Below are 72,089 nucleotides of genomic sequence, written 5' to 3' on the forward strand. Positions count from 1 at the left end.
TTTCAGCATTATTAATAAGCAAACCAATTTCCACTTAAAAAAAAACATTGCTGTAAGGGAGATAGTAGTCCCATGAAAAAAGCCATATGCTACAATATTCTTGTATTTAAAAATCACAAAGGTCAACTGATTTACAAGAAGACCACATAGCATTCACTATAGGGAGGATTACCATTTCCTTTGAGATGTATGTCAAAGTACACTGTTTATCAATCACGTTTCTGTTACAAAGAATGTATTCTTCGATAAACCAAAAATTCTCTGTAGGGTTAGCCCCAAAAGTCATACACTAAATAACTTATGGCTTCAATGAGCCATAGTAGAATTTACTTATCTATTACCAAATATAAAATTGTTATTTTAAAAAAATCCATACACTGTTTCCAATAAAAATCTAATACTGCAAAGTATTTGATTAGTAAATGTGGTTGAATATGGGGGAAACTTTTACTTTCTACATTTTTGATGCTCATGATTAACATCACTACATGACCAACATTTTTCTAAAATTGTATGGGATAATCGGTCAAATGATGTTTAAGGGGTTTGCTAAAATAATTTAAAGTCAATCAAACAAAGACACTTGTACTTTAAAATATTCATTTTTAGAAAGCATGAAAATGCTATTTTTTGCGGCAAAGTATCGCAAAGTAGCATACAAAGGTGTTTTCCTGCAAAAAAATAAGATTGAAATATTTATCTATTATATGTGTACACATGCTTTGTAAGTAAAGTGCTGCATACTACATTCTGCATTAAGGATGGACACATGTAGCTAATTATAATTATTCATTTATAAATAATTTATTTTTATTGAACACACCACGAATAAATGGTTGTATTAATAAAATGGTATGCATGAAGACTTTACTTCCTTATGAAAAGTATAGGTTGACTTAGCACACACGCTTTGGTGCGTGGGTTAGCTCAAATTAGAATGGATAGGATGGGTACCTTCCTGAAAAAGAAAAGTAGTATATTTTTCTATTTAGTAATATCGTGTTGAAGTAATAAAAAATACAAATAGTAAAAAATATAAATCCTGACATGCATTTATAATTACTTCTTCAAGAGACAAGAAGGCAACATTTCGGTACAGTAATCATTGTTTATACATGTTATTTGATAATTGTTTAAACACATTTCATATTTGTTTGCAAGAAAACACCTATGTACCAACTAAGGATGCACCTGTGACAAAGTTTACACATTTTCACTACTTGTCCTCATTACAATCTCCTTCAGTCTTTCCCATTATAAAATCTGAAAGGATACTGTTTTGATTTATACTGGGTGCTCCCTTGTGTCGGGGGTTGCTTTTATTTGTTTCAAGTTGTCTTGGATGGTAGTTTACCAATCCAAATCTATACTACCGTGCCTGAGTCGTAACAGGCTTTTGTAATTTTTCAGCCCAGCAAGGATGGTACTAGCTAATCCTATGCTTAAAAACTTTGCAGTGAAAATGCAAAAGGCTTTCTCCCTTTCTTCCTCAGGGCGGATGGCATTGCGCTAATCCTATGCTTAAAAACTTTGCTACAAAAACAGACATATGAGGCGAGCAAATTCAGACTGTCAGTGATGTTGTAGGTCGCCATGTACAGAGGCTGCTCTCCACCAAAGCCAAAATCCCTGCTTCCTTTTTTTGCACAAATAATGCGCCAAACTAAGAGGGTGATTACGATGATGGATTGACTTCAGTCCGTCTGCCATCGTCCTGGGGATGGGGACGGCCCGCCTATAAGACGGCAGTCCTACACATGGAATTAATGATGTGACCGCCACCACGATGGTCACATCTGCAATATTTAACATTGAGTGGGTGCTGCTAGCTGCAGCACCCGCCGCAATGTTAGAAATGCACCTTGAACATTTCCCTGCACTACGTGGAAGGCACCATGCGGTGCCTGCCACATGGTGCAGGGAAACGTAGGGTGTCACCATAGGTGCCCCCCAAGTGCATACACAAACTATCCCTGGTCAAGAGGTGCACCCAACGGGCCTCCAAGGTACATCCCCGCCAGCTTTTCCATTGCGGTTGAAACACCATGGAAATTCTGGTGTGGATCCAGCAACCCAATCAGGCGGGCGGTGCCTGCTAGGCACCGCCACCATTCTGGGGATGCGGAGTGGTCCGACAGGCAATTGGAACGATTGCTTCTGTCGGACCCGTGGCGGTTGTGCTTTCCGCCCGCCTGCACACTGCCAGCAACACAATCTGGCGGGCGGGAAATGGCCACAAGATGGCAGTGAACCCGCTACTAACAGCCTGTCGGTGGCGGATTCACTGCTATCGTACTCAGGCCCTAAGTTTGAACGTCTATTTTCTGATTATATATATATATATATATATATATATATATTACCTACTGGCGGTCGCCAGTAGGTATATATAGTTAGGATTTTTCTCTATGGGATTTTTGAAAATTCTATGTCTAATAACTTTGGCGTTTGTGGACGGAATTGGCTGAAATTTTCAGGAAAATTGCACATTTTGTTTCTGAGTAGCCCTTGAAAATTTGGGGGGGGTTCGTCAAGGGGGGGCCGAGAAAAAAGGGGGGTCCCAAAATGTGTTTTTAACATTGAGTTTTCCATAGGGCGGTTGGCCTCACTTTTAGCCCGAACGGCTGAATGGATTTGCACGAAACTTGGCAAAATTGTAGGGACTGGTAGCCCGATGTGCCTTTTGTAGGTCTCAATATATGTGCTACAGTGGATTTTGAGAAATTAACGTTTAAAAAAAGATATATATCTGTAACAGCGGACCGGGCAGCGCTCCGCTACGCGTACTTTTCGCGCAACGGAGCTTTGTGAAGCGAAGCTGATTGGTTCTCCGGCGTCTGTCAACATTCCAAACAGTCCGTAGCGGCCGCCATCTTGTCTCTCGGTAGGATCGAGAGACAAGAGGAGGCCAAAGCGAAGGGGCAAATGACCATAAGGGGGCATAGTACATTGTCGCTCACCCCCTAGGTTTGATGTGGAGGTTTTAAAAGGGCCCCGCGGGGCAAAAAAAAATAAAAATAATAATAATCGAACAGCTGAATGGATTTGCACGAAACTTGGCAAAATTGTAGGGACTGGTAGCCCGATGTGCCTTTGCTAGATCTCAATATATGTGCTCCAGTGGATTTTGAGAAATTAACGTTCAAAAAAAGGTATATATCTGTAACAGCGCACCGCTTCGCGTACTTTTCGCGTTACGGAGCTTTGCGAAGCGAAGCTGATTGGCTCTCCGGTGTCTGTAAACATTCCAAACAGTCCGTAGCGGCCGCCATCTTGTCTCTCGGTAGGATCGAACAGCTGAATGGATTTGCACGAAACTTGGCAAAATTGTAGGGACTGGTAGCCCGATGTGCCTTTGCTAGGTCTCAATATATGTGCTTCAGTGCATTTTGAGAAATTAACGTTCAGAAACAAGATATATATCTGTAACAGCGCTCCGCTTCGCGGAGATAAAATTATATGTGTATTACCTAGCTGTTGCTAACACCAGTTAGCGACGGCTAGTAGAAGATAGCGACCATCTTGGGCCCCACTTTGCATGTGAGTGATATTTATCACTAATGACATGCAAAGTGGGCATGCCAAGATGTTAGCGACTGGAAACAGTCGCTAACATCGCTATCTCCTATTATCAACTTTTGGAAATATTCGAGATAAGGGCGAATATCTCCAAAAGCTACCACCTGCCCTGAGCAGTTCTTAGCCATGTTATCCAATGGGAGGTGGATAACATGGCTAAGAGCATTAGCTCGGTAATGCATGAATATCGCTGAGTTTTCAGCGATATTAATGCATTGCGGTCGTTTTTTATCGTATTTCCGATAAACCTTGATAATAGCAAGGTTTATCTGCGATAATTTCTGACGGTAAAAAAATCGTTGCTAAGCATCGTTAGGGATAAATATCGCTTAACTTTGGTAATATGCCCCAACGTCTGTTAACGTTCGATTCGAAGGAAATCAGGAAGTGTTGAAAAACATTGTCTGCGCCATCTTGTCTTTTTTCAAATGCCACACTTTTGTCGTGCACGGCAGCCATTTTAGATGCCTTGACCAGACCCACTCTGTGCACGCTGTCGATCCTTAGCATGGCTCCCCACCCTCGCAAGCATCTCCCCCAGGCAGTGGTCACCCCCGCTCTCTGTCTTATGCATGGGTAATAAACCTCCCCCATCTGCGCTGCTGTTCCCTGAGAATCACACCCTGTGCCCGCCCGACACCTCCCTTTCGCCCTATTCACTACCGCACCCTCTGACACTCCTTTTCCTCTGTGTCCGATTGTCCAGGCTGGTCCTAGGGTATCAGCTAGCCCTGCAGATGTAGTTTATGGCCACAGCTGTAAAGAATCACCCCTCTTCAAAGGAGTTATAGTAGATCAAGGCCCACACTCGATGAGATCCGTCACAGCAGAAGCGTTGCTATTATCTGAAAACCATCCTGTATTGTGATTGGGGAGGGGACCGAGCCTGAAGCGGAAGATTCCAGGGATGACTGTTTGTACATCAAAGTTTTTACAATTATGTGTCACATTAATAATATATAGCACTCCGACAAAGTAGTAAGATTATAAAACTTTAATAATTTATAAATATATACAAGAAAACAAAAATAGTAATAACATATAAACATTTTTAGGGAAAAACAACGAAGTAGCGGTCGGCTGTGCGAATAGTCCCAACGCAGCACAACGTCCAGATTTCCGGCGTGGGGCGTCGCGGGGGGTGGGTCATCAGTAGCAAACTGTTGTGCGAATAGTTCCAAGGCAGCAGAACGATGGCACCAAGGTGATGTCCAGTAAGTTGCCGCACTGGTTTTGGTATCCTACAATGCTGCTCCGAATAACGGCGTGGAGCGCCCCGGGGGAGGCGGCGTGAACGGGCCTCTCCAGGTGGAGTGTCATCTGTTGTAGTGGGGCGCCCCTTTACCGTTTCAGTTGCCATTCCGTCCGGTTTTGGTCCACTGTGTCAAAAGCCGCAATTCAGCTGAGTTGCGCCCACTCTTGCCGTGCAGCGATAGGCGGCTGTCACAGGACTCTCAAAATAGCGGCAGGCTGTTTCCTTTTTGGGCCTGGTCCACTGAAATGGCCCTGGGACACCTTGGAAATCGGACGCTTGTCTGCTAGGTCTTGGACCCCATTCTCGAAAGCGTCCCCTCCGCCTTGAGAATTCATCAAAAGTTTTGGGGGCTCCGACTCCTGCAGGCTTCTGGTGGGGAGCGGCTGCCATGATTGCTCGCGGAATGACCACGACTGAGCTACGAGATGGTGGTGCTTTCATGCTGACGCCAGCTTCAGTCTGAAACATCCAGAAACAAGGTGGGGCTTTCATCGTTTGGGAAAAAAAAAAGTTTTCATCCTATGAAAAGTGTTGTTTTTAGGTCACATGATCAAGCCTTCCATCATTACGAAACCAAAAGTAAAATGAACCAATGAAAAGTTTTATAAACAAGTCACATGACCTGTTATGCGGCATAGGGTGTAAAATGCGGAGAAAATACGTTGGCACGTGAGGCGGCGTCAGTAGCGGACCGATGTGCGAATAGGCCGAAGGCAACACAACGCGCCAAGATCCGGATGGCACCGAGGTGGTGTCCAGCAAGTTGCAGCACTGGTGTGGCCATCCTACAATGCTGAAAGTCGGCGTGGGGCGCCCCGTTGGCCTGTGAGTTTGCGTCAGTAGCGGACCGATGTGCGAATAGGCCGAAGGCAGCACAACGCGCCAAGATCCGGATGGCACCGAGGTGGTGTCTAGTAAGTTGCCGCACTGGTGTGGCTATCTAACAATGCTGAAAGTCGGCGTGGGGCGCCCCGTTGGCCTGTGAGTTTGCGTCAGTAGCGGACCGATGTGCGAATAGGCCGAAGGCAGCACAACGCGCCAAGATCCGGATGGCACCGAGGTGGTGTCTAGTAAGTTGCCGCACTGGTGTGGCCATCCAACAATGCTGAAAGTCGGCGTGGGGCGCCCCGTTGGCCTGTGAGTTTGCGTCAGTAGCGGACCGATGTGCGAATAGGCCGAAGGCAGCACAACGCGCCAAGATCCGGATGGCACCGAGGTGGTGTCTAGTAAGTTGCCGCACTGGTGTGGCCATCCTACAATGCTGAAAGTCGGCGTGGGGCGCCCCGTTGGCCTGTGAGATGGCGTCAGTAGCGGACCGATGTGCGAATAGGCCGAAGGCAGCTCAACACGCCAAGATCCGGATGGCACCGAGGTGGTGTCTAGTAAGTTGCCGCACTGGTGTGGCCATCCAACAATGCTGAAAGTCGGCGTGGGGCGCCCCGTTGGCCTGTGAGTTTGCGTCAGTAGCGGACCGATGTGCGAATAGGCCGAAGGCAGCACAACGCGCCAAGATCTGGATGGCACCGAGGTGGTGTCTAGTAAGTTGCCGCACTGGTGTGGCCATCCTACAATGCTGAAAGTCGGCGTGGGGCGCCCCGTTGGCCTGTGAGATGGCGTCAGTAGCGGACCGATGTGCGAATGGGGCCAAAGGCAGCGCAACAATATTTTCTGATTTGAAGACACCACAAGGCGCTGAGATGCCAAGATCCAGATGGCACCGAGGTGGTGTCTAGCAAGTTGTGGCACTGGTGTGGTCATCGTACAATGGTAAAAGTCGGCGTGGGGCGCCCTGTTGGCCTGTGAGATGGTGTCAGTAGCGGACTGATGTGTGAATGGGGCCAAAGGCAGCGCAACAATATTTTCTACTATATTTTCGGAGTAGAAGACACCACAAGGCGCTGAGATGCCAAGATCCGGATGGCACCGAGGTGATGTCTAAGTTGCGGACCGATGTGCGAATGGGGCCAAAGGTAGCGTAACAAGATTTTCTGTATGGAAGATACCACTAGGCGTTGAGATGCCAAGATTCGGATGGCACCGAGGTGATGTCTAGCAAGTTGTGCCACTGGTGTGGCCATCGTACAATGGTAAAAGTCGGCGTGGGGCGCCCTATTGGCCTGTGAGATGGTGTCAGTAGCGGACTGATGTGCGAATGGGGCCAAAGGCAGCGCAACAATATTTTCTGACTGACACCACAAGGCGCTGAGATGCCAAGATCCGGATGGCATCGAGGTGATGTCTAAGTTGCGGACTGATGTGCGAATGGGGCCAAAGGCAGCGTAACAATATTTTCTGTATGGAAGATACCACTAGGCGTTGAGATGCCAAGATTCGGATGGCACCGAGGTGATGTCTAGCAAGTTGGTGTGGTCATCCTACAATGCTGAAACTCGGCGTGGGTCACCCCATTAGCCTGTGAGATGGCGTCAGTAGCGGACCGATGTGCGAATAGGCCGAAGGCAGCACAACGCGCCAAGATCCGGATGTCACCGTGGTGGTTTCATAGTTGAGAGGCACTTCATCTGCAGTGGGGCGCCGAGATCCGGATGGCACCGAGGTGATGTCTAGCAAGTTGCTGTACTGGTGTGGTCATCCTACAATGCTGAAATGTAGTGGGGCGCCCATTTACACTTTCAGTTGCCATTCAGCTGAGTTTCGGCTGCTCTTGATGCTACAGCGACAGGCGGCTGCAAGAGGACTCTCAAAATGGCGGCCTGTTCTTTGGATTTGGGCCTGGTCCACTAAAATTGTCCTGGGACACCTTAGAACTCGGACGCTCGATTTTTTTTTCCTTTCCTGTACATGCAAAAAAAGGTAAATGCCCGGTATGTTACACGCTTCATCTGCCACGATGAACTCTCCAGAGGAACCGAAAAAAAATATAGTTGTGGTAACTATACCATGCATCGTCATATGGAGAGGTGGCACCAATTAATTATAGTGCTGCATAAAAGAGAGATTTGGAGGAGAACCCCTGACCTGCTAGTACATTCATCAAAGAAGTGGCACTGAGAGCTTCAGAGGCAAGGGAAACGGTCCCAAATATTTAGAAGAACTTTGGAAAGATTAAAATGACATGTTTAGATTGTGGTAAATTAATTTCATGTGGGCAGATGAGTGTTACTCTAATAAATACAGCATATGAACATCATCATAGTCGATGGTTGGTAGAGACATTTTGACTATATCCTGGACCTGCCCGTCCTCGCCCAAAATGGCGCCGGAATGAATGGGACTCGTAACTCCTTGTTGTGTACTGGTTGCAGAACCTTGAAATCACGAGATACGTATGCAGTTTTGAAGCACATGGCGGGCGGGGACGAGAATTGATTGAATATTTCGACATCCCTATTGATATTAAGTTCTGATGTGTTATTGATTACTGTACTGTTGAAAATTCGAATTAACGTCACCCATGGTACTTGCCCGCAAATGTATATCTAGATAATTTTATTGTAACTGGCCCTGTCGTATTTTAATTATAAAATGTACGTCCACCGATTCCGTAACTGTTAGACACCTTAGTTTTTGCAACCTAATGGCCCGCCCGTTACGTTCCTCTACAGTGTAAATGTCTATTCATCATATACGATTACAGTTTGCTCCGTGGCAGGCCCACGTGGTTATAGGCTCGTATTTGTATAATGAAATTTTCACAATAAAGGTTTTTAAAAGAAAACATGGTAGTAGTGTATACATTGGTAAAGTTTTTAATAATAGTCACTGTTTTAGAATCATTAAAAGGCAAGTGAAATAAAGCAGACCAATTACATGAAGGGTAAAAGGTATAATACGAAGGAACGCAGTAAAGATAAATGGTCAAGGGCTGTTGTGTTTTCTATTCCTGCAACATAAAGTGATCGATAAGAATCTCATATTCAGGCGTATCGGCGACTAAGACAGCAGGTCGACCCTCTTTTGCTCAACGGCTCCGTCATGGGACGAAGAAACGCTCTTTTTCTCGAAAAAAGAATATATTTTACTTGCAGGACAGTTGTAAAATTTCCGGGAAAGTACATTAGCCTGGAACATTATAACATCTATTTAAGAGAAAATAATGTTCGGAAGTAATTAAAAGCGTAATTTTTAGGTCATATGACCAAGCCTTTCATCATTAGAATAAGAAAAGTAAAATGAACCAATGAAAAGTTTTATTAACAAGTCACATGACTTGTTATGCTTACGTTACGCGCTGCGCGCCCCGGATGACTTCCGGATGCGCTAACGCGGCGCGTCATATGACGCATTACGCGACAACGCAGGTCCAGAATATAGTCAAAATGTCTCCACCAACCAGCGGTCGGAACACAACCCCTTTCAGCAGGCTAAATAGTTCTGTTAAATGACAACAGAAGGGACAGGCAACAAGAACCATCAGTCAAAGAGGGGAGGGCTAGTTCTTCTCTACCGGGTTACATTGGGGCGCTACCGGAACTGATCGAATTGGTAGTCTACAGTGTTTCTGGATGTTTCAGACCAAAGCTGGGGTTAGCATGAGAGCAGCACCATTTCGTAGCTCCGTTGTGGCCATTCCGCAACCAATCATGGCAGCCGCTCTTTATCGTTATTTTGGGCGGGGTGGGTGGCGGAGCCGAGCTGTTTTGCAGCCATCATTGTGTGGAGTTCAGTTCATCTCACTAGTTTTGTATTTGTCATGAGGGGTTGTTCCTAATGTTTCTATTTTAGCGAGGTCAAAAAGAGATCCCATTAGTGGCCTACTGATTTTGCTCGATTCTTTTTCTTTTTTTTTTACACGATTTTTCGTTATCTGCAAAGACTAAACAGAGTATTGCGACTCTGTGTTTGTTTGTAAATAGAGAATGAACCAAAGAGAACTAATTCTAAAACAGTAAATACTTGGATAACAATCAATCAAATGGAGAGAGAAGCAGGCACGACGGATTACAACGGGGGCAAAGGCCTGCGTTAACTACCTTTCACTATCTGCAAAGAGAGAGTACTCCTAATAGAAATGAGGGGGGGGGGCACCATTCAAAGCAGATCAGTGTGCATAAACACGAAAATGTTTTCACTTACCACGTACTTGACATTCGACAGCTTATGATATTTGGTATTAAAAAACCATTGAAATTCACTGAAAAAACCATAGGTTATAGACCATATATAGTTAGGAATTAGCATTTACAAAACCTTGAAAATTCACTGAAAAAACCATAGGTTATAGACCATATATAGTTAGGAATTAGCATTTGAAAAACCTTATTTTACTCACACAAAACCATTGAAATTCCATATATAGTTAGTTGCACTAACTATATATCGCGCACCCGCAATCCACTGCTGATCATGTCACATATTACATCATTCATGACATGGTCAGTGACATCACTGATGACATCACTGATGACATCTCAAATGACATCACTGATGACATCACTGATGACATCTCATTTGACATCAATGACCACATCACTGATGATATCATTCATGTGACAATACAATGCATCTCCTCACATTTTAATATAACCTCTGTTTCACCCAGTGTTAAATACAGAGTATAATTTTTGAAACCATTGACACACCAATACTAGTTACTACATACGTACTCACTGATTCCTACGTCTACACACACATTCACTCATTCACCCATACAATCATTCATACATACAATCACTCATCTTTACAACACTATCATATGCACTCATACACCTATACAGACACTCACACTCTGCCACTCATCCATGGAGTTACTCACACACCTAGTCAGTCCTGTAAAGAATCAATCACACTTCCATTTTCTTGTCTATACAGTTAAACATAGAGCACCTTACATTTTCAAACATATAGTAACACATACTTACTTTCTTATACAATCATTGATACAAGTACACATTGATCTGCACAGAGTCACACACCTCCCAGCCAGCCACACACACACTCAGTCTCCCATACAAATACTTGGACAATCAATCAATAACCCATATAGTTAATCATATAGCTACTGATCAACACATGCAGTAGTTTACAGAACAACAGACATAATGATGCACAAATTAAGACAGTTTAGTCACTAACCCATGCACTCAGTGAGACACATTTAATCACTCACTCATACATTCAGTCATGCACCTACTAAATCCTTCGTCCAGACAGTTATACATCTACTCATTCTTCAATATCTAAAACATATTTAAACTTTACAGAAACACACAGTCACTGGATGATGTCATCAGTGATGTCATCAGTGATGTCATTTGAGATGTCATCAGTGATGTCATCAGTGATGTCACTGACCATGTCATGAATGATGTAATATGTGACATGATCAGCAGTGGATTGCGGGTGCGCGATATATAGTTAGTGCAACTAACTATATATGGAATTTCAATGGTTTTGTGTGAGTAAAATAAGGTTTTTCAAATGCTAATTCCTAACTATATATGGTCTATAACCTATGGTTTTTTCAGTGAATATATATATATATATATATATATCCAAACCAAGAGTTAGCCCCAAGGGAGAGAACCTCCAGCAGATTAATTATTCAGCTTTATTGGTGAAGGCTCACACACAGGCAGCAGTGCAAGTCCGAACATCCTCATTCTGTAGCTCAGCCAGACGCGTTTCAAGAATGACTTCTCTTCTTCAGTGGCATGCTTTGCAATTAAAGGACCGCGTGTTCCATGTGCTTTAAGTAAGAAATCACGAACCTGCCCCTGTGGGCGTGGCCTCACGGCATCCTGGTTCCTGTAGTGCAGGGAACATTCGAACTACAGTGAGTGTGTCCTTGTAAAAGCAAAAATTAAAAAACAGTTTATGCCCATGTGGGTTGATGTAGGCTAGCGCTGGGTGCCTGATTCGTTTTTTAGTCTTCACCTGAATTCCGCTTTCCGATATTCACCGGCACCATCTTGGCGCTCAGCGCAGACCCGCTCACAAGCGGTGGGTATCTTTTCGCGGCTGGGCTCAGCCGCAAAAATCCAAACCAAAAGTTAGCCCCAAAGGAAAGAACCTCCAGCAGATTAATTATTCAGCTTTATTGGTGAAGGCTCACACACAGGCAGCAGTGCATGTCCGAACATCCTCAATTTGTAGCTCAGCCAGACACGTTTCAAGAATGACTTCTCTTCTTCAGTGGCATGCTTTGCAATTAAAGGACCGCGTGTTCCATGTGCTTTAAGTAAGAAATCACGAACCTGCCCCTGTGGGCGTGGCCTCACGGCATCCTGGTTCCTGTAGTGCAGGGAACATTCGAACTACAGTGAGCGTGTCCTTGTAAAAGCAAAAATTAAAAAACAGTTTATGCCCATGTGGGTTGATGTAGGCTAGCGCTGGGTGCCGGATTCTTTTTTTAGTCTTCACCTGAATTCCGCTTTCCGATATTCACCGGCACCATCTTGGCGCTCAGCGCAGACCCGCTCACAAGCGGTGGGTATCTTTCCGCGGCTGGGCTCAGCCGCAAAAATCCAAACCAAGAGTTAGCCCCAAAGGAAAGAACCTCCAGCAGATTAATTATTCAGCTTTATTGGTGAAGGCTCACACACAGGCAGCAGTGCAAGTCAGAACATCCTCATTTTGTAGCTCAGCCAGACGCGTTTCAAGAATGACTTCTCTTCTTCCGTGGCATGCTTTGCCATTAAAGGACCGCGTGTTCCATGTGCTTTAAGTAAGAAATCACGAACCTGCCCCTGTGGGCGTGGCCTCACGGCATCCTGGTTCCTGTAGTGCATTGAACATTCGAACTACAGTGAGTGTGTCCTTGTAAAAGCAAAAATTAAAAAACAGTTTATGCCCATGTGGGTTGATGTAGGCTAGCGCTGGGTGCCTGATTCGTTTTTTAGTCTTCAGCTGAATTCCGCTTTCCGATATTTACCGGCACCATCTTGGCGCTCAGCGCAGACCCGCTCACAAGCGGTGGGTATCTTTCCGTGGATGGTGCCGGTGAATATCGGAAAGCGGAATTCAGGTGAAGACTAAAAAACGAATCAGGCACCCAGCGCTAGCCTACATCAACCCACATGGGCATAAACTGTTTTTTAACTTTTGCTTTTACAAGGACACACTCACTGTAGTTCGAATGTTCCCTGCACTACAGGAATCAGGATGCCGTGAGGCCACGCCCACAGGGGCAGGTTCGTGATTTCTTACTTAAAGCACATGGAACACGCGGTCCTTTAATTGCAAAGCATGCCACTGAAGAAGAGAAGTCATTCTTGAAACGCGTCTGGCTGAGCTACAAAATGAGGATGTTTGGACTTGCACTGCTGCCTGTGTGTGAGCCTTCACCAATAAAGCTGAATAATTAATCTGCTGGAGGTTCTTTCCTTTGGGGCTAACTCTTGGTTTGGATTTTTGTGGCTGAGCCCAGCCGCGGAAAGATACCCACCGCTTGTGAGCGGGTCTGCGCTGAGCACCAAGATGGTGCCGGTGAATATCGGAAAGCGGAATTCAGGTGAAGACTAAAAAACGAATAAGGCACCCAGCGCTAGCCTACATCAACCCACCTGGGCATAAACTGTTTTTTAATTTTTGCTTTTACAAGGACACACTCACTGTAGTTCGAATGTTCCCTGCACTACAGGAACCAGGATGCCGTGAGGCCACGCCCACAGGGGCAGGTTCGTGATTTCTTACTTAAAGCACATGGAACACGCGGTCCTTTAATTGCAAAGCATGCCACTGAAGAAGAGAAGTCATTCTTGAAACGCGTCTGGCTGAGCTACAAAATGAGGATGTTCGGACTTGCACTGCTGCCTGTGTGTGAGCCTTCACCAATAAAGCTGAATAATTAATCTGCTGGAGGTTCTTTCCTTTGGGGCTAACTCTTGGTTTGGATATATATATATATATATATATATATATATATATATATATATATATATATATATATATATATATATATATATATATATATATATATATATATATATATATATATATATATATATATATATATAAATATATATATTATTTTTTTCTGCTAGTTTCTGACCTTTATTCTGCCTCTTTCTGCTAATTTGTTACCTTTATTCTGCCTTTCTTGCTCATTTCCACCTTTATTGTTCCTCTTTCTGCTAGTTTCTGACCTTTAATTTGCCTCTTCTGCTTGTTTCTCACCTTTATTCTGCCTTTCTACTCGTTTCTCACCCTCATTCTGCATCTTTCTGCTCGTTTCTCGACTTTATTTTGCTTCTCTCTGCTTGTTTCTCACTTTTATTTTGCCTCTTTCGGATCCCTTCTTTTTTAAAAAAAACATATCTTTATTAGCATTATTTCAAAATAACATGTAGACAGTTCTAGACATACTCTTAGCCAGCTTGTTTCCATCAGAAGCAGCAGATTAATATGTACTACCAAGCGACCCTCTCCATATACAATATCTCAAATTAGACTAACCCTTAGCAATTATGAGGGTACACAAGAAGTAGAACACCATCTTTCTGATCCCTTCTGACCTTTATTCTGCCTCTTTCTGCTCATTACTGATCTTTATCCTGCCTCTTTCCGTTTGTTGCTGACCTGTATTTTGCATCTTTCTGCTAGTTTCTATCCTTTATTTGGCCTCTTTCTGCTAGTTTCTGACCTTTATCCTGCCTCTTTCTTCCAGTTTCTCACCATTATTTTGTCTCTTTCCGTTGGTTGATTACCTTTATTTGCCTCTTTCCACTTGTTTCTCATTTTTAATTTGGCTCTTGCTGCTTATTCTGACCTTTATTTTGGCTTTCTGCTCATTTCTCTCCTTTATTGTGCCTCTTTCTACTCGTTTCTCACCTTTATTTTGCTTCTTTGTGCTTGTTTCTGTCTTTTATTCTGCCTCTTTCTGTTTGCTTCTGATCTATAGTCTACCTTTTTCTGATCCCTTCTGTCATTTATTCAGCCTCTTTCTGCTCGTTTCACCTTTATATGTTGCCTCTTTCTTCTCAATGCTGACCTTTATTCTGCCTCTTTCTGCTCAATTCTGAATTTTATTCTGCCTCTTTCCACTCATTTCTGACCTTTATTCTGCCTCTTTCTCTGCCCTTCTGACCTTTATTCTGCCTCTTTCTGCTCATTTCTCACCTTTAGTCTGCCTCTTTCTACTCATTGTTGACCTTTATTTTGCCTCTTTCTGCTCCTTTCTGATCTATATTCCTTCTCTTTCTGCTCTCAGTTGACCTTTATCTGCCTCTTTCCGTACATTTCTGATGTTTATTTTGCCTCTTTCTGCTCATTTCTGACCTTTATTCTGCCTCTTGTTGCTCGTTTGTGACCTCTATTTTGTCTCTTCCTGCTCATATCTGACCTTTATTCTGCCTCTTTCTGCTCGTATCTCACCTTTATTTCGCCTATTTCTGCTCGTTGCTGACCTCTGATTTGCCTCTTTCTGCTCATTTCTAAGTTTTATTCTGCCTCTTTCTCCTCATTTCTGACCTTTATTTTGCGTCTTTGTACTACTTTCTCACCTTTTTTCTGCCTCATTCTGCCAGTTTCTGATCTCTATTTTGTCTCTTTCTGCTCATATCTCACCTTTATCTTGCCTCTTTCTGCTCATTTCTGACTTTTGATTTGCCTCTTTCTGCTCATGTCTGACCTTTATTCTGCCTATTTCTGCTCACTTCTGACCTTTATTCTGCCTCTTACTGATTGTTTCTGACCTCTATTTTGCTTATTTATCCTTGTTTATGACCTATATTCTACCTCTTTCTGCTCGTTTCTCACCTTTATGTTACCTTTTCTGCTTGTGTCTGGCTTTTATTCTGCCTCTTTCTGTTCGTTTCTGACCTCCATTTTGCCTCTTTCTGCTTGTTTCCTCACCTTTATTCTGCCTCTTTCTGCTTGTTTCTCACCTTTATTCTGCCTCTTTCTGCGTGTTTCTCACCTTTATCTTGCCTCTTTCTGCTCATTGCTGACTTTTATTCTGCCTCTTTCTGCTGGTTTCTAGTTTTGCTTTGCCTCCTTATGCTATTTTCCCCGGGTTCATGGGGTAAGCCTCAAGGCTCCCGTGGTCCCAATCAGATCCCTGCCTCCTGCTAGAAAGCCAGCTCCCTCCATGCTGAAGCAATCTTCTCATCTCTTTCCCTGACCGCATGTCTGCGAGCAGGGAAAGAGATGAAACCTCTACTCCTATTGGGCTGGAGCACTTTGTCAGCTCTCGCTTGCTGGAAGTGGAGTTTTTGCTTTAGTTTGGGTGGAGCTGTGATCTCCTGCCAAGCTAAAGCAAACAGCTATGTCCCAGGGGTGGGCCCCCAGGGACATATTGAAGGAGCTGGCCATAGGGGTTGGTGGTCCCCAGGGCCATATATGGCTCCAGGAGGGGAGCTGTACAACCACCCCCCTTGAATTTTTACGGGCCTGGCCTAGGAGGTGGTGGTCGCCAGGCTAGAGATTGGCTTTGGAGGGGGCCCGTGGACCCCCTCTTTAATGTTAATTGTAGCCCCGGGTAGGTGGTGGTCCCTGGAGCTCAGGTAGCCACGCACCCCCCATTCATTTCATTTATAGCCACGGGGAAGTAATGGTCCCTGAAGCCCGGGAGGGCACGTGGCCCCCACCCTAATTTATTCATAAGCTCCAGGGAGGTGGTGGTACCTGGGGCATAAAAATGTTTATGGAAGAGGGCCGCATGAGCCCCCTCTATTAATTCAACTTTAAAAGAAATGCCCCCAGGACTTGGCCCACCAGGGTGCTTTTTAAAAATAAGCACTGGAGATCATGCTTGTTTTTTTAAATTTTGCTGCAAATCCGCTGATCCACCCCCGATTTCACTGCAGGTCGAATTGAAAAAAAAAAAGTTTTTAACCCCCTGCGGGGTCCTTGTTGCAACCCACCACCAGATCTACGGGGTTAGGGAATTCCTACCCTGCTCCCTTTCCTTAATTTTAAACATCTTTTTGTGGGACTCAGCTGAAGCCGAGTCCCAAAATGCCTGCCAACACTTCCTGGGTGAAGTGTTGGCAGCCAATGGGATTTCAGCAGGGGACTGTCAGATCCACAGAGGATCTGTGCCTCCGGATATACAAATTTGGATTTCAGTTAATATCTTTAAAACTACTGAATGGATTTACGCCAAATTACCCAAAGGCACTACTCTGCACCAAGGTCTAGCTTTCTGTCAAATTTGATGTAATTCCTTTCAGTGGTTCGAGCTGCAGTCCTCTTCAAAATCCCTGTGGGAATTAACATAGGGAAAATGTGTTTTGGAGCCACCCCTTTTTCTTGGGCCTGCTTCAAAGATCACCCCAAAACTTTATGCTGCTGTGTATTTTTAATATTAAGTGTACTAAAATGTATTTTGCTTTGTAATTTAGTTTAATTTGTACTATAGACATTCTTTTTTTTAAATATACTTTTTATACATTTAAAAACATAAAAATCACATTATACACTCAGTGTAAAGTACATGAAGTTTTTAAAATGTAATTAAGCAAATGTTTTTTTTTCATCATTATTTGTTTGGGTACAGCGGTACCTTCACGGGTTCGTAAACATGGTTGGACTACTACTCTATGGTTTTTAACCACCTATTCATGTGATCGAAACAAATCCGCGACTCTGAATCGTGGATTTGCTGAAAATTTTATAAATGGCTCCATCCACATATGTACACCCCTCCATTGTCATTAATTACATCAGCATGAACATATTTACAAGCATATATATACCACCTTATATCTGTTCTCCAACAAAGTTACCCATTTTATGAGTTTAGCAAATTCGTAAATGTATGGACTAGATTCGTGAATTCACTCGAAAGCACACCCAAACCTTGTCTTCTGATTGGATATATTAAGTTGCCACCCATGCACATGGACAACCAAACCCAAGAGCAGTTACTTCCCCAGTTAAGTCTCTAGAAGAAGGATTGAGAACCAGTAGTTCTTTGCTTTTACACAATGGTTGAAGCTACATCGTCCGTCCAAGATGAGCATCCACAACCTCTTGAGGACAAGGAGGAAGACACATCACGTCACAGTCAAGAAAGTGATATGTGGAAGCACTTTACGATACCTTCTGGGGAAAAGAAGGTAACAACAAAATATGTGCAGTGCATTATTTGCGGCAAGCAATCATCCAGAGGCACTGCAAAGAAGTATTCACATGGGGCAAGTTCCATGTAGAAGCACCTAAAAATAATTCATGAAAGGGTCTACAAGTGGATAAGATAGGAGAAAGCATGTGCAGCAGGAAAGATACCCTCTAGAGCAGCCTTTGGAAAACCGTCTCCAGCTGCAGCCATTACAGTACTAGCTGCATGTGAAGAATTGAGTGACTTGGTTATTCACTGCGCGAAATGTCACATGCTTGTCACTGTAAAAATGTCTTCTGAGAGTCCATTCTTAGATACAGTGAAGAACATCGCTGTTAGTTTTTTTGCTTCTAGCGACCACATGTATTTTGAAGACTGAAGCAAGTTGCTTCTTTACATTTCCCCTTCCTTACCCATTTTACTACCCAGTTCACTTTTTGTTAAAAAAGAAAAAAAAGTAAAAAAATGTAAAAACTCTTGGAAACCCTTCTAGAAAGAAAAATGGTTCTTGGTAGAGCCACCACCTGGTCAAACAAAGAGCTAATCTATTTTTAATGTGTCGGTGTGAGAGTGGGTGTGTCAGTGTGTGCATCAGTGTATGCCTGGTTGTGTTAGTGGATGCATTAGTGTTCGTTTGGTGTGTCAGTGTCTGCATTGGTATGTCTCTGGGTGTGTCAGAGTATGTACCAGTGTGTACCTGGATGTGTTATTACATGCATTAGTGTATGGCTGGGTGTGTAAGTTTCTACTTTGCTGTATGCCTGGGTGTGTCAGTGTCTGTTTCAGTGTATGCATCAGTGTGTATCTAAGTGTGTTTTTGGATGCATTAGTGTTTGGCTGAGTGTGTCAGGGTCTGCATTACTGTATGCCTGGGTGTGTCAGTCTATGCCTAGGTGCAAGCCTTGGTGTTTCAGCATATGCATCAGTGTGTGCCTGGCTGTGTTGCTGGATGCATTAGTGTTTGACTGGGTCTATCAGTGTCTGCATTGCTGTATGCTTTGGTGCGTCAGTTTCTACACTGGTGTGTCACTGGGTGTGTCAGTGTATGTGTCAATATGTGCCTGGGTGCGTCAGTGTATACATGAGTGTGTGCTTGGGTGTGTTAGGGTACGCATAAGTGTGTGCCTGGCTGTGTCAGTGCATGCATCTGCCTGGGTGTGTGAACATATGCATTAGTGTATGACTGAGTGTGTTAGTGTGTGGATGAGTGTCTGCCCGGCTGTATCAGTCTATGCATTAGTGTGTGCCTGGGTGTATTATTGGATGCATTAATATTTGGCTGGGTGTGTCAGTGTCTGTCTTGGTGTAGGACTAGCTGTGTCAGTGTATGCATTAATGTATGCCTGGGTGTGTTAGTGTATGCATCAGTATGTGCTTGGGTGTATTATTAGAATCATTAGTGTTTACCTGGCTGTGTTAGTGTCTGTATTAGTTTGTGGTTGTGTGTGTAACTGGCTGTATCCCTATATATATGTGTGTTTGAGAAATGTATCAGTGTTTAGCTGAATTTCTAAGTGGCTGTATACATTTGTGACTCAGAGTGTCATTGCCTGTATGAGTATGTGCCTGGGTGTGTCAGTTTCTGTATCAGAGTGTGGCTGGGTGTGTCGGTAGTTGTATACATGTGTGTCTGGGTATGTCAGTGACTAGATCAGCCTGTCCCTCGGTGTCTCAGAGGTTGTATCTGTGTGAGCCTAGGTCTGTCAGTGGCTGTATCAGTGAGTGCTTGAGTGTGTGTCAGTGGCTGCATTGGTCTGTGCATTAATGTGTCAGTTTCTGTGAAGTTTTATCAGTGGATGACTGAGTATGAGTAGCTGTATTGGCGCATGTGTTTGGGTGTGAGACTGGGTGTATTAGTGTGTATAACTCAGTGTATGAGTCACTGTTTCTGTGTGTGCCTTGGTGTGTGAGTTACTGAGTGTGTGCGCCAGTGTGTGAATGGCTGTATGGGTGCATGAGCCTATCTAAGTAGCAGTTGCCACATGTAAATGGTTGTGTGACTGACTGCATGGGATTTTGAGTGACTGTATGTGTGTATGTGTTGTGTGTCAGTACCTGTGTAAATGACTCTAAAGGCTTGTGAGTTCATGTATGTATACCTGTATGGGTGTGTTTGTGGCCTATAAGTAAAATTGTTAATATACATTTTTATAACTTTACAAATACATGTTATTAGCACATTACAAAATATTTTAAACCAGTCAATTAACAAATAAACATAACATAACTTAATTGACTATTTACAAATACACTTTTGTACACCAGTACATCAGGAAGAAGAAATCAAAGTGATGTTTTGAATCACCTTACAATACCATCAAGGGAAGAATAGGTTATAGATAATTATCTGTTCTACAATACTTGCAGTAAGCAGTTATCCAGGCGCACTACAAATCATTATTTATATGGAATGACTTCCATGTAGAAGCACTTAAAAACAAGGCCAGAAAGGGACCATAGCTCAGTCATGCAGAAAAAAGTAGGCGCATCAGGACAGTCCACCTGCACAGTACCCTTGGGAGAACCACCACCAGCTGCAGTCATTAAAATAGCACCTGTATTCAAAGATTTAAAGGAGGTACTTACTCACTGAGAAAAACGCCACATCCTTCTCACCATACAAATGTCTAATGTGGGTGCATTTTCCCATTTTTACTGTTCTCAGGTTCTGTATACACCAAAAGTGATGCACTGTTGAAAAAACATAATTGAACGGTGGAGAAAAAACGATCATAAAGATTGTACAAAAAAAACCTTGGTTTCTAACTTTGAGCTGTGCAGAATATATACTATTTAATTTACCATAACATTTTCACACAAACAAACTGTAATATTAAATACATCAAATTCAAGACACCAGGAGAACTTTTCTCTTTGGGTCTGACAAAAGTATGCTGTCTTTCATCTGCAACAAAACAATTCATTTCTTGGAAAAATTACTGAATTCTTTTCACAAAAATTGTACCAAAAAAGAGGTGCATCTCATATTCATATGCTGTTGTTGGTAAGAGATGTGTGCAAAAACAACAATTGATGGACAGAATGCAGAGCAACGTCATACATTCACCCCAGTACAGAGATCTGGGCCTAAATCCATCGTTTTTTTGCACTCCACACCACTCCAGGTCAGACATGGCCATATGCAAATCAGCCGTGACCCTGTGCCTCATGGGAACAGTCCAGCCCGAACTGCCAAGCCATGTCTTTCCTGGACCGGAATCAAGCATCCGAGGACCGGATTCTGGCATTTCAGCCGTCTTTGCATATGGCCATGTATGACCTGGGGTGGTGTGGAGTGCAAAAAAACGATGGACTTAGGCCAGATCTATGTGCTGGGGTGAATGTATGACATTGCTCTGCATTCTGTCCATCAATTGTTGTTTTTGCATTTGTCACCCCGAGTGGGATGGGTATGCTCAGACGTGAGTCTCATGCTCTCCACACCACTGGAGTCAAGCTATCCAGGCTGATGAAGGCTGATAGATTGATCAGTGATGGATTAAACCCAGATCTGTTGACTGGGTGTGAGTGTTTGATTGGTTCAGATGCTCCGTCCATCACCACCCCCTTTTGTACCACGTTGTTGGTAAGAGATGCACCAACATTTGGAACAGACACAGTTGTGTCTGTACTTTCTTTAATAGAACAGTATTAAATATGCCATTCCAAAAGACATTGAAGAAGAAAGCATAAAGCAGGAAGTATGGTGTTTCTATTCACATACATTTCTGAAGTTCTGTCAACAAACATTTTTGTTTTTCACAGTCTGAAGCCAGTTCTTTCTTCCCAGTTCTCTTTATTAAAAAAGAAGCATACAACTATTAGAAAAAGCTTTTAAAACATTTCAAAAGTACCCCACAAAATCCTCACAGTACTGGTAAGATACTTTCTGATTGCCCCTGTGTTTCAACCTGCACTCCTCCTGAGTGATTACATACTTATTGACAATAGCCCCCCCCCCCCGGGGCTGCGGGGGAGGGGCTGTCATCCCCCGCATACTTTGTCCTAAAGCCCCGGGGGTGGTGGTCCCCAGGGCTTGGGGGGCCTTTGAGCCCCCACCCACGTTAAAAGTTAAAGCCCCCAGGAGTGGCGGTCCCCGCGGCCGTGAGCCCCCCACATACATTGTCATAATGCCCCGGGGTGGCGGACCCCAGGGCTTGGGGGGGCCTTTGAGCCCCCCACCCATTTTTATGCGAAGCCCCGGGGGTGGCGGTCCCTAGGGCTGGGGGCTGAGAGTCCCCCATAATTCAGAAAAACCCCGGGCAGTGGTGGTCCACGGGGCTGGGGGGCCCCTCTGGGCCCCCCGTTACATTAAACCCATTGCCCCCAGGACTTGGCTAATTAGCAACGAAGTGCGGGAGCCCGCGCTTTGTTTTTTTTTTGGGGGGGGGCGGGATGCGCAGATCCTACGAGCATCCCGCGATTTTAAAAAATATATATATTATTTTTCTTTGGCCCTGTGGGTCCTTACGAGACCCCCTAAGCAGGTCTAGTGGGTCAGGGGGTTTCTAACCTGCCCCCTTTTTGCGTTTTGCGCACTTTTTGAGTGATTTCTTGTGCCTCGGTTCTACCAAGTCACAAGATGGGTGCCAACACTTCCTGGTTTGAAGTGTTGACAGCCAATTAGCATAACGATCATGCTCGGGAATTTCCATGGCCCTAGATATATATGTGTGTTTACTTTTGAATTTCTCAGCAACTACTGAACGGATTTACACCATTTAACAAAAAGGCCTTTTTCTGAACCAAGGGCTACCTCTTTGCCAAATTTGGTGTAATTCCGTTCAGCAGTTCGGGCTGTAGTCGTGTTTAAAGTTTCCAATGGGAAATTGCATGTGGAAAACACGTTTTGGCACCCCCTTTTTTCTCGGCCCCCGCTTGACGAATCACCCCAAGGATAAGAGCGGACCGGAGCTCCCTACGAGTTTTGAAAATTTCGTGAAGATTCGTCAACCGGCGCCAAAGTTATTGGAAATAGAATGTTGCGAATTTCCTATGGAAAATAGGCCCTAACTAAAACTATCTACTGGCGACCGTCAGTAGGTAATATATATGTATGTATGTATGTAGGGACCAGCTAACTCCACGCAGGGGCAGCTCCAGCAAATGGAAATTATGCAACAAGGGACGGGCAGTAGCCCGTTTAAAAGAAAATCCTCATTCATTCCATCTATGCCCAAAGACGCAATATACATATTTCATGAGAGAGTGACAGAGGACATCAAGAAATTGTACCATCGAGTGAACTACAAAAGCAGAAAAAGCAATACAGAGAAATTGAATACATCAAATTAACCAATTAACTGAGTAAGAATCATGAGGTAGTTGTCACGAAATCAGATAAAGGAGTCAACATTGTGATATGGCCTAAAGCTGACTATGTAAAAGAAGCACAAATGCAACTTTCAGATCAAGAATGCTACGGCAAATCCAACTTGAAAGAATACAGCAAAGCAAAGGATACTTTGTCCAAAAGGCTTCATCAGTTCAATCGGGATGGCATGATATCATTAGAATAATTCAAATTTCTGTGGGTGGAATATCCGGTGGTCCCAATAATTTACTCTATCCCACAAATCCACAAAAACATCAGCCCAATCCCAGGACGACTGATAATATCTGCCATCAACGGCATGGGGGAACACATATCACAATATGTAGACTCTTTTTTACAAAGTTTAGTTAAGGATCTCCTGTCATACGTAAAGGATACAGGAGACTTTCTGAAAAAAATCAAAGATATACAATGGGAAGATTACATGAGATTCATAACTCTTGACATAGAGTAATTATATACTTATGGATAATCAAATAGGACTCTTGGCGGTCAAGTACTTTCTGGACACCAGACCAGCTGAATGCTATGAACACAACAAAATATTGATGGAATGTATATCATGGTGCCTCAATAACAACTACTACATGTTCGGAAATGTAATGTACAAACAACTGAGGGGGGTTGCCATGGGGGCCTGCTTCTCTCCCAGCTAGGCCTGTTTGATGGGAGGCTGGTGGGAGGAGCGGGCTCTCAGGTCAACACACTCAGACTTATATACCAGGCATGTGAAGTATTGGCTTCAGTATACAGATGATGTTTCATTGTTTAGCAAGGCAATGAGGAAAGTGCCACTCTGTTCATTAAGAACATCAATAACAATTCTGCTTACTTAAGATTCACCTCAAATGTCAGCAAAGAGAGCGTTGAATTCTTGGATGTCAGAGTATTTATCAGGGAAGGACATATTGCGACTACTCTGCATAGAAAAATAACAGCTGGAAACTCGACGCTCCACGCTGACAGTGCACACCCCAAACACCTGGTACAGAGTATACCCTATGGGGAACTCCTGAGAATAAAAAGAATATTTAGCACCAAACAAGATAAAGAGGTGTGTACACAAGAGGCACTAATGAGGTTCAGACACAGAGGGTACAGTGAATCAGTCGTTAATGAGGCAGTGGTCAAGGTGGCACTAAAATCTAGAGAATCACTGCTGGAACTGAAAAACAAAAGCATAGATGAGATACAAGAAGCTAATGCACCCAGACTCATTCTAACCTACAACCAGCAGGAAAGACAACTAAGGTCAATCATTAAACAAAATTGGCCAATACTTCTCACAGATGCAGTTTTGGCACCTGATTTAACAGACAATCCCAAAATCACCTTCAGGAAATGAATTTCAATGAGGTCCCAAATTGTCAAAAGTAGCCCTGAAATTCACCCCCAAATAAATGTGGCTACAGCCAAGACAAGGGTTCTACATATGCTCAACTTGTCGAGCTTGTAGATTCGGAGAAAACACTACGAAATACATGACCCCGTTCAGTCCCAATGAAATCACGATCGAAGGCAGCTACAGCTGCAGAACTGAGTACAATGTGTATGTTCTGACATGCACCTGTGGCCTTAGATATGTGGGCAGCACAAAGCTAGAGGTGCATGTCAGAATATTACAACACCTACGAGCAATCGTAAATCATGACACACCGTAACCAGTTGCCAGGCATTTCAGGCTTGAACGTGGCAATGGCTTAAGATGCTTAAAAAATGTTGTCATTGCAGCGGTTCCCACCCCCGCAGAGGAGGAAATAGAGAACAATCATTGCGCCAACCAGAATCCCGCATGATCTTAGAGCTAGATAGCAGATCCCCTAGAGGGCTTAACAACACGGAAGATCTGCACAATTTCTTGTAACCTACAAAAAGTAAATATGAGATCTAATAGTGATTAGGCAGACAAAAAATAGCGCCTATGTCCTCAATAAATGTAACAATATGAAAACTAGTGGACACATAAGATCAAACCCAGATAGGCACTATGTAAGATAATATATGCACTAACTGTTCATCAGCTGCTATTGCTTTGTTTTTAAACCCACTGTCCTTTTTTTAATCATATAATTTAGTTGCACTAGCACTTTTCAGCTTGGATATGGCGGCTGCCATCCCAAGATAACAGCACTAGATTTGCACTCAAGTACGCACTTTACACATAAAGCCATCATTGCTCTAGTATTCATCAGAGGACATCCCCTATATATGAAGATGCTACAATATTGAGGATGGTTGATCATCTACACCATATGGAGCTACAAGAAGTTACAGCATTAAGGCAGTAATAGGAGGAGTACCCCGCATATGTCAGAATGGTTTGAATTATTGTGATAGCAAGTGGGTTTCTGCACAGCTCACTTGTTAAACTAATTTCAACATTTTCCTTGCTCTTGTGCTTTCCTGTTGCGAGTGGAGCTGTGCTGAAGCGCTACTGACACTGTGAGCGCTGCTTCCTCCCTACCGCCACCCCTTGCCGGACCCGCTCCACGGGTCCCGCTTTGCGGTGCCCGCTCTCCGTGGACACTGGGGAAAGGAACCTTTTAAAGACTACAGCGGGCGTCCAACATTCAGGGCTGCGAGCGCGTCAGTGCCTGGACTACGTTACCCAGGAGTCCTTGCCACTGACCTGCCCTGAGGCACCTGGGCCGCTCTCCCTGACCGCCACGCCCACTTGGAGGCTGCTAAAGCTACCGGCCCCCGAACCTCCATGGGACATTTTCCTTGCTCTTGTGCTTTCCTGTTGCGAGTGGAGCTGTGCTGAAGCGCTACTGACACTGTGAGCGCTGTTTCCTCCCTACCGCCACCCCTTGCCGGACCCGCACCGCGGGTCCCGCTTCGCGGTGCCCGCTCTCCGTGGACACTGGGGAAAGGAACCTTTTAAAGACTACAGCGGGCGTCCAACATTCAGGGCTGCGAGCGCGTCGGTGCCTGGACTACGTTACCCAGGAGTCCTTGCCACTGACCTGCCCTGAGGCACCTGGGCCGCTCTCCCTGACTGCCACGCCCACTTGGAGGCTGCTAAAGCTACCGGCCCCCGAACCTCCGTGGGACATTTTCCTTGCTCTTGTGCTTTCCTGTTGCGAGTGGAGCTGTGCTGAAGCGCTACTGACACTGTGAGCGCTGTTTCCTCCCTACCGCCACCCCTTGCCGGACCAGCTACACGGGAACCGCTTCGCGGTGCCCGCTCTCCGTGGACACTGGGGAAAGGAACCTTTTAAAGACTACAGTGGACGTCCAACATTCAGGGCTGCGAGCGCGTCGGTGCCTGGACTACGTTACCCAGGAGTCCTTGCCACTGACCTGCCCTGAGGCACCAGGGCCGCTCTCCCTGACCGCCACGCCCATCGCTCACCTGTATTTAATTTCCCTATTCCCCGCGCAAGCGGGACGCGCGCGGGACAAAGCTCGGGGCTAAGCCCGGGCAAAGGGCGGGCCCTCTGAGGCCCTCGTAGGCCAGTGTAGGCTGGGCTGGGCCTACTCTCCAACACTTGTAGTGACCTGGAACTGTAAACCTTGATATAGGAGGTAGTTATGGCTATGCCGTCTGAGGAGGGAACAACTGGGAAGGCGGGTAGATTAAGGAATGGGTCATTGGACAAATACTTTCCTAGGGTCCTGAGTGATGGTGACAAGGAATCCTCCATGGCTGAGCGTAGGGCAGAGCGTCAACGCTCAGTTGAAAGTTTAAAAAACAGGTCCCTCACTGATATTGCTCCTTATACTATGGCCCAGGAGGGAGGTTCACTAGATATTAGTGAGGAAGTAGCAAGCCAGGATGGTGTCCCTCTTTTGTTGCGGGATTGTACTCCCACCCCCTGTTTGCCTCCAGATCAGATTGTAAGTGCCTCCCCCCCCTAGTCTCTGTTGTACTGCTGCTGATCGAAATCCCAAGACCCCTATCGTAGCAAAGCCTAGGAAATCGAAGTCTAAACAACTAGTTGTGGTACAGATGCATGGTCCACCACCTAGCAAGCGAAGGAGGAAAATGAGGGTAGGGCAGGGTAAAGCCAAAACTCCCCATTCTGACTTTGGTAAAGTGTCAAAGCCCCCCATTATTCATGATAGCGCAATAGTAGAGGTGCCAGAATCTCCCCCAACTCAGACACTATCGTTAGTGGCAACCTCACCTCTTATGGGCACTAACACCATAGATCATGACACTAATTCTGGGGATTTACCACCAAACGCATTATTTCCCCCTACTTCATTGGGAAACCTGGAATTCTTACTCAGATCTCTGCTCCTGCCCATTAGTGAGAGTATAAAGAAATCGAAATTAGACTGACCATCTTGGAGACTGCCATAAACAGCATGGTTACTTTAGCCAAAGCCCAGGGGAGTGGGGTTGTGCCACCCACACCTTCGGTCGGGCTACCCTCTACTAATGCTATTAATGCTCCTACTGCTTCATCTCAGCCCCCAAAACTGAAGCCACAGTCTCATGGTAGGGCTGAGCCTGTTTCCCAAAAACTGCATCCTCCAAAACACACAAACATCCCAGCAGTAGGGCCTGGGGGTGACCCCCTAAGGGTATCGAGAATGGCCCCCACAGGGAACAAACGGGACGAACAGGGAAATGGCAGATACACTAGAGGCCCAGCGACCAAGGGGCCTCAAGTGGAGATTCTCCCACAAGCATTGCCCTTTGTGGTCGTCTTGACTGGGGTTCCGCCGTTAGTAGATAACAAGAGGGAGGGCTATGCTCAACTGAAAAATAAAATAATACACTGGCTGAGTACTTATAGGCCTATTACACATAATATTGACGGGGACATAGTGCATGTCAGGCGGCTTAATTGGTTGGGCAGCAGATGCAAAGATATTGAGGGGGACCTGGTGGTAGTTAATTTTATAGACCCACGGGCAGTGGATTATATATTAAATTGGCCCACCGGAAGTGGGGACAATTGCATTACCCCCCGGGCTCTGACATATTTCTACCCTAGATCAGTTGTGTTCCCCCCAAATCATGTAAGTGGGTTCTACCCTCCCAGACCCAACCCCCCGCCACTATATAGTAACATCTATGTTCCTTATGGCCAGCACCCCGCCCAGGCGGCTGACCCCTTTGGCTGGATTACGGCACCCCAGAGACATAATAGAAATAACAATATCAGAATGGAGCATTTGAGACCCTTTACCCCTCTGGAGACTAGCAATAGGTTCTCGTTGCTATCCGGTATGGAAGACTGCGACTGATGTCTACAGTCTAAGGGGGAGAGAGGTGGCCGACCAGGTGTGGCAAATCTAAGGGGCACAGATTTGGAGGCTCTAAGGGTAGTAGGATGTAAAGACACTAAACAGGAGGGCCCCCCAGTTGTCCAAAGTACGGATAGTAGTATTCCCAGAGTCCCCTTGGATGTACTGTGTGCAGATAATATAGTAGGTAGCATTGCATCCCCCAAGTCATTTATCTGTGTGGATGCCAGTCCCACGCCCAAGGAGGGTGGAGGGGGTGGGAGTAAGGGGGACCCTGCTATAGTTCCTATGGGTCACAGGGTAATAAACCTGTTATCTTGGAACGTGGCAGGGTTAAAAAGGAAGATGGCTCTACCAGAATGGCACACATTCATTGAGAAGTTTGATGTATGCCTGTTTCAGGAAACCTGGAGTCTGCTCCCAATAAATAAACCTGGCTACACTACATTTTTTTCCCCAGCAGTAAGCAAAGGGAAGGGTAGACCAGCGGGAGGACTAACGGTTTGGATTAAAATCGATCTGGATTGGGATGTTGTCACTCACGATACAGAGTGTAGTGATATACTACATCACTCTTCTAGGGGATATATTGAGGGGAACAGGCTCGAACTATTCAATGTTTATGCTAGAGGGGCACCGGGGGATACTTCTTCAGCAACTTTAATGAGCTTAGATTTAGCATTAGCCAAGTGCCCCCCAGCGGCCAAAATTATAGTGGGTGGGGACTTTAACTGTACGTATGAACCCCTTTTTGGAGACGATCCTCTAGGCACCGAGGAAGAAGATTCTAAATGGTCCATCCCAGCTTTGTCACTACCCCCTATCCGAAAATGGTCAGCAAGGGCAATACAAATTAATGCCCTTACTAGGGAACACAAACTAAGAGCACTCAACGGTAGGACCTTGTCTGACAGTGTTGGTGCAATGACCTTTAACAGGCTCAATGGTCTGTCCAGAATCGATTACATCTTACTGGACGTTAGATTGTGGAAAGACCTAATAGATATGGAGGTGGTAGTTACACAGGATAGTGACCATAACCCTCTATGCAGTAAGTTTAGGTGGGGTAACTCTAAGGGTAGGGGGATGAGTGTCCCCCTGAGGTTAACCAAAGAGATTATCCCTTACAATAGTAACCGCAGGCTGAAATGGGACAAGGCCCAATTGCAGGAGGAACAACTGGGGAGCATAACACTCTTGTGGTAGATCTGTATTTGGATTTGGAGGCATGGGAACAGGGAAAGGGAAGTGCCCCGGAGCCACCCATTGCCCTTGATACAGCCTACAAAACCACAATAGAGCAAGTGAGCCAACACTTTTCTTCTAAAGGGAAATGCCATAGAGTTAACAACACACCTCCCATCTCTAGTAACCCTTGGTACTCGGCCGAGGGCAAGGGAAAAAGGAAAGAGCTAACAGTTGCCCTACAAAAAAAAGATCCATCACTAGTTAGAGCGGCTAGGAAGGATTACTCAAGAGTATTGGCACTGGCCAAACGAGAGTGGGAGGAACAACATTGGCAGGACCTAAAAGGTGCAGTTAGCATGAGGAATTCGAGGCTATTCTGGGACCTTATTAATAGAGCTAGGCAGCGGAGTGCTCAGCCTTTAGCCGCCCACATAACAAGCCAACAATGGTTTGACCATTTTTCGGCTCTATATGGTGGAACTGAGGTCGCCTCCTGTCCAATGGTAGCTAGAGGTAGGGGTGGGGAACCTATAGGGGAGCCCGAGGACCCATTCTCGGCCTCGGAAGTAGTAGTGGCCATTAGACATCTGACCCCGAAGAAGGCGGCTGGTCCGGATGGGATCCCAGGGTACCTTCTGATCGAGGAACCTAAGGTTTGGGCCAATCTAATTGCCACTATAATGAATTTGATTGCCAGGGGGCACCCCGTGCCAGACTCTTGGAAGGGGGCAGAGGTGGTCACTGTGTTTAAGAAGGGGGCTAGAGAGGACCCTGCCAATTACAGACCTATCAGTTTGATAGATGTAATCCAGAAAGTGGTTGGCAGGGTCATTATCTCAAGGGTTGGTGAATGGATGGAAGAGAAACACATCCTCTCCCACCTCCAAGCAGGATTCCGCCGAAAGGTGGGTACGATGGACCAGATCTTTCGCTTTTTTGTCATCTATTGGAAGTCAGTTACCATCAAAAGGGGCAGCCTTTACATGGCCTTCATAGATCTCAAGACGGCTTTTGACCTGGTCCCTCGAGTAAAGTTGTGGGAGACACTAGAGAGGATGGGCTTCCCCGGTTCACTTCCGAGTTTTATTGCAAGGCTCCACGAGGGGAACTATGCGAGGATCAGATGGGGCTCCCAGGGACAGCTGACAGATAGGGTGCCCGTGAGGAGGGCAGTTCGCCAGGGATGCGTTATGGCCCCGACCCTCTTCTCTTTGTTTGTGAATGGAGTGGTGGACCATCTGAGAGAGGAAGAGGTGGATGCACCATCCCTGGCGGGGGAAAGAATCCCCACTCTACTCTTCGCAGATGACTCCATACTGATTTCTAAATCCCCGGTGGGACTCCAAAAGCTTCTGCACCGATTTAGTACCTTTTGCACAGACAGAGGTCTTACTATCAATACCTCGAAAACTAAGCTCTGGCTCTTTCACCCTCCAAAAGATTTAGAAATAATTTTATGCTCAATGGGGCACCCTTGGAGCTTGTTGATTCATTCGACTATTTGGGGGTGCGGATAAACAGTCGGATGAATTGGAAGGACCACCTGGCCAAAATCTTACTTGGCCACAAAAGAGTATCTGGGGTGACCCTGAGGGAGCATCAGGAGTCAACGAGTAAACCTGTGACACCGGTTATGGCAATCTACGAGGGCCAGATACTCCCGGCTGCATTATATGGCTCCGAGCTATGGGGGTTTGAAAATGTTTCTGAGCTAACTATAGCGGAAAATAGGTTTTTGAGGGACGTGGTGGCTCTCCCCGTTTCTACTCCGTTAATTCCACTGCGGCTAGATCTGGGCAGGCGATCCTTCAAAGATTTAGTGCGGCTGCGCCCACTACTCTTCTGGGCTCGGCTGCGAAGGTCCAGGGAGCTTGCTAAATACGCTGCTGGGCTGGATGAACTAATACTGCTCAATATCGGTAATAAGATTGGGTGGTTGAGTAACGTGAGGCAACTGGCGATGCAAGTGGGCCTGAGTGATGTGTGGGAGAGCCAAATGCCACCCCCCAAACCAGTGATTAAGAAGCTATACTGGGATTGGGTTCAGGCTGAGGCAACACGCAGTAGGGCTGGGGGTTTACTCACTGAACGGTTTCTAGAGTTTAAATGGGCTAGAAAGTTGGAACCCTTCCTCGACCTCATAACCAAGCCCCTGGACAGAGCCCTTTATTTAAAACTCAGGTACGGGACCCTTCCGGTGCATGAGTTCACCGCGGGGTGGTCTAATGCTGGTAGTCCTTCGCGCCCCTGCCCTGGGTGCGCGGCTCCTAAGGAGTCAGTGGCGCATTTACTTTCTGCCTGCCCCGCTTATAAATTTGCAAGGAAGGTCTGGTTGAAACCAGTATGTATGGGGTTGGGTTTGAGGTACCACAGAATGGCCTTACGAGTACTTACTACGGACCCAACATCCTCTGCCATGGTATGTGGGGTGGCTAAATATCTGAGCAGTGCATGGTTGACTCGTTCCAGGAGATTGAAGTTATACTCCACCTTACCAAATTGTTAGCAGGCCTTATTGGTAGGTCGCTATGATGTGACTGGAGGGAATTGAAGGTATTAACCATTATGTAATAATGTACTGACGAGGATGTTTGATTGGGGTCCATAATAATCACAACTGTACTGTATAATGTGTAGGCTTGAACCTTTTAATCATGGATTTTACTGATGATAGTTTTTTTACTAATGTTTTATTGTGTAAAATGTATTCTTTTATGGTGAGAAATTTTTACCGAATAAAGATTATACAACAACTAATTTCAAATTGTTTCTTATTGCAGGTATGCAACAACACAGAAAAATGTTTTTTCATAATATGTATTCGTTATTTATTATGAAAGTAATTAATATTTAATTATATGAATTTATTCATTTATTGAATCACGATAAATCTGAATATTAATACTGAACCATTGCTCATACAATGCAATAAATATATCTGCATTCATGCAGATATCTGGCAGCACGTGCACTTTAAAATTCAGGGGTGCACCAGGTAAGTTACACCACAGCAAAGAGAATAAAAAACGTATAACTGAATGATGGATAGAGCGCGCTGATCGGAAAACAGACTATGTGAATACTAGCAACATAGTATGTTTTTGATGTTTATTTATCGCGTGACACGGGGAAAAGCAAAACACAGAAGTATATAAAAAAGTAGGCGGACTGCGTTTCCCATTGTGATCAAGAACACTCTGAGGCCCAAAATGCGTCATATGGCTATGTGAGACTGAAAAAAAAAATATATATATATATATATATACTGAAAAAATCAAAGGTTACTGAGACTGTATAGTTAGGAAATAAAATAAGAAAAAACTTGGGGGCATATTAGCAAGGAATAGCAATATTTATCGCAAAATGAGCTTAGCACATTTTTTTTATCGCTGCCTATCGCTGGATATGTTAGCGGAGAAAACATGCTATTAGCAAAGTTTTTCTCCATTGTGCTAAAATATCCAGCGATAGCGGAGAAATGCGTGAATATTGCTGGAAATCCAGCGATATTCACACATTAATGCCAATGGGGACTTAACCTGACAATCCACCTCCCATTGGATAAACAGATAAGTCATGTTTTTAGCAGGCGTTAGATTATAGCAATAATCGCGCTTAGCGCGATTTTTTTTATCGCTACGCCTGCCTTGATAATAGGCGATAGATGTGTTAGCGACTGCTTTCAGTGGCTAACAGTTTGGGTACGCCCACTTTGTATGTCATTAGCGATAAATATCGCTGACATGCAAAGTGGCCCTAAACCGGTCCCTATCGTCTAAAAGCTGTCGCTAACTGCTGTTAGAGACAGCTTGCTAATAGGGTGATAAAAATATCGCCGCTTTAGCAGCAAAAAGTGCTATTAAAGCGGCGATATGGCCCTTGCTAATATGCCCCCTAGTACTTCACTGAAAAAAAACAAAGGTTACAGGGACGCTATGGTTAGGAAATAGAATTAAAAAAAATTGGAATTCAATTAAAAAAACAAAGGTTACAGGGACACTATGGTTAGGAAATAGATTTTTTTTTAAAACCATAGAAATTTAGTGAATAAAACTAAGGTTATAGGCAGGTTATAGTTAGGCTCAAACTTAACTTGTACAAAACCATTAAAATTCACCAGTTATAGATATCAGAGCTAACTATAACTTACACCCCCATAATTCACTGCTTATGTCCTCGCATATTACATAACTCATGACATGTCCAGTGACATCACTGATGGCATCTCAAATTACAATCAGTGATGACATCACTGATGCCATCGCTGATGACATCACTGATGACATCATCCTGTGAGTGTAAGTGTTTCATAAAGGTGTCTGAGATTTAAAGATATATTCTAAGTTAAAGCAGACACTAAATAGCTATTCTTTCTGTACAAATAATTAGTCATACCATCTCTAATATATCTCATCTTAGTACCTGTTTGACTGTCTGTATTTGTGTGTGAGTGGATGTCTGAGTGGTTGTATGGGTGTGTGAGTGGGTGTGTGAGTGGCTGTATGGATGTGTTAGTGAGTATGTGAGTAGCTGTATGGTAAGTGACTGGATGTGTGAGTGGTTGTATTGGAGAGTGAATAGGTGTGTGAGTAGCTGTATGGGTGAGTTAGTAGCTGTTTGAGTAGCTACATAGGTGTGTGAGTGGCTGTATGGGTGACTGAGTAGCTGTGTGTGTGGCTGTATTGGAGAGTGAATGTCTGCATGAGTGGCTGTAAGGGTCAGTAAGTGTGTGAGTGGTTGTATGGATGTGTGAAAGGGTATATAAGTGGTTCTGTAATTGGTTGTAAGGATGAGTGAGTGGCTTTGTCAGTGGCTGTATGTGTGAGTGGGTGTGTGAGTGGTTGCATTAATAAGTTAGTAGCCGTGTGAGTGGCTGTATAGGAGTATGTGTAGATAGGTGAGAAACGGGTGAATTGGAAGTAATTGAAGTAGAAGAAGAAGAAGAAGAAATTTCAAGTACCAGCTATAAGGATGATGTTCCTAACAGAGTGAAACTGCTGAGTAAAGAAGTACCTGAATCTAAAGAAGAATCTGATACAATAAAACTGATTATTAATGAATCAGCTGATAACACAGAAAGTGAAACAGATGAAAGTGGAGATGAATCGAAAGTGAAAAGATCAAGGAAAAGAGCTTGGAGAGTGGAGTATAATTTAGCGGAACCGAAAAGAAAATTGACAAGAAAAGGAGATAATTGGCCAAATGAAAATGAAGGCCTAAAATTCAAATTAGTGAATAAAACAAAAGAGCAGGTGAATGAGAACACAAGTCAAAAGGAAGAAGACTCAAATAAGAAAAAACAAGGAGGAAAGAAAATAGAAGTGGTAAACAGCAGAGCAAAAAGAGTAATAAAGCCAAATCAGAAGTACAAATCACCTGAGTGGACCTATATCATACTTCCACCAGTGGTAGAAGTAAATAGTAGTCAAAGAAATTTGATGATGCAAGTGATAATGATTGATTTTGTTCATTAGGTGACACAAGGTTGAAGAAATTGTGTTAGGTGACACAAGGTCGAAGAAATTGTGTTAGCTAGAAAATACATTGATGTATGACATAAGGTCGAAGAAAAGCTGTTAGAAAATAAAGTTATCTGTTAAAAAAAAAAGAGGGGAGTATATTGTAATTTTTCATTTTTTCATTTTTTTAAAAGGCTCTTGTTTAAAAGTAAAGATGCCTTCTTTTAATAATAATTCGAGATGCTCAATTTTCAAAAGATGTTGCAAATTGTCTTCAATATGTGTAATCTTGATAATTTTAGTTTGGTTAATTTTAGCTGTCATTTTTCCTTTTGGTATAGATAAAGAGATGTCTAAAACTAACATGACTAGTAAAGTTGTGGTTAATCATGATAAAGTTGATAAGACTGATAAAATTATTGTACATAAACCAGAGATTCATCAAGATACATCTGTGGGAGATTTTTCTAGTAATACCTTTTCAAGACTTTTATCTGAATATGTTAAGGTGATGGACGCAAAAGACTGCTACATTTGTGTGAAGTTGCCTACTTCTGGGTCTGAAGGTGTTACGTATAATATGCTTCCTCTTACTTATGGCGTAACATGTAGTGTAATAGCTAGCTTGTTTTATCAAACTGGACGTTTGGAATATTATTATTCAGATTTTGATGAGATTTTTGCAAATTTAAAAGTTGAAGATAACTTGAATAAAGTGAAATATGCTAAACAGATGAGGGAATTTTTCCTAGTGACTAGTGAACTCACCTATGAGTATGCTTTTAGAATTAATTTAACATGTAAATTGAGAGCAGAAGAGAAGACGTTCTTAAATATGGTGGAAAAGAAAAGGGCAATTTACAAGCGAAATGAGATGCTGAAACATATTAAGTCTAAATTTTGGCAGATGGAAGATGAAAAGCTCAAGGATAGGAATGAAAATGTTGCAATTCATATAGATAAACCTGTTAGTGGAAAATTTTGTATAAGAAGAGATAATACTTTGTTTGATAATTATTTTGTTGGTGCAAGTCAATGTGAAGACACTTATCGTATAATAGGGGGTTGGGGATTTAAAGGAGGCAAAGTTCCAATTTTTCCAGGAATTTATTTTGTTTGTGGGAATAAGTCTTATTACAATCTCCCAGACCATTGGTATGGGACATGTTATGTAGGTTTAGTTTTTCCAAAATTGTTTCATGTAGATAAAAATGCTAAAGGTTCATTTGAAATTAGCAATCACCTGAATAGATTTAAAAGGGAAAGCTTTGCAGAAATAATGGGAGACATATTTGGTGCATTAATACCTATGGTAGGAATAACCCTGAATGCAAACAAAATCAGAAAAATGTCTACAATTGTTGATAGATTGTCAACAGATACTGCAAGTGGATTTCAATTAGTGAATACAGAGCTTATTGCTATGAGAACTATGGTGATGCAAAATCGTCTTGCTCTTGACATTTTGCTGGCAAAAGAGGATGGAGTCTGTGGAATTTTGCATGTTCAACATTGTTCTACTTACATACCTGACAAAAGTCCGAATATAGAAATGTATATAAAAAATATTACTGAATTACATGATGAAGTTGAACCTTTAGAAGACAAAAGTTTTCCAGTACGTTTAAGTAAAAGATTTGCAGCAATTAAACACTGGTTTCAAGAGATTGGTAATTCAATTATAGGTAAAATAGTTTTTCCTTTAATAGTCATAGCTATAGTGATACTTTTGTTAAAAATTAGTTGCATGATACACAAGAGAAGAAAACATGTAATAGAAAAGAAAAGAATTTGCAAACTAAGAAAAGAAAAAGAAAAAGAAATAGAATTTGAAGAGTTTCGGAGAACTCAATCTGAAAGTTGCAGAAAAGTAGATGAATCTAAACTTTAGAAATACTAATATTAAGAAAGTCCAAAACATGTTCAAGGGTTGAAAATTTATATCTTTTGGGTATTATTTGGTGATTTAGAAATCACCAGATGAGGGAGTTGATGAAGCAAGGTGAAGAACAAGATTTTGTTCAAACTTGTGAAGTTAACCTCTCATAACAGTAATTGAATTTATAAGCATGTGGTGAAATTACTAATCAACTTAGTTTAAGAATACATTCATCAGTACACGTGGGATAAACTAATGTGCTTTATGTTGTAAACGCAAAGGAAAAAACAAGAAACTAGCCTTGTCTATTGTCTTTGTCAGTATTAAATGCGGCTGTTTAACTAATGGCATGTGCTTATTTTGTGTGCTTATGTTATGTCTTTTCTGTGACGAAAGCTCAAGGAGTTTGTGCAGTTCCTAAAGGAGAAGTAAATATAATGCTGCCTGATTGTGCTTTTGCTAGGTAACATAATTAACAGGATTAATTAGTAAAGGGGGTGGGTAACAGAATGGGTCTCAATTCTTCAATTAATTGATGTCTTGTGTTTGTTTAATAATAGTTTCCAAAGTGAGGCCTAAAGGTGGTTCAGAAAACATGGCTGACTGAGCTGCAGACGCTAAAGCTTGTCCAGAGTGGAGCCTTTGCACATGCGTAGCTGTGAAGATTTTTTACTACACTGTCATCATTAATTGAAAAAGCAGTTCTTTGGCTAAGTTGAACGTGCTCAGAAAGAAAAGGCTCCAGGACAGGAACTTAAAGTGTCTGCCAAGGCTAGGAAGTGAAATGTTCAAAACTCGAGGGAAAGTAACTTTTTTGAGGAAGCTGAAAGACGTGGAAGTGAAAGACAATAGGGCTTATGTGAAGCCTGGACTGGGTCAAGAATCGGAGATGACCTAATCATGGACTGACACAGGACAGCCAATGAAAAGTTCGGATTTGCTTTAAAGAATGTAAAATGTAGAAAGTTTAGCTAGAAAGAAAGGTATAAAACCTGACACCATGAGCAGGAAAATGCTGCTCGCTGCTTTCCAATTCCTGAATGACGTGACATGCTGTTGGACCTTTGGCGCATGTAAGGACAGCTGACTATAATGATTTTTCCTTTCTAGGTGAAGTGACACAGGGAAATAGATTTAGGGAATGGAAACTGTTATTCTGCTAATATTTCATGTTTCTGAGCTTGCTTTGAAAATGTCAGTTTATTGATTAATTTCCTTATTAAAATGCTGCTTTCTTAATTGCTTATAAAATAAAGATTTTAAAACGTAAATGCTATTCTTCTTTTTAAAAAATAAGGGTAATAAAATTAGATTTGAAAAGACAAGCTGGTCTTGTTTATTCATGGTCTAGTTTCCATCAGTTGATCGAATCGCCTAAAGCGGTCTGATTTATAATGATAGAGGTTTAAAACCATGGTGAAAACAGTTAAACTGCAGTTGTATATAATAGTGTAAATAATATGTGAGTAGTCTTTATTAATCACACCACCTGATTCAGTTGCTCAAAAATGGTCTCATTGGTGTTATGGGCCTTTATATGTGTTTCATGATTAATGGTGAATATTGAGGTGATAGATAGCGTTTTTGAGACAGTTTTTCAGTCAGAGCGCTGGATCACGCTCATGTCACTATCTTGGCTCATAGCAGTGGTAATTCTTTCTAATAACATGGCAGCTAGTGTGCTCAATTTTACAATTAAATTTATGTAGGCTTCAGCTGTTTTAGATGGAGTTCCATGGCATTGAATGGAACTCTTGAAAAATATTCAGCAGAATTTTTATCTTTCGCTGGATGGTGAACAATTGTGTAGTTGAATTATTGTAATCTCATATACCAACGTTCAATACGAGGGGTTATCTTGCCAAATATTGTGATAGTGCTTGATGATCCGTGACTACTATTAAAGGCTTTCCATATAAAAACACATTAAAATATTCACAAGCCCACACCACTGCCAAGCTTTCTTTCCAGGTTGTGAATAATCACAGTCAGTTTGTGACAAGCTTTTACTGGCGTAAGCCACGCTATGCCTTCAGACATTTGGCTGTCTATTGTGCTGCCCTAGAATTACTACCAACGCAACTGCGCTAACATCAGTTACAACCTCTGTATGAAGCTTGGGATCACTGTAGGCCATTTCAATGGCATTTTCAATAGCTTGCTTGATTCTCTTGAAACTTTCCTTGCACAAACGTGACCATTGAAACACCACATTCTTTTTCGTTAATTCTCGTATTTGGCCATGGCAAAGTCTAGTATGTATCTAGAACAGTAACTGACCATCCTAAGGAATAAACGTAATTGAGAAATGTCTTGTGAGACATCAGCGGTAGAAAGCGCTTGCACTTTGGCTGGGCAAGGTGCCATACTCCCGTCAGAAATGATATGGCCAAAGAATTTAAATGTTGTCTTGTGGAATTCACATTTGTGAGCATTTAAAGTGAAATTAGCATCATTTAGCAAATTACATACTAGGAGGAGAGCTTTGTTATGCTTTCTCTGAGTAGCTCTGAAGAAGATTACTATTTCATCACTATAGTTGAAGGCATTTACAACAGGCTGGATAATACGTCGAATGACGTCTTACAAAAGTTCTGTAGAAGAGGATAAACCAAACCTCAGTTGCTTATAGCGAAGCAGACCAATGTGTGTAGAAAAGGTTGCAGTGTACCTGCAATTCTCTTGAAGTTCCAATTGGTAATATCCTTTGTTTAAACCGAGTCAAAAGGAAAACTTGACACCATTCAATTGAGTTATCATTTCAAGATGTGTGCAGTCCTGGATGTTGTTCTCTCTCAATTGCCTTGTTGGCCTGATGCCTTTCAGCACAAATGCGTCCATCTCATCTGCCATCTCTTGTAGGCACTACCCCTATGGGAGAAACCCTTGGTTTAAGCTCAGAATTTGCTTCAGCATTCAGCGTTAAAAACAATCTGAAAGGCATCCATCTATCACTCTGAGGTCTGCTTTATGAGGAGATCCAGTCTCTCAACAAATTCATCAATGGAAAATTGAACATGCTAGGCAGGTAATAGTGGCAGTGGCACACAATGGACTATGGAGGGCAGGAGAAAAGGGGGCAGGGGCAACTAACCAACCATGCAGGACAGGCAAGAGAGGCTGTGACAACACAACAGACAATTGAGGCCAGAAAGGAGAGTCAGTGGTAGTACAACCATACATGCCAACGACCTGATTCAGGCATGAGAATCCCAATGTTTTAAGCCCTACACAAATATATATATATGCTCCACTTCATCTTGCTACTTCCAACCAGAAAACACAGCACTGCAGACTCTGATATATTTTCAACTTTTTATTTTTATTTCATTAGTGCATAAAGAATGGATGGAATATATATATATATATATATATATATATATATATATATATATATATATATATATATATATATATATATATATATATATATATATATATATTACTCAGGAAGTCAGCCTTGTAGCATGAAGAAGGACAACAGCGGACCCAGGAAATTTCTGGTGCAAATTTTATTTAGTGCAAGAGCGCCCCCGCACCATAGCCATGACGCGTTTTGGGTCTTCCACGACCCTTGATTACATGACAGCGCTTCGGAGTGATGATTCAAAATTTAAAGTGGCAGTGCACAGTGGACAATACACGTCATCATCGAGGTAGACAAAATACTATACATGCGTCAAAGTTCATATACTAATTTTTCAAACAAGCAGCAATAAATATACTGTTTTAAAAAAATAAAGTTAAGAACAATTCCCCAAATAAATACATACGATAAATATATTAAAATATCATACATAAAAACATCATGAAAAAATGTGCAAAATATTGCTGCTATAATAGCATATGGCAACTTTCGACAATTTATCTCCAACTGATGCCATTCTGGGGGAAACCTTTTTGGGAATACTAACTGTAAAATACATGTATTCTAACCAAAGACCCAATTGTCTTTTGGTATAGAATATAGTCCCAACATAAGGCATAGATTAACGAATATTACTTTATGTATAATTGTCGAAATATATTCCATTGTGCAAAGCTGTGCAAAATAAACAATATAAAATACAACCCCTGTATTTGTGCAAAAGTGCTAAACTTGAATCAATAACATTTAAAATATTAAATGCTAAAATCAGATTAAAAAACAATATTATAAATATGAAAGACTAAAATGTTGTATCAAATAGCTACTGCAAATTCATTATCATTGAAAATTCATGCAAAGAGATTTAATCATTAACCTGTAATCAATATCATATAAAGAACCAAAGATTTCAATGAGTTGAATGTACATGTATGCTTCCCATTACAAACATGTATAAAGGTCTTCCCCTGCATTCAATCCATTAGGATACTTACTGTCTAAGTTCAAAATGTAATACGTTTCAAGTTTGCGGAGAGCCCTATCCCTGTCGCCACCTCTCCTTAGGGGCATAACAGTGTCTATAGCATAATATTTCAAAAGACTGGAGTTTTGTCCATGGTAATCCTTAAAATGCCTGGCAACAGGGTAACTCTCATCACAATGTATAATAGCTCCTAGATGTTGAAGTACTCTCTTCTGGACTGGGAGTCTCGTGCTACCAATATATCTGAGTCCACAGGGACATTCAAGAACATATATCGCGAACTCAGTTTTACAGGTTAGATATTTTGAAATGCAAATCTCATTCTTGGAAAAAGGAGAAGTATAAGTTTTCTTATTAACCCCATTCTGACAGGCTTTACAGTTGGAGCATTTGACAAACCCTTTCCTACTACTTAGCCAGTCTGTCTTGACTAGGATTTCAGGGCTACTATTAGTCAAGCTAGTCTGCATAGAGCCTGCTTTCTTAAATGTTATGGTAGGAGCCATAGTCGTATCCATTTTTAACACAGGGTCATTCTTAATAAGATCCCAGTGTTTAGTCATAATTTTTCTGATATCATGATGTTGTTTATTATATGTTAAGATAAGTCTTATAGTATCATCAACAGGAACCTCCACATTGTTCTGTTTCATCGCTTTAGTAACTAGGGCCTCTTCTCTAGACAGTTGTTGTGTGCGTCTTATAGCTGCCATAATATTTTTGTCCGAGTATCCTCTAGCTAAAAAGCGTTCCCTATAGGCAGATTGGGCTTTCATCACATCTTCCTGTCTGCTACAAATTCGTTTAATTCGAAGCATCTCCCCGTAGGGGGTGCTCCTAATTAAGTGTTGTGGGTGATTGCTAGTGGCATGCAGCAAGGTATTGCCAGCTGTAGCCTTTCTATGCAGTCTAGTGTGGAGTGTCTGTTCATGAATGAATACTTCTACATCCAGGAAGTTGACTGAGGTCTTACTGATTTGAGAGGTAAATTTTAAGTTTAGACTATTCACATTGATTTCATCAACAAATGTAGCTGACAATGTTGCCTCTCCCCTCCAAATCAGAAATAAATCGTCAATGTACCGATATATACAAATGATATTGTTGTTACAATTTTCAGCAAACTGTTGTCCGAGTACCTGCTTCTCCCACAGCCCCATGTGCAAACATGCGTAGCTGGGGGAGAAGCAGGAACCCATCGCCACCCCCTAGTCTGCTGAAAGCACAATTTATCAAACATAAAATAGTTGTTATAAAGGCACATTTCAATCATTGCCACTAGCATGTTATTATGAGCATAGCAGTGTAGGGGTCTATTGTTCAAGAAATATTTCACCGCTTTCAAGCCATCATGGTGATTGATGCTGGTATACAGGGAGGTGACGTCTAACGTCATAAGCAAATAGTCCTCCCTCCATTGTATCAGTTCCAACTTCCTTAGAAAGTGGCCAGTATCTTGGACAAACGTAGGTAAACTTTTCATGTGGTCCTGCAAAAAAAATCAATATATTTTGAAGTATTTTCCAGGATACCAACACACGCAGAAATAATAGGTTTTGCTGGTGGGTTCTGGGCTTCTTTATGAATCTTAGGAATAAAATATATACAAGGTATTGTCGGGTGATTGTTTTTTAAAAATTTAAGCTCATCCGAGCTTAACAATCCCAGTCCTTTCCATGCTACTAGTTTTACGTAGAAATTGTTCCAAAATGTTTTAATAGTTCCAATATCTACTCGTTTGTAGCATTCCTTCTCATTAAGATGCCTCCAAGCTTCCTCCATATATTTCTCTCTGGGCCAGATGACAACGTTACCTCCCTTGTCCGCCTGGCGAATAATCACAGACTTATCATTTTGTAATTTTTTCACAAGATCATAATATTCACGATCCTTATTGGTATAGAAGTTTTTATTTCGTGCCACTTTGTGTTGTAGTTTCTTAATGTCAGTGGTTATCAAATCATGGTAGTAATCAATATTGTCTTTAATCATAATCGGGCAGAATGTTGATTTGGCTTTAAAGTTTGTTAAGCCAGCTCCCAATGTTGGTTGCATCACATCACTGGCAGCCAATTGAGTACTTTCATATGTATATATATATATATATATATATATATATATATATATATATATATATATATATATATTACCTACTGGCGGTTGCCAGTAGGTAGTTATAGTTAGGACCTAGTTTCTATAGGAAATCCTCAACATTCTATTTGGATTAACTTTGGCCCTGGTGGATGAATCTTTGCGAATTTCTCAAAGAAGATGGATCGGTCCGCTGCGCTCCTTCCCTGAAAGTTTGGGGGGGATTGGTGAAGTGGGGGCTGAGATAAAAGGGGGGTTCCAAAACGTGTTTTCTCCATGTTATTTTCCATAGGACGTTTAGACACGGCTACAGGTCGAACGGCTGAATGGATTTATAAGAAATTTGGCAAAACTGTAGAATCCGGCTCGCTGATTACGCTTTTTTTGGAATGGTGTAAATCCGTTCAGTAGTTGCTGAGAAAATTAAAGTTAAAGTCAATTATATATCTATACGCGCGCACGGGTGCGCGCACTCAAGCGGCTGCGCGCGAGCGGAATTTTTTTTTTGCTGCGTGACGTCTGTTAACGTTCGATTCGAAGGAAATCAGGAAGTGTTGACTGCCATTTTGTCACTGCGAGTAAATCTATTGTTCATTTCAAAGCGTTGGAACATGGAAAGGGGAGAAGGTAGAGATTGTTTTGCTGCGTAGGTTTTCTCAGGGTGTGCAGTAAGGCCCTTAAAGGCGAAAATATATATATATTTTTTTTTTAAAGTTGCGGGGTGCGCGCACCCGGGCGCGCACACCTATTTACAAGAGTGTGAAAATGGAGATAAATCAGAAGTTTGAGTGCTTTGATATAAGGTGGCTCTGAAAAGAGCCCTTGTGTTAATTGAGTTTTTTCTGCATTTATAAGTAAGTAGCGATGTTGCAGAGGAAGATTCTGTTTCTGCCTTCCTTCTTACCTAGTTATGGTTTTTTCACTCCCACTCCAGGCTTTTAGTCTGTGGATGGAAAACCATGAACCTAGACTCACCTATGAAAATCTTACTATTGATGCTTGACTGAGGCCAAGGAGATCAGAGTGCATGTCTGTGTAAGGTGATGTACCTCCGGGGAGATGATGTTACGTTTAAACGTAGCCCCTGAGTGCTTAGTTCGGTTCTGTTTTCTGTCACTGTTGTTGATTTAGAGCCCCAAATACAAAGGCTTGTTGTTGCTTGTGAATCCCCAAGTGTATATTTGCCCATACTGATCCATAACGCCCCGGCCTATCCATGTCGTAGGCCGCAAGAGTGGGCGAAACTCAGCTGGCCGAGCAAGACTTGGGGAGGGGGCAGGAGCCAAGAGGAAACAAGGAGGGGTTTTCATCATTTGGGACAAAAAATAGTTCTAAACCAATGAAAAGTTTTATTAACAAGTCACATGACCAGTTATGCTTACGTTACGCGCTCCGCGCCGCGCCCCGGATTGCTTCCGGGAAGCTGCGCTTCGCGCCTCGCGCACCGGAGCACTTCCGGGTGCGCTAACGCGGCGTGTCATATGACGCATTATGCAACAACGCGATACGTCGTTGGAGCTCCACCGGAACTGATCGAATTGGTAGTCTACAGTGTTTCTGGATGTTTCAGACTGAAGCTGGCGTCAGCATGAGAGCACCCCGTGGCTACGTCGTGGCCATTCTGCGAGCAATCATGGCAGTCGCTCCCCACCGGAACTCTGCGGGAGTCGGGGGCCCCGGTGACTCTTGTAGAATCTTCAAGGCTGATGGGACGCTTTTGGGAATGGGGCCCATGCCCTAGCAGTCAAACGTCCGAGTTCCAGGGTTGTCCAGAGCCATCCTTGCAGGCCAGGCCCAAGTCTGTGGAGCCGACCGCCATTTCCTGAGCTCCGTGGCAGCCGCCTGTCGCTGTATCGCAAGAGTGGGTGCAATTCAGCCGGATGGCGGGTGAGACGCTGTAATAGCAAGAGCAGGCGTAATTCAGCTGGCCGAGCGAGGCAATGTGCCGCAGGAGCGGGCGCAACTCAGCTTGTCGACTGAAGCGCTGGGGTGTAGCTGAGAAACCTCCACCTGGGGAGGTGGGGGAGGCTCGTTCACACCGCCTCTCCCTTCCAGTGCACCCCACGCCGTCTCCTGGCGCAGGTATATGTGAAGGTTGGACCAGGGCACCGCAGGACGTGTCTTTAGGGGTGTAGCTGAGAAACCTCCACCTGGGGAGGTGGGGGAGGCTCGTTCGCGCCGCCTCTCCCTTCCAGTGCACCCCACGCCGTCTCCTGGCGCAGGTATATGTGATGGTTGGACCAGGGCACCGCAGGGCGTGTCTCTAGGGGTGTAGCTGAGAAACCTCAACCTGGGGAGGTGGGGGAGGCTCGTTCGCGCCGCCTCTCCCTTCCAGTGCACCCCACGCCGTCTCCTGGCGCAGGTATATGTGATGGTTGGACCAGGGCACCGCAGGACATGTCTTTAGGTCAAACCCTCAACTATGGCACCCAACATCCAGGACTTATGCCATTTGTGCAAGGCAGTGACATCGAAGCATCTCAGGGACCAAGCATATCCAGAGTCCTTCCTACAGCCTCTGCGTTCCTTCTTACCTAGTTATGGTTTTTTCACTCCCACTCCAGGCTTTTAGTCTGTGGATGGAAAACTATGAACCTACACTCACCTATGAAAATCTTACTATTGATGCTTGACTGAGGACAAGGAGATCAGAGTGCATGAGTCTCATGCTCGATCGATTGAGCTGGCCGGATCAGGCAACAAGAAGGTGGTGGGGGTGGCGGCATCAGCAAGGCATCCCCCCACACAACTTGTCAGACATCACCTCTGGATGTACTGGGGCGAGCCTTGGCGCATGGTGTCGTCCCCGGGGTATTTGCACAACGGTCCTCCACCCCTAGGCCGCCAGCTATGCTACCTCGACAGGAACAGCGTCATGCATTTGGATCGATGTTGCAGCAGGCTGCCATGTAAATAGTTATTTAATGAAACGTTTTACCCTGTTACTTTGTTGGTGTGTTGTATATATTTATAATATTTGCATAGGGTTTGTCGTTAATTTGGGCGGGGTGGGCGGCGGAGCCGAGCTGTCTTGCAGCCATCATGGCGTCGAGCTCGGTTCCTCTCACTAGTTTCATATTTCTCATGAGGGGTTGTTCCTAATGTTTCTATTTTAGCAAGGTCAAAAAGAGATCCCATCAGTGTCCTACTAATTTTGCTCGATCCCTTTTGTTTTTTCTAACGATTTTTATGTTATAGTTTGCTAGCACGATACAGCGGCTAGTCCGCATTTTATATATATGTCCTTTTTATTAGGGGTGTCCTCCGGTGGAGTCGGACGATCTACCTCTAATAAACGGTCCGGGTTGAACCAACTACCAACAAACGGGGCAGAGATAGGCATGACGGGTTACAAAGGGGACAAAAGCCTGCACTACCTATCCTTCACTATCTGCAAAAACTAAACAGAGTATTGCGACTGTGTGCTTATTTGTGAATAGGGAATCACCCAAAGAGAACCAATTTCGAACAATCATAGGCTATTGGCAGTGGGCAGAGAGGGCATGACACACAAAATGGCTGTTACTTACGTGCATGATGGGGCCTAAAAGGGACTAGATGGCGTGGCAACTGTTTCGCGACTTTCACTTTACTTTCAACAGTGGCTGTGGTGAACATAAATGAACGCTGCTTATGAATACCTAATTTTAGTCATTTTCCACAAAAAAGCTTTTGATATTTTCTTTTAAAAAACCATTGAAATTTACTGAAAAAACCATAGGTTATAGACCATATATAGTTAGGAATTAGCATTTACAAAACCTTGAAAATTCACTGAAAAAACCATAGGTTATAGACCATATATAGTTAAATATCTCAAGTCCATCTCTGCACTCGATGGAGATACAGGTCGTCGATCAGAAGATGTGCTGGCCACCTCTAATGGTAATAGCGTGGCCAGGGCTTTTGTCGATGCCTCTGCAAATTGCACAGGGTGCACTTGTTTGACATGCCGCACCATGGTATGTATGGAAAAGGAATATTTTTTTGTTGGATTTCCTCTTGAGAGAAACGAGTCACATATCGTGCAGGTTACTTTTGGTGCATTTACTTTCTTTTCATCTTCAGGATAAGTGAAAAATTGCCAGATGAAAGATTCTTTTTTTTCTTCTTAAAGGTAGTCGATCATTTTGTTCAGATTCGGAAGATGAATGAGATACAGTAGCCATTTCACCAAAGTCTTCCAAAAAATGTAGGACGTTGTTCTCTCTTGAGAGTACAAAAGATAGTGAGGGAATTGGGTGGAGTGCTGCGTGTAAATTCCAGAATAGAAACTAGTAAGAACCAATTGGAAGTGTTGTTTTCATGTTGCAGCAGGCTGCCATGTAAATAGTTATTTAATAAAACGTTTTACCCTGTTACTTTGCTGGTGTGTTGTATATATTTATAATATTTGCATAGGGTTTGTCGTTATTTTGGGCGGGGTGGGCGGCGGAGCCGAGCTGTCTTGCAGCCATCATGGCGACGAGCTCGGTTTCTCTCACTAGTTTCATATTTCTCATGAGGGGTTGTTCCTAATGTTTCTATTTTAGCGAGGTCAAAAAGAGATCCTATCAGTGGCCTACTGATTTTGCTGGATTCCTTTTGTTTTTTCTAACGATTTTTAAGTTAAAGTTTGCTAGCACGATACAGCGGCTAGTCCGCATTTTATATATATGTCCTTTTTATTAGGGGTGTCCTCCGGTGGAGTCGGACGATCTACCTCTAATAAACGGTAAGTGTTCCTCTGAAGGAATGTGTCTTGAAAGTGGCTGACTGTAATGCATGATATTTCACTCAGTGACTTTCAGGCCCATGCTGTTTCAAAACTGTGCATGTGCTTGAAGCAGGCGTAGGTATTGACGCAGCATTGTGAATATAGTGCATTGGTGAGCCTTGCTGGAGCTGCATCACACTTGCGATGCAACTCTAGCAATGTATTACTTTTTCAGCACAGATGTGTTACGCATGTATGGTGTTTTTGTACCATGGTGCGCCACATTTCAAATGTGGCACACCATGGGTAACGGAGCACTAGCATACTGTGGTGCACATTAACTGGTGCATATCTGGGTATGAAGTAGTTAACATAAATCTGCCCCATAGGTTACAAATCCGCGTTTAGTAGAGTGTTCGGCCTTTGTAGTGTTATGTTTTTTCTGTTATTCTATGTAGGTATGTAATATTGCAAGATTTTTGTCACGAAAAAGAAGCCATGAGTATTGGGTTTGTGAAAGATTGCAAGATTTTTAAAATTAAAAAGCAACAACCATGGCATTGTTTAATATAGTATTGTAAATACTTATCTTTAACAATGATGAGAGAGTAAAAAAAGGTTAACCTGATGTTTTAAAGTTATTCACAGGCTTCTTTAGAGGAAGTATTCTATATGATTGTAGCGTGGGTGTTTCACTTTTTTATAGGTAATAGAATGCATTCTGTATGCTGTAGCAGGAGGAGTACTACATGCTTGAATATTCTTCAGTGCTTATTTTCATTTCGTAAGTGGTATTGAGACCGACACAGAACTTCAATGGATCGGAGGGGCTGTTCCTGTGCATCTGGAGGACTGCCAAGCCGTTGCAGCAGTGGGAGTGAGGCCTCTCACGACAGAGAACTTCAATGGATCGGAGGGGCTGTTCCTGTGCATCTGGAGGACTGCCAAGCCGTTGCAGCAGTGGGAGTGAGGCCTCTCACAGGGGCGTAGCGCAGCTCCTTTTGATGTTCACAATTGCAGATAACAGGGTAGAGATGTCCGTGGAATTTATGGATGGTTAGTCACACTAGAGTGTGCGTGGCGCCCTTAGCACCTCATTACGGCACACAGGGAAGCACAGTTTGAGAATCAGAGACTTAGGAGATAAACCTTCATAATAGGAAGGCTTCTAAGTGATAAAAATCGCCGGTGCTCGGCGTTAAAAATATCACTGCTATTGGTGGAATTTTCCACGGTGTTAGTGCTTCAACAGCAATGGGAACACATATCTGATAGAAAATCCTGTAACAATCTCAGTATTTCACATTATCGCGTGAAAAGAAAGTCTTCCGAAAGATGTTGAACGTTGTTCTCTTTTGAGAGTAGAAAACATAGTGAGGGAAGTGGGTGGAGTGCTCCGTGTAAATTGCAGAATAGAAACTACTAAGAACCAATTGGAAGTGTTGTTTTCAAGTCACATGACTTCACATGCGCGTCTCAGGACGTGTACGCGGTGACAGTATCTGGTCACGTACGTCATTTGGAAGTAGCGGTCTAATTCAACGAAGTTTCAAAACGTGAAAAGGAGTAAATCCAAACACATCCGGATTTAATATATCTTCTGAGCTCGATTCAAGCATACAATTGTTAAAGTATAAAACCTTTTATATTTTTTTTAAAAATACCAAGGTGTGTACATTCGGTCACGCACGAAAGTTTAAAAAGACATTCGGCTCCATTTAATGTAAATTTTCATAATAATAAAAAAGAAGCCTAGGTTTAGTGTCCTTGACGTAGTATAAGTTCTTTGATGGGTCTATGAAGAAATTTAATAAGTTGCAATTGCAAAGTTTTCACGAAATATATAGGCGGGTGCGCGCACACGGTCGCGCACGAACGAAAGCCAAAAAAGCGGAGATAAACCCCCTTTATAATATGCTCCTGGAGCTCTTTTTGGTACAATGAGTTAGTTCTGAAAAGAACTTTTTTTTTTTTTTTTTTTAAAACAAGAGTTATGTTGTTTTTGATTTTTTAAACTTGCAACAACATTTTCATGTGTGACACAGGATCAAAATGAAATGAAGAAACTTTGACAAAAGTATAGGTTGCATACACGAGATATTTCTGAATTAGCATTTTAAAAACCAATGAAATTCACTGAAAAAACCATAGGTTTTACACACGTTATAGTTAGGAAGTAGCATTTACAAAACCTATGAAATTCACTAAAAAAACCATACGTTTTACACACGTTATAGTTAGGAAGTAGCATTTACAAAACCTATGAAATTCACTGAAAAAACCATAGCTTTGACACCAGTTATAGTTAGCTGGAAATTTTACTGATATAAAACCAATGAAATTCCACGTTATAGTTAGTTGGACTCACTATAACTTGCGCGTGTAATGCACTGCTGATGACATCACATATTACATCACTCATGACATGGTCAGTGACATCACTCATGAGATCACTGATGACACCATCCTTGTGACAGAGTAATAGATGTCCTTTCAGTGTAATGTAACCCTTGAAAAACATTCAAAAAAAGAAAAAAGAAACTAAAGTTTTCCAAAAAAAAGAGATATCCATACCAGTTACAACCAATTCAGTAATTCCACCATCTATATACACACCCACTCATTCACCAACAGTTCTATATAGTCACTCATACATATACTCACTCATCATATGAAGTGATACACCTATACTTCCTATTACACACCGACAGTCATCCAAAAGTTGCTCACACACATACTCACACATGCAAATAAACTATTGAACATCCATTTTTTCGCATACAGAGCAATACATACACTACCACCTTACTTCTATTGAAAATTACACATATTTATTCTCTTAAACAATCACTTTTCGAAACACATACTTATGTAAACAGGAACTTTTACAATCTCTTACTCTCACATATACTCACTTATATGCATCAATATTCACATATTCTAGATTAAAACATATGTAGTTACTGTTTAAAACACTAGTGAGACAGTCATTTACTCACTAACATACACATATACACACTATTCAACCATACAGTCCTGCACATATACATACAAAAAAAGAGTCTGTCACTCATGCATCAATGTTGTAAGTAATTCCCACACTAAACAATACAAACACTCATACTGATACTAATAAAACATCTAATAACCCATGTACATACACATGTACCTACTCACCAACCCATGTAGCTACTTATACACAAAGTGAAACACTAATACATATATTTAAAAATTTAAACATTATTCACTAATATTTATTTTTCAGAAAAACACACATTCACTGGATGGTGTCATGAGTGATGTCATGAGTGATGTAATATGTGATGTCATCAGCAGTGCATTACACGCGCAAGTTATAGTGAGTCCAACTAACTATAATGTGGAATTTCATTGGTTTTATATCAGTAAAATTTCCAGCTAACTATAACTGGTGTCAAACCTATGGTTTTTTCAGTGAATTTCATAGGTTTTGTAAATGCTACTTCCTAACTATAACGTGTGTAAAACCTATGTTTTTTTAGTGAATATATATATATATATATATATATATATATATATATATATATATATATATATATATATATATATATATATATATATATATATATATATATTACCTACTGGCGATAGCCAGTAGGTATATATAGTTAGGATTGTTTTCGATAGGGAAATCGCAACATTCTATTGGGAATAACTTTGGCGCCAGTTGAGGAATCTTCCTGAAATTTTCCGTAACTTTGCCTCGCGGCGCTCCGCTCCTTCCCTGAAAGTTTGGGGGGGATTCGTGAAGGGGGGCCGAGATAAAAGGGGGGTCCCAAAACGTGTTTTTCCTATGTTAATTTCCATAGGGCGGTTGGACTCACTTTTAGCCCGAACGGCTGAATGGTTTTCCACTAAACTTGGCAAAATTGTAGGGACTGGTAGCCCGATGTGCCTTTGCTATGTCTCAAGATATGTGCTCCAGTGGTTTTTACACAACAACTGACAAAGTGATACAGATATTCACACAGGTTAGTCACTATCCACTATATTTAGTGAGACATTATAAATTGGTTCAAGTAAACAGTCAATTACACTGCTACTAAATTCTCCATCCAAATATTTATTTATATATATCCACTCATTCTTCAATGTAAATTGCTATATACATAATGCATATTTAAATAACGAAGCAAACCACATTCACTGGATGATGTCATCAGTGATGTCATCAGTGATGTCATTTGAGATGTCATCAGTGATGTCACTGACCATGTCATGAATGATCTAATATGTGACATCATCAGCAGTGGATTGCGGGTGCGCGAAATATAGTTAGTACAACTAACTATATAGGAGCAATTTCATTGGTTTTGTATGAGTAAAATGTCCAGCTAACTATAACACCACTAAAACTTATAGTTTTTTGAGTGAATTTCAAAGGTTTTTTAAAAACTAATTCCTAACTATATAACTCCTCAAACCTCAGTGAATATATATATATATATATATATATATATATATATATATATATATATATATATATATATATATATATATATATATATATATATATATATATATATATATATATATATATATATATATATATATATATATATATATATATATATATATATATATATATATATATGTATGTATGTATTTTTTTTTAGACTGAGGGTCAAAATGCATTGCCATTGACGATAAACGTCTAAATTGGGTGAACGTGATCCTGAAGTGCAAGTTATATGTATCAGTACCTCCGTGGTACATATTTTCTTGGTCTATTAACAGGCCCTGGCACCAGTTCCTCGCACCAGCACCGCTGAGGTGAAAGTAACCAGCAGTGCTGGTGGTTATCCTGGTTATATGCAAATATATACATAAATGCAATACAATGCAATACATGGTGGTGGTACCCACACTGCAGTCATAGTTAGTGTTACCAAAGTTAAGAATGGAATTCTTCTGATTTGTCACCATTAATTACTTTGCACCCATTTGAGGAATCGCCACAAAACATTCTAGCTCTATAGTTTTTTTTCACATTGGTAGAGTTTGGAAAGTTTCATGACGATTGGTCAAGGGGGTGCAATGATAAAAGGGGGTCCCAAAATTTGTTTTTCTACCAATTCATTTTCCACAGACTCTTGGCTTTTACAAAGCATAAAAACAGAGAGATGTCTATTAAATTTGTCAGGATCACACATTGTAGTGTACAGATGGTCCTTTTGGGTACCACAGATAAGTAGGGTAAGCATTTTTATAAGTTATAAGGCATTTAAACATACTAATATCTGTTGTTGTGGTACGGTTGCAAACTTTTGCTGAAATTCGTGCTACGTCTGAATGTACCGTGGTACATAGTAGTGGCAAGTCATTATGTGATCATCTAATGACTAATGTTAAAAGCAGCCATGTTGTTTTTAAGTACACTTTGAGTGTGTTCTGCGGTACACCTTTATATATAGACAAGTATTAGGCTTGATATTTTCCCACTACCTATTAGCACTTTATTAAAGTGGTACTCCACTATATGCCACTTCACTGTACACCACTACACTCTACGCTATTCCAGTGTATGCCACTCCACTTTACAACACTCCACTCTATGCCACCCTACAGTAGACTATTACTCTGTACCCCACTACAGTCTACCCACTATACTTTAATCTGGTTGTATGTCAATACAACGCGGTGTTTACACCGCACTACCATTACAACGCTGGTTTTACAACGCAAGTCGTTACCACGACTTGCGATGTAGAGTGCTGGACTTAGGAATAGTAAGATTTACTATTCCAAAACCAGCCTACGTACAATAGGGAAGGTGTTGGAATAGTAAATCTACTATTCCTTAGCCTAGAGCGCCCTCCAGCGCAAGTCATGGTAACGACTTGCGTTGTATAACCATCGTTGTAATGGTAGTGCGGTGTAAACACCGCATCATAATGGATGTTCCCCCTTTAATCCAGTCCACTTTACAACACTCCATGCCACTACACTGTATACCACTCTACTGTGTGCTAATATAGTCTACGCTATTCAACTGCATGCCACTATACTGTACCTCGTTCCACTCTGTGCCACTCCACTGTATGCCACTCCACGGCACGCTATTCCACTCCATGCCTCTCCACCCTATGCTACACCACTGTATCCCACTCCACACTATGCAATTTCACTGTATGCCACTCCACTGTACGCTTTTTGACTGTAGGCCACTACACTGTACCTCACTCCCTTCTACACCAATCGACTCTAAACCACTCTATGCCATTCCACTCTATTACACAAATCCACTCTACACTATTGCACTGTATGCAGCTCCACGCATTGCAATTCTACTCTATGCCACACCACGTTTCACCACTCAACTCTATGCCACTCTAATACACACTTTTCCTTCGTATGCCACTCCACTGTATGCAACGACACTGTACGCCACTCTATTCTACTCCATTCCACTGTACATCAATCCACTCTAAGCCGCTCAACTCTACCCCACTCCACTCCACTCAATGCTATCCAAGTGTACTTCACTCCGCTCCTTAGTACGCTACTCCACTCTATGCTACTCCACTCTGTGCTATTTTGCTATACGCAACTCCACTCTCGCCACTCCACTCTATGCAATTCCACTGTAAGTCACTCCACTCTACGCCATTCCACTGTAAGCTACTCCACTATATGCTATTCAATTCTACGCCATTTCACTATAAGCTATTACACTCTATGCCACTCTACTCTATGCTATTCTACTGTATGCCACAACGCTGTACCTCACTCTACTCATGCCACTGCACTCTACACTACTCCAACTTACGCTGTCACACATTACTAAACTCCACTCTATGCCACTTCACTCAAGAAGAATCAGAACAAGCTTTATTCGATTGTTGTCGTAAAATCATAAAAGCTTACAATTAATACACATTTCATTATCACATACGTTAAAAAAAGCCTGTGTGAGATAGAATTTATGAAATATTAAATACAATAAGGAATAAATATGGTTAGATATGGTCACAGTAATTTCATTTAAGTTAAAATGGATAAAGTGCAAAATTCAAATGAGGATGGTTCTTCTGCATTTCATGATACATTTCAGAAATGATGTGATTGATTTTATAAGATGTTCATTATCTATGAATTGCAGGGCTAAAAAAGCTTGTCTACATTGTCTCATGCCCATTTCTTTTAAAATAGGTAAACTCCATCTCCTTCTTTGAATTGAATAAAACTTACAAAGCAAGACCACATGAATAGTTGATTGCTGGGCATGGTCATCACAGGGACATCTACTAAATTCTATAGCCCAGTCATTCATTTTAGGAAAGTTTGCTAAATGATGGAAAGTACTGAATTTAAAGCGCATTAATACGAATCTTTCATAGAAACTTAATATCATTTCAAGGTAGGGTTGCATCCCAAAAGTGATCAGCATCAACTGATTGGACTTGACCGAGGGTTTGATTGCCTTGATGACAAACCTAATCTCCTCCAAGGGTGTCATGCACAGCTTTTTAAGGTTTTTCCTAGAGACAGAACTTATAGAACCAGGATCATTAAAATACTCAGGGTGGCCAAGATTGTTAGCAAAATCCTTTGTAAATCTTAGCCACGAGATATCCAGTGCCCTGTCCAACTTAAGGCTGTCTTTTGGGGGGGCGCTAGAGAGCCCGACACAAGATGGCCGCACCTTAGTGCTGCTCTGCTGGTTGAGGTCACCATCCTGCTAAAATCCTGCTGAAATCACCACCATCCAGTGGAACAAAGGCATTATCTGGGCTGCACTTTGTAAGAGGAACACTTTGCTGCCACCGGCATTGCTCTGTTGTGCGGATTTAGTGGCGGAGACGTTTATCTCTCAAATGATGGCTCCCATGGGTTATCGGCGAAAGGATTAAACTGTGCGGGCTTGCCAAATCTTGTTTGTAATCAACTGTACACTTGAGCCTGACTCCACAGTGCATCTGAATTCCTGGCATCGATGCGGTAAGCACTGCTACTGAGCTGCTTGTGCTCCGCTGAACAGGACTGCCGGCACCGGGACACCACGTGGTGCGAACCTGCCCTGCTCCGGGCGTGTGTGTATAGTGGCTGACTGGGTGGTGCGGCCACGCCGTAGGCAGCTACGAGTGTGCTGTGGTGAAGCGACGGGCGAGCCCTTGCTGAAAGTGCCACTGACATTTGATGTACTGCGTTGTAGACTGTGATGTGGATATTGAGGCCTGAGACTGGCGGTCATGCTGGATTGAGATTCGGCAGACTTATCACTGCAACCCCTGCTGTAGGTCCCTCCCCTGGGCCAGTATGGGCTGGACTGCTGTGACGAAGATTGCGGCTGGTGCTGTGGGCGCCGTGGTGACCTGCTGTGTGCGCGGTGCCTTCCATCTGTCTTTGGGTGCAGGATCAGTGCAACATAGGGTGATGACACCGCCGCTCTGGATATCTGGCTGGAGCCGTTTTCATCGTAGGGCCGCTCCAATATATTTACAGCATTGGACATCACTCTGCTACATTTGGTCTTGCTGAATTGCTGCTACTGCCCTCTTCTTTCCAGTTTCCTGGTGAAGTTGGCCAAAGCTCTCGTCGATTTCATAAAGAGCAAGCTTCTGCTTTTTTTACAGCTTGGGACCATGTCCCCTTGTCATCCAATAAGATGCCTAGGTAGGGAAATGTCTTGGTAAAATCGACCTTACTGTTACCAATGAACATGTTTCTGCATTTGGTACTACCTCTTCCAAGCCTCATGATAAAGGTTTCAGTCATATTTACTTTCAGTTCCAAGTTGTCAATCTACTCCGCATAGACTGTAAGAGCCCTTTGCAGTCCCAATTGTGTCCTTTCCATCAACACTACATCGTACGTGTAGAGGAGGGCCAGGAGGGGGCAGTTATTTATTTGTGGTATGTCCTGACCCTTATCCACCATTGTGCATTCTAGGCCATTGGTATATAATGTAAATAGAAAAGGTGCGAGGACGCAACCCTGCCTAACCCCCCTCTCCACGTTAAACGGTGCAGTGCATTCACCCTTTGATCCATACTCGACTTTTGCAGTTGCGTTCCCATAAAGTTGTCTCAAGAAATGGATGAGGGGAGTATCCACCCCATCTCAATTAAAATGTTCCATAATTTGTAATGGACCACGCAGTCAAACACTGCAGAGGGGTCAATGAATGAGAGGTATAGCCTACCTTGTTTAGAGTGCGTGTACTTCCCTATGGTAATATTTAGGTTTATGCCTTGTTCCAGTATGCCTAGCCCTTCGCGAAAGCTACATTGTAGATCTGAGAGGATATTCTTGTCTTCTGCCCAGTCTTGCAGTCGGTCATGAACAATCCAGCCCACAGCCAGAGAATCCAGAAAAGATATTGGGCGATAACAGGCTGGGTTTTGTCTATTGCTCTTTTTCAATATAGGGACCAGTAATGAATCCAACCAGATCTTAATTAAACCCGTAGAGCAACATGCCGCTAGCACCAGTGTCAGAATAGGGCCCCATAGTGGTATATTTGCTTTAAAAAGATCTACTGGCACACCATCTGGACCTGGAGCCTTCACCCCTTACTAGAAGGTATTGCAGAAATGACCTCATCAAGTGTGAAACATAAGTCTATCGGGTAGTTGGCTGGATTACTATCTCCCTTGCGTATTAAAGCATTTATCGTTTCTCTTCCTGTAAATTCCTGCTTGTAGACCTTAGAAAAATAGTCAACCCACTATTGTTCATCTATTGCAATCTCTATGGAAGGCAAATCTTGATGTGCCAAGAATGAGGCATTTACCGCACGCCAAAAAGCCACGCTATCTTTATTCATGGATGCTTCGTGTAGCCCCACCCAAGCCATTTTTTTTATTCCAATTTGCGCGCTTTCAGGGCCTGATTGGAACCCCTTCTTTCTTCCCTTATTTCCCTGATGTTTCTTACAGGTTCATGCAAGGCATGCTTTAATTTCGAATAGGCTTTTTTTAAACTTGAATTGAACCATTCCCAGTTGTTCGAGTGTATTTTTTTATTCCCGACCCACAGGGCATTATTTATTTCAAGTGTAATCTACGAGAATGCTCCCAAGGTCTGATCATTAGGTGTTGTCTCGTCCAGACACAATGACAAGGAGTTGTGACAATTTACCAGAATATTCTTTGAAAATTCTGTGGGTTCTATCTGGGGCCATCTCAACGAGTAGCCATTTATTTTACCCAGCACTATATTTTTGACCATAAAATCAGCATTTCCCCCCATACTTTGCACTTTGGCCCATAGGAACAAGCAAACACTTAGTGGGAAATGGTCGCTCACCGATATATCGTGAGTTTAAAAATTTGTGAGCTTTCTTGCGAGAAATGCGCATGCACGGGGGCCCACGCATGCGCATTTGGTTTGGAAGAAGTCAGCGCAAAGAAGAAGATGGAGTCCCGGCACGCCGCATAAAAGGTAAGTGTTTTTCTTTACTTTTTAATGTATTTAAAATCCAAATTAAGGGTGTAGAAGAGGGCGGGAGGGAGGCGGGAGGCGCGTAGTGGGGCTACGCGAAGCGCGTGGGTGGGCGTAGATTCATGCCCACTTCACGAAGCTTCGCGTAGCCCCACTACGCCCAGGGTTACTAATATGATGGTGAATCAGTTACTCACCATTAAGAGCTTGATCCATCACAGAGGCATATTAATTTGAAAAACAGGGGACCCCTACGCGAAAATATATTTGCTATAGGTAGGGCAAAAGCAGTTTTGAAAAGAAATTATAGCAAACATTTCATAAAAGAACGCCAAAAACCTCTCATGCACACCCTCGTGTGTTTAGCTACGACATTAACACAGTCTTATATTCTCAAAATCACAAAGAGATATATATTTTTTTTATGAATCTTTTATTTTTATTTTATAACAGTAGTTGTCTGATTATTTTTGGTGTCCTATATAGGCTCTTTGGATAGATAATTATACTATAAAAGTTAATGATTCATTTGATAAAGGTATATACAATTACACAAGAAACTTCGAAAAATATATAAACACATATCACAAAAACCAACAGAGACAAATCGGTCAGTAGTCTTATTGTAGTGGGCAAAAGCGGTGAATATTGACACTACGCGCGTTTCGGCATTCTGCCTTCATCAGGTGACCGTCATTCACGTATAGACTGTACAGGACAACAAAGACTATAAAAAATACAAAAACATACATATAATTATATTAGGTAATTTAAAAAGTCGTAGCATACTAGTATTTACAATTTATAGATCAAGAGGTTATAGGTCATTATTTACACACAAATATATACACTATTTACATACAGTAGCTCATGACATGATTGGAATTCACTCTTCTATATGTTCCAATACAAGGCATTGTTGTGATCAATTTAAACATCTCATTACAGTTGGGTCTGGTATATATATATACCCCATCAATTCTAAGGGACCATATTTGCATAATAGATATAACACGATTTTATTGCGTCAATGAAGAACATCAGGCTATTGTTATCTATTTATGAATTCACTGGCCCTCCTATATTTGTTTCTCATAGTGTTGGCATAAATATATCCTATTTCATTTTTGAGGACGATCACACAATGTCATAATTATCTCAGTTTTGCATACAGCTCAGACAATATAGTTATAAAATACACATATGGGCATGTTGTAATTGGCACATAAGCATGTTTATCTAAACTGATGGAAGATATCCTAGTATGTCTTGTAACTTAAACCATCTATATTCTGGATTTTAGCCACATTTCATATCCGACCATTATATAGGACAGTGCTGACAGATATATTTCCCTATAGATGGCTGGATTAGATATCTGTATGGTGGGAGATCAAAGAATTACCTATTGGACATATCTACTTCTATTCTAATAGTATAGATAGAGTCCTACAAGCGATGGCATGGATTTATGTAATACGATCACCAACCTTATCTTGGATAATACGATATCGCTATGTAGATAGTAGTGTGGTTCATAAATTGATCCTCATAGATTGTTACGTCTAAATAGGGAATAAATATGGCTATTAGTTACTGTTTTGGTCCAAAGTGTAAATAGAATAGAATCTAAGTATATATTTACCGTTTTAAAAGAATTTCGTTGTAATAGAAAATGTAAGGTTATCGGACCCAATTTATGGTCGAGGTGCTTGTTCCAATGTATTATTCACTTTTTTTCTCTTTATCTTATTTCCCAAAGACCCAAGCTCAAAGGTCCCCGAGTTGGAACGTTATCTGTATCATTAAGGAATAGAAATGCACAGATGTAATATTTGTGTAGCTAAAGACGATATTGGTCTCTAGGTATCAAGCGTGTAACCCAAAAGGCGGTACCTTATCATAGATGTGCTGAAAGTCTTGAATCGTCATAATTGGGAGACCGGCAGATATAGTTTATTCTCTCTTCTCTTGCTGTTAAAACATAGGAAAAACGATATGTCTATGTATCTCCTTCGAGCATCATATAGATCGCTCGATATAAATGGTAGACCGATATAGCTGAAGAAGAGTATCTCGCTTAGGCATTACTTCATAGAAGGTGATAACAGGATAATTTCGCCGTCGATTGGATGGAAGAGCACATATTTCATAAAATAATGGTAAGTTCCCCGTACTAAAGAAAAAGAAAAGGGGTAAAGCAGCAAATTAGACGCTAGCTCTACATGGGCCAACACGCGTCTGTCAGGCATAATAATAATGCTAGTGAGGGCGGTAGCTGTAACTTACTGACCTTCGTGTTGCCAAGTGGTATCTTTTTGGCCAGATCTCCCCTCGACGTGCCGGTGGTTCAAGAACGCCGGAGTATCTATGTCAGCAGTATATATACGCAAACGGCCCGCCAAGAGGGCGGTGAAATTGATTACACCTGACGCTGGTGGATATCTGGCGCATATAGTGTGACGTGGTAATACTACGACTGGATGTAATAAGAATAAACAACGGACTATCGTTATCCTATCTGATAGCGGGTTTGAGTTTCTTTACATATGGCAACTGCCTATATGTTTAGTTTGTTTCCAATGGCACATATTCAGAGACATAGCTATCAAATGTTAGATGTTACAGAAAAATAGTAAAAAATAAAATTAAAAGAAAAAAAAACGGACTTTCATTAGCGTATGCGCATCCTGATTTTATTATAGACAGCTATAAAAACGGACACATACTTGAATATTTAAGAAGGAATGAGTTGAGATAACAGAACATAACGTGGCTTTCTCTGTTGGTATGGAAAGGTGTGACACGATGCAGATATATTAATTTTAGCCAGTATAGCCAAGTCTGTGTATCTCTTGCAGCACTACGTATTTCAGATTTTACAGAATTGCTTGTTCCCATGGAATATCCTGGTTTAACCCTCGTGTGGATGTACTCAAAGAAAAAATCCAGAATACCTCCCGTTTTTTTCGGACTTTGTCTGGACATAAACCTTCACGTGTCTCAATGTGTTCAAGGATAACCCAACGTACATCCTCTGGTTTGTGGTTCTGTTCAATATAGTGGCTGACCATCGGTGCATTTAATTTATGAGTCCTAATAGCAGATTTATGTTCTGTAAGCCTCGTGTATAGAGACCTGGAGGACTCACCGACATAGCCCAGCCCACAGGGGCACAGTAGCAGATACACAATATTCTTAGTTTTACAGTTCACCATAGTTGTTAATTGGATTTTTACTCCATTGTATTCCATTTCCTTAGTTTCAATCGCCTGGGGACATACTTTACATGTTCCACATTTATAGTTTCCGATGACCGGATCCAAATTAGTTAAGCTTCTTTGGGTAGATTTGACCAAATGTGGCATGCGCGACCTAACCACTATATCTTTAAGATTTTTATTTTTGCGATATGCAAAAAGTGGTTTTGGCAAGTTTTCGTTGGTATTCTTATTTGTATTTAGAATGTGCCAATTAGAATAAATTATTTGGCGTACTTGGTTGTTGAGACAAGAGTGTCTTGAGACAAATACTAAATTCGAGGTTTGTTTAGGTTTTGTACCTTGCAGAAGATGCTGGCGATCGTAAAACCGTGCCCTTTTGTACGATTCACGTACTAATCGATGGGGGTATCCTCGTTCCTCAAACTTTTTTCTCATTATGATCGCTCGTTCATCGAAATCTTTGAGTCTGGAACAGTTCCGTCTCAGCCTGAGGAATTGGCTGAATGGGATACTGTTTTTTTGGGTGGATGGGTGGAAACTGTCATAATGGAGAATTGTGTTGCGGGCAGTCGGTTTTACATAAAGGTCAGTATATAGTTGACCTTGATCATGTTTTATAGTGACATCCAAAAATTCTATTTTATGGTTGTTAATTTGTGCGGTAAACTTCAAGTTTGGGTCACATGCATTTAACCAAAGCACAAATTCAGCTAGGGTGTCTTCGGTGTCATCCCAAATAAAAATGATGTCGTCAATATATCGCGACCAATAAAACAAGGATTCGAAAAACGGAGCCATTTCGTTAAAAATATTCGTATTTTCAAAGAAAGCGACATAGATATTAGCAATTGTCGGTGCGCAGGCCGCGCCCATACTCACCCCCTTGGTCTGTTTATAAAGGGTGCCTCTGAATTCGAATACGTTATCATTTAGGATAATGTTTAAACAGTCTAGAATGAATTCGGTATTGCAAGTGATGTTGTATGTTTCAATAAACCATTGCGTGGCCTCAATGGCTCCTGTGCAGGGGATGTTAGAGTATAGACTCTCAACATCAAGAGTTACCATCCATTGTCTGTGGGCGTTAAAGGCTGTTCCTTCTAATTGATTAATGATCTGTCGAGTATCTTGTATGTATCCAGGTATTTTGGAGATATGTGGACGCAGGATGGCATCAAGATATTTTGATATGGGTTCTGTTATGCTGCCAATGGTGGTGACAATGGGTCTAAAGGGGGGGTCTAGTTCGTTTTTATGAACTTTAGGAGTACCGTACAGACTAGCCATTCTAGGGTTGTCTATGTTTAGATATTCGTACTCCTTTCTGCAAATGTCTCCATTTTGTAGAGCTTTGGTGGTCAGTCTGAGGATTTTGTTTTTAATTTTTGAGGTAGGGTCTCTCAGTATTTTACAATAAAAATTGTTGTCACTGAGCATCTCTTCGATTTTTTCTGTATATTTTTGAGTATCAAGAATTGCAATACCGCCGCCCTTGTCGCAGCTCTTTATGGTGATTTCTGATGTATTTTTTAACTGTTGCAACGCACTATATTCTTCTCTATTCATGTTGTAGGGAGTGTTAGGTATGTATTTGGTTGCTATCTGTAGTTTATGCATGACAACCTGTTCAAAAATTCGTATTTCAGGGGACACTTGGTCTAGTGTGGGTGTGAAAACTGACTTAGGAGCTAGACCTGACTTATTCTCTTCAGTTGTTATGTGTTCTATGCCTGAAAAATAATTTTTTAGACGGATTTTACGAAAAAAACACATGACATCGTTAAAAAGCTCAAATTTATTGAGTCCAGAGTGAGGGACAAACGATAACCCCTTTGATAGGATCGCAATAGTCGCTGCATCTGCCTCAAAATTACTTAGATTGAATATTGGAATTGTTTTTATTCTCTCCAATATTTGGAGCTCCGTGTCTCCAGATATCGGTTGGGATTCTGAGGTTGATGGTCCTGATATTGTGGTTGGAAGTGCCCTCTCTGTTGAAAATTGGGTTGGTATTGTCGATAAGGTCGGGACTGGGATTGATAATTCGATCGCCAGTTCCTTCTGTTTTGAGGGCGCCTCCCTAAAAAAGGACGGTAACCTTGGTTTGATCTTGGTATGTATCCCTGACCATGATTTTGATGGGGAGACATACCAGAACTACTTCCAGAATCTGATGTATTTGAGAATGTGGTGACCTTTTTCTGTCTAGTGTCAAAATGAGAATCACCCATCTCTTGACCAAACTGATCTGTTTGTTCGTAAAAATTGTCTCGCAAGTATGGGTAGACATTTTCTCGACTGAAATAGCGAATATCTTTTTGGAGTTTATCCATTTTGCGTTTTATTAAATATTCACTATAGGAATTTAATTCAGATTCGACTTCTTCTAGTTTCTTTTTGATATCAGTAATCACTGTTGAGGATTTAATCTGATTTTCTAGATCTAAAATCTCTTGGATTAGTTCGGCCAGCACTTCCTTGGCTGTTTCCACTATCAACATCATGAGGTCCCTCGAACATCGATTAGCGATGAGGGACCATCGTTCAAGAAAATGTTTCACTTGTATGAAAAGACCCGGAATGTTTTTAATTTGTAGGCCTTGGGGTATAACCCCGGCCTTAAGATAATCTAGAATGTATTTGCCATGGAGTTCTATTCTTATGGACTTTTTTTTGAGGGCTAATAGTTTAACAAGATCTTCACTTTTGTCAATAGTATTAGGATTTATGTTATCAAAGTTGACAGAGGAGCCTACCATGGAGGCAAAGTCCTCGTCACTGAACCCAAAAGATTTTAGCGTGGCCATATCTTTTTCGTGGATATCTTTATACGTATGTTAAAAATCAGGAGCTGCAGACCATAAAGGGCTATATATCTATACACTAATGCCAATGGTCCGATATGAATTGGGGAAACCAGTCCCAGAATCCAAAAGATTCGTTGTATAAAAGGTACACAATTAAAGCTACTATATCAACCAATACTAATAAATGACAAACCACATACAACTCCCCTCATGGACAGGCCATGAGAATAATAATTTGAAAAACAGGGGACCCCTACGCGAAAATATATTTGCTATAGGTAGGGCAAAAGCAGTTTTGAAAAGAAATTATAGCAAACATTTCATAAAAGAACGCCAAAAACCTCTCATGCACACCCTCGTGTGTTTAGCTACGACATTAACACAGTCTTATATTCTCAAAACCACAAAGAGATATATATTTTTTATGAATCTTTTATTTTTATTTTATAACAGTAGTTGTCTGATTATTTTTGGTGTCCTATATAGGCTCTTTGGATAGATAATTATACTATAAAAGTTAATGATTCATTTGATAAAGGTATATACAATTATACAAATAAGAATACCAACGAAAACTTGCCAAAACCACTTTTTGCATATCGCAAAAATAAAAATCTTAAAGATATAGTGGTTAGGTCGCGCATGCCACATTTGGTCAAATCTACCCAAAGAAGCTTAACTAATTTGGATCCGGTCATCGGAAACTATAAATGTGGAACATGTAAAGTATGTCCCCAGGCGATTGAAACTAAGGAAATGGAATACAATGGAGTAAAAATCCAATTAACAACTATGGTGAACTGTAAAACTAAGAATATTGTGTATCTGCTACTGTGCCCCTGTGGGCTGGGCTATGTCGGTGAGTCCTCCAGGTCTCTATACACGAGGCTTACAGAACATAAATCTGCTATTAGGACTCATAAATTAAATGCACCGATGGTCAGCCACTATATTGAACAGAACCACAAACCAGAGGATGTACGTTGGGTTATCCTTGAACACATTGAGACACGTGAAGGTTTATGTCCAGACAAAGTCCGAAAAAAACGGGAGGTATTCTGGATTTTTTCTTTGAGTACATCCACACGAGGGTTAAACCAGGATATTCCATGGGAACAAGCAATTCTGTAAAATCTGAAATACGTAGTGCTGCAAGAGATACACAGACTTGGCTATACTGGCTAAAATTAATATATCTGCATCGTGTCACACCTTTCCATACCAACAGAGAAAGCCACGTTATGTTCTGTTATCTCAACTCATTCCTTCTTAAATATTCAAGTATGTGTCCGTTTTTATAGCTGTCTATAATAAAATCAGGATGCGCATACGCTAATGAAAGTCCGTTTTTTTTTCTTTTAATTTTATTTTTTACTATTTTTCTGTAACATCTAACATTTGATAGCTATGTCTCTGAATATGTGCCATTGGAAACAAACTAAACATATAGGCAGTTGCCATATGTAAAGAAACTCAAACCCGCTATCAGATAGGATAACGATAGTCCGTTGTTTATTCTTATTACATCCAGTCGTAGTATTACCACGTCACACTATATGCGCCAGATATTCACCAGCGTCAGGTGTAATCAATTTCACCGCCCTCTTGGCGGGCCGTTTGCGTATATATACTGCTGACATAGATACTCCGGCGTTCTTGAACCACCGGCACGTCGAGGGGAGATCTGGCCAAAAAGATACCACTTGGCAACACGAAGGTCAGTAAGTTACAGCTACCGCCCTCACTAGCATTATTATTATGCCTGACAGACGCGTGTTGGCCCATGTAGAGCTAGCGTCTAATTTGCTGCTTTACCCCTTTTCTTTTTCTTTAGTACGGGGAACTTACCATTATTTTATGAAATATGTGCTCTTCCATCCAATCGACGGCGAAATTATCCTGTTATCACCTTCTATGAAGTAATGCCTAAGCGAGATACTCTTCTTCAGCTATATCGGTCTACCATTTATATCGAGCGATCTATATGATGCTCGAAGGAGATACATAGACATATCGTTTTTCCTATGTTTTAACAGCAAGAGAAGAGAGAATAAACTATATCTGCCGGTCTCCCAATTATGACGATTCAAGACTTTCAGCACATCTATGATAAGGTACCGCCTTTTGGGTTACACGCTTGATACCTAGAGACCAATATCGTCTTTAGCTACACAAATATTACATCTGTGCATTTCTATTCCTTAATGATACAGATAACGTTCCAACTCGGGGACCTTTGAGCTTGGGTCTTTGGGAAATAAGATAAAGAGAAAAAAAGTGAATAATACATTGGAACAAGCACCTCGACCATAAATTGGGTCCGATAACCTTACATTTTCTATTACAACGAAATTCTTTTAAAACGGTAAATATATACTTAGATTCTATTCTATTTACACTTTGGACCAAAACAGTAACTAATAGCCATATTTATTCCCTATTTAGACGTAACAATCTATGAGGATCAATTTATGAACCACACTACTATCTACATAGCGATATCGTATTATCCAAGATAAGGTTGGTGATCGTATTACATAAATCCATGCCATCGCTTGTAGGACTCTATCTATACTATTAGAATAGAAGTAGATATGTCCAATAGGTAATTCTTTGATCTCCCACCATACAGATATCTAATCCAGCCATCTATAGGGAAATATATCTGTCAGCACTGTCCTATATAATGGTCGGATATGAAATGTGGCTAAAATCCAGAATATAGATGGTTTAAGTTACAAGACATACTAGGATATCTTCCATCAGTTTAGATAAACATGCTTATGTGCCAATTACAACATGCCCATATGTGTATTTTATAACTATATTGTCTGAGCTGTATGCAAAACTGAGATAATTATGACATTGTGTGATCGTCCTCAAAAATGAAATAGGATATATTTATGCCAACACTATGAGAAACAAATATAGGAGGGCCAGTGAATTCATAAATAGATAACAATAGCCTGATGTTCTTCATTGACGCAATAAAATCGTGTTATATCTATTATGCAAATATGGTCCCTTAGAATTGATGGGGTATATATATATACCAGACCCAACTGTAATGAGATGTTTAAATTGATCACAACAATGCCTTGTATTGGAACATATAGAAGAGTGAATTCCAATCATGTCATGAGCTACTGTATGTAAATAGTGTATATATTTGTGTGTAAATAATGACCTATAACCTCTTGATCTATAAATTGTAAATACTAGTATGCTACGACTTTTTAAATTACCTAATATAATTATATGTATGTTTTTGTATTTTTTATAGTCTTTGTTGTCCTGTACAGTCTATACGTGAATGACGGTCACCTGATGAAGGCAGAATGCCGAAACGCGCGTAGTGTCAATATTCACCGCTTTTGCCCACTACAATAAGACTACTGACCGATTTGTCTCTGTTGGTTTTTGTGATATGTGTTTATATATTTTTCGAAGTTTCTTGTGTAATTGTATATACCTTTATCAAATGAATCATTAACTTTTATAGTATAATTATCTATCCAAAGAGCCTATATAGGACACCAAAAATAATCAGACAACTACTGTTATAAAATAAAAATAAAAGATTCATAAAAAATATATATCTCTTTGTGATTTTGAGAATATAAGACTGTGTTAATGTCGTAGCTAAACACACGAGGGTGTGCATGAGAGGTTTTTGGCGTTCTTTTATGAAATGTTTGCTATAATTTCTTTTCAAAACTCCATCACAGAGGCATGCAGGGTTTATTCTGCATGTTGCAGCTGGGATGTGAGACAGGAAGGCGTTTCGACCTTCTGAATACCCACCATTAACATGAATCTTCATACGGAGATATGGTGCCAAAGGTCTGGTCACTTTCAAAGCGGATTCTCTAATACCATCCTCCTATATCAGACCTGCCGCGTTTAATGTTAACGTATGATTAAGGATTTTTGCAGTAAATGCTCCAGCGAGCATGGCAGTAGCACTTTTGGCAATAATGAAAATGTCAGCTGCCTTTCTGTTTTACCGAAATAACCCCACAAAGGGGGTTTGCTTGTGCAACACATAACAAGAAATGCCACTTATGTCTACCAAGGTAACTGTCGGAACAGCATGTTTTAAAGGACCCCTAAAGTATACATCAATAACCATTGGTTCAAGAGGTCTCGAAAAAGACAACCAGCAAAGTTTTAGTGAGGCAGTGTTTCCATATCAATTCATTAAAATGTCAAATCTTTCATGTCTTCATATCATAATTAACTTTGAAGTTTCTCTTTCTGTGCAAATATATGTTTATATTTTATTCAGTTGTGTAGCCAATAATGTCTTCCTTATGTCCACATAAAGAGCACACAGCTGTTTTGCGAATATGTGTTCACTTCCTCAGGAGTTCACAACATTATTTCAAAGTAAAAAAACTCACAATGCTAGCAGAATTGAGCCATGAAACCACTGATCCAGTATGTTTATGGGTATGATGGCCTATGCATGTACATAGTAAAAGGAGACAATAATAAGCCTACACTGTTATTCAAAAGGAGAAATAATAATCGGCCTGCTGAAACTAACAAGAATGCAATGTGAACCTCTATAAATGTATTGGATATAGAACAAAAGAAAACAAAAAATATTAGCATGACATTTTTATTTTCTAATCTATACTACTATTATAAAGAGAGAACAGAAACCTTTTGGCAAGGTAAACTCGGGAACCACAGCGACGATCCACACTGGGTGTACATTGTTGTAATCCTCAGGATGTGTAGATGGACATAAGCTGCATAAAATAAAAAATAAAAAATAAATTAAAAAATTAAACTTTAAAAACAAAGTAGTCCCCTTAAAGTAGCGCCGGCCGCGACGTAGCGCTGGCCGCGACCTAGCGATGTCCGCAACGTGCGTGATGACGACAGGCGGGGAGGAGCGGTGACGAGCAGCGAGGAGTGGCGGTGAAGTCCGCAGCGCGGGGAAGAGCAGCGGCTCAGGTAAGGCAAAGGCAAAGGCGAGGTGGGAGGCGTGAGGCGTGAGGCGTGAGGCGGAGGCGGGAGGCGAGAGGCGGGAGGCGGGAGGGAGGCGGGAGGTGGGAGGGAGGCGGGAGGGAGGCAGGAGGCGGGAGGCGGGAGGCGGGAGGCGGTCTGGGCAATGTTGGGGCGGGCGGGGGCCGGGGCGGGAGTGCTCCCAAGCCTGAAATGTTGCCCCCAGCCCCCTTCTGCCCCATGCAACGCTGCCACAATCCAGAAAATCTGCCCCCAGCCCCCTTCTGCCCCAGGCAACGCTGGGGCGGGCTGCTAGTTATATAATAAAGAAATTATACAAATGATGAAAATACAGGTCCCCAAAATATTGTCCTTTGTCTAATTCGAGAATGTCCATTATGTGCTGGGAGTTTTGTTGAAATGTGTGGGTCTTTGTTCTTTTTTCCTGTTCACGACCACGGTTGCAAACATTGTTTGCAACGATAATTTCATTGGATTTTCCACGGATGATTTAAGCTGTGTAACTCAATCTTCCAAAAATACACATTCCAAAGAACAAATAAAATAGCTTTTCAAAACTAGAATTTCACCTGCCATTTGTTTCAAATGGATTTGTTTTAGCATACATGCAAAATAATAAATGGAAGTTCAAAATCAGCTGTGCATGGCTAAGGTGCACATGCAAATTAAGTTCAAAGAAATACTTTGGTATAATACTTTCTGCCTGGTTGTCCCCATGGGGCTGGCAGTAAGCATGGTATAACACAACACAACATGACTGGCAAAGTGAGCAGTCTCAACAGGTACATCAGCTGCAGTGTTTTTTTGCCAGTGCCTATCATGGTATTGAGAGCTTAATAAGAGAGATAAGTAGGCATGGGTAAACAGATCAAGAGCGCATAGGTGCGATTAATGTCTTATTCTCGGTAGCATAATGGGACAATATATATGGGGTGCTCACCACTACCCTTGATGTGCCCAAAGTTAAAGGTCCCTACCTTCCTTCGCTGCTGTATGCTGATGATGCAGTTTTAATGGCACATACCCCAAGTGCCCTACGACAGAAACCACAGCGCCCCTGACCCAACGAGACAAGGTGGACAAGGAAGGCCGAAGCCCCAGCCCCGAGAGGCCATAGGTGACAAATAGGGAATCAACCTTACGGAAACCAGCCGTACGCTCCAAGTAGATGCGGAGAGCCCTCAGCACATCCAATGAATGGAGGAGCACCTCCTCAGGAGAGGCAGGAGCCGGGAAAAAGACCGGGAGAACAATATCCTCCTGACAGTGAAAAGAAGACACCACCTTAGGAAGAAAGAACTGACTCGGACGGAGAATGACCTTATCATCGCAAAAGCGCAAGAAGGGGGGGAAGCCATAAGCTCCCCAATCTCACCAACCCTCCGCCCAGAAGTAATGGCCACCAGGAAAATAACCTTAGCAGAAAGGAACTTCAGGGCCACGGAGTCCAAAGGCTCGAAAGGAGGACCCGTCAAAGCTCGGAGAACCAAGGGAAGATCCCAAGGAGGCACAGGAGAACGAGAGACAGGACGCTGAAACAAGAAACTCCGCAGAAGGTGAGCCACCAACGGGGAGACAGAGGAAACAGAGGTACCCCGAAAAGCGAGAATGGCAGCCCACTGGGCCCGCAGAGAAGAAACCGCAAGCCCCAAGACGAAACCCTCCTGCAAGAAGTCCAAAACCTTCACGGCCTCACAGGAGGCAGAAGAGAGACCCCTCACAAGACACCAGGAGGAGAAATTCTTCCAGTGACGGCCATACGACTTCAAGGTGGACGGGCGCCAAGAAAGCTGAAGACATCGGGCAACCTCAAGCGAGCAACCCAGACCCAGCAAACTCAACCTCTCAAGTGCCAAACCCCCAGCCGGAGGCGACGCAGGGAGGCAACCCCGAGAAGAGGAGACCGCAGCGGGAAGGGAGACAGGGGAAACCGCCAATGTGGGCAAACAGAAAAGTTCCGCAGAAGGGGGAACCAAGACTGCCAAGACCATTCCGGAACCACCAGGAGAACCTCCGCCCGATCCAATCGAATTTTCCGGAGGACCCTCGGAATTAAGGCAAACTGAGGGAAGGCAAACAGCAGACCCCTCGACCAAGGAATCGAGAAAGCATCGGTAGCCCACGCCAACGGAGAGGGAACTATGCTGCGAAACCGAGGAAGAAGGGCGGACTCCTCCGAGGCGAAAAGATCCAGCCAAGGAAGGCGGAACCGGAGGACGATCAGATCGAACAGATCCGGGGACAGACAGAGGGACACCGAGGAGGGGAACACCCTGCTCAAAGAATACGCAGGCCCATTCTCCTTCCCCGGAAGATAGACCGCCGTCAGAGACAGGAAACTCGACTTGGCCCAAAGGCCGATCTCCCGGGAGAGGAGAAACAGAGCACGACACATGCCCCCCTGGTGATTCACATAAGAACGAACCACCTGATTGTCCGTCTGCACAGAGACCGCCCGACCCCGAAGGAGAGGAGCGAACCAAAAAAGAGCCAACCAAACCGCCCTCAACTCCTTCCAATTCGAGGACTGGAGGGATTCAAAACTGGACCACCGACCCTGAGCCTTGGAGGCACCCAGAACGGCACCCCACCCCAAAGCACTGGCATCCGTGGACAACACGACCACAGACAGAGGAGGAAGGAGATCGAACCCCCG

Source organism: Lissotriton helveticus, chromosome 9 (assembly GCF_964261635.1).
Source record: "Lissotriton helveticus chromosome 9, aLisHel1.1, whole genome shotgun sequence".
In the NCBI taxonomy this organism is placed as follows: Eukaryota; Metazoa; Chordata; class Amphibia; order Caudata; family Salamandridae; genus Lissotriton; species Lissotriton helveticus.